Raw genomic sequence first — 72,089 nt, 5'->3', positions numbered from 1 at the left:
AAAATGCTATATTCATGAAGTTTTAAAAGAAATTTGAAAAAAGATAATAATTTTGAATCAATTAAAAAAATTTTGAAAATTTTTCAATATTATTCAAACATTGATTATGAATATTTTAATTTAAAACAAATTACTAACCAAAATAAACAATTATTGTATTAAGATTTGTAAAATTAAGTTAATAACAATTAAGATTAATTAATAATAAAAGTATACATTTTCCCGTAGGCGCTTGCTCATGGAAACCCAATGACAAGTTCATAGAAACAAAATGAGATAGAACCTCTAAAAAGTAAAGTTTTGTAATTAATAGCATAAGAAAACTTTTCTGTGTGTTCAACTGCATGATAACATTTGATAACTGAGTTTTTAGCTACTATAAAAAAATAATGCCTAATAAATTTTTTCAAAATTATAATTTACAATTAGAAGGAAAGAATTTCGTTCATTTATCACATTTATCCATTATTTTTAAAATAAAAGACTAACATCAATGGGTTCTATAAATTATCAGTTCCTTTCAATAATTCTACCTGTAATCAAACCCTATAATTTCAATCTTAATAAAACCAAATAAATTGGTATTTAAAAACTTTTATCAGCCTGGAACATATATTTTACGCTTTAATTTTCTAAGAGGCATTTTTGTACATTTAATCACATCCATCTATTCTTTTCAAAATAAAAGAGAGTATTGTTCGAAACACCAATGGGTTCTACATATTAGTTATTTTAAATCATTCTACCTGGAATTATACCCTATAATTTCAATCTAAATAAAACCAAACAAATTTGTGTTTAAAACCTTTTATAAGCCTGGAACATATAATTTATAACTTTTATTAACTAAGAGGAATTTTTGTACATTTTCTGAGTGATCCAAAAAAAAAAATTATTTCTTCACGTTTATATTTTGGTATTTTTCTTACTAAATATATACCCCAAAAAAAACCGCGCTACCTTATTTCCACCCAAGAATAAATAACACTGTGGCAGAAAATGATTTTTGAGAAAAGCTTACTAAAATATTCATGCACTTGAGAACTAATATAATTTTTTTTCTTTGTTTCCAAAACTATAGAAAATTTGTTTTCCAGAAAAATTTGCGTTTTTTGTTATTCAACTCATAAGGAAAAACTCACAAGCTAAAATCTTAGAATTTTACAGGTATTCTGATAGAAAGCCCATAGCCTGAAAATTCGCTGCTAAATTACAACAGTAAAGATATAAAAATTTGACATTTTTATCGCCAAATGTAACCTTGCGTGAAGAGAATCCAAAGAAAAACGACAATTTCCGAAATCTTGTAAATTCAAGTGTTCATATTGTGATTTTAAAATTGTATGAGAGTGATTTTGCAGTCGAAACTATTTGAATTATTACATTTTGCGTTTTATATTGTATTCTCTCTTATTCTTCACAAGAATTTAAATAAATTTGCTGGAAGCTGAATTTTTTGTTTTCTTTCATACTGAAAAGTAGTTTTCACATTTTCAAATTTAATTGTATATTATTTCCATTTGTTTTTCTTCATAAGTAATAGAAATTATCAAGGCAATTTCCTTTTCTATACGTATACATTACGTTGAAAAGTCCTGTTGATAGAATTTTTCACTTTTCAAAACTAGATTTTTTTTTCAAAATTAATTATTAGTGACTTAATCTTATTAATTATTATCTCATAACAAATAAATATTTTCAACATACTATGCATGTAGTACAGCGAGTTTTCTTACTGAGCCTTTTTGGTTTTTAAAATTAAAATATCACCAAATTTTGGTGATAAAAAAATATCACTAAACAAGAAATAATTACTAATATTAAAATTTATAATTCTTTATTAAAAATATTTCAGAAAATCAGTTGTTGTCGATAAGTTTCCAAAATAAATTGCTAGTTTCTTCCCATAATTTTTAATACAACTTTATTTAGAGCAGTTGAATTTTATGTACCCAAAAGTTTAAGAAAAAATCGTTGTGAGTAAATTGTTTTAAACAAATTGATAAGTTCCAAAGCTTTTTATAAATAAGTAATAATTTTATAATAGTGTATATAATTTTTAAATGGAGCAGACCGAACGTTTTACATGGCACAAGCAAATTAACTCTCGAACTTTTACTGCGCATTTATAAAGGAAAATTAGATATGCTTTTTTTTATTATTATTTTTTACAAATTTTAGTATTTATATTGTTTTACTCTGTTTAATAAGTTCCACGCAAACTAATGAGCATATTTATAACTCAATTCTAACTCTTAATATTTTTTTGTTATAACTTTGCTTTGAAATTAATAATTTTTAAATGCAGAATCTAAAAAAAAACTTCTTTTTCCTTTATTCTTTCACGACTTCTTGAAATTAATTTCAATTCAGAAATTTCATGCGATTTATTGTTTTTGAGCAAGTGAGAAGCAACGTTTTATTTGCAGCGTTTTATTAAATTATTCATTCATTTTATTAGTTTTAATCACGTATTCTTTAACAAGTTGAAAAATTTTTATGCTGCATTTTTATGCCTTTTTGACCAATATACCCTAAATCATCAACAATAAAAAAACTAAATGTAAAACTTGACGGCTCTTAAAAATGGAAAATATATAAAAATGAAATTAAATTTTAAATTTTAATCACATGCAATGATTTCCCTACAGTTCATTTTTACTTACGAATTTAGTGTATGGGCTGATTGATTGATTGAATGTAGAAGTTTTATGGCACAAGATCCAAAGGAGGATATGCTGAGCCAAACAATTAGAGTATGGGCTAGTAACACATCTTAGTAAAAACAAATAGGGAATAAAAGAGTTTTCCATATTTTAAGTAAATTGATTTCCCTTAAGGCTTATTCCTAGTAAACTTTGCATGATAGATTTGGTGACATTGGCGATGTTAAAGTTTGCAATTTAATTATATGGTGATTGGTCAGTTTTTATAGGTTACTGCCTTTTTTTCGTTGTAAGTTTATGTATTTTCCGTATTCAAGTAACAATTGTATATGCTTTTATCTACGCCAATATTATACTCCAATGTAAATAAGTCATTCCGTCGTTGGCAACAGTTTGGAGACAAGAATAAAGCACCATTTCGCACAATGGAGTTTACTAGGATTTTACAGCACTTCAAAATAGCAAAAAATCAAATCAAATAAAATTCCGAAATTTTACAACTCATATTAATTTTAATCATATACAAATATTTAAAAGCAGTTTTATGCAAAAATTGAAATTTTAATAGAGTAGGATGAACAGGAATAGCTTAAGAAAATTAATTCAAATACATTAATTTTTCCTTTAATAATTATTAAAACAATTTAAATTTATGCACAAGATAAGAAAACCTTTATTACTGGATTCTATTTTTAACTTAACTCAAAATAGCTTTTAAATTGTCGTGCAATTAACTAAAAAAAAGCGACAGTACGTTTTTATAATTGCATGGCAGAGCTATAGATTACTACTCCAAATAGAATCAAATAATGACCTTTTGTTATCGGCATAAACAAGATCTCATGAGAACATAAATGTGCATATTTATGTTCTGTGCTATAAAAACACTTCTGACTCTAAATTTTTTTCATTAATTCACGAAGTTTAATTTCATTAATTCCTGATTAGTAAGAAGTTCGTTTTATTAGATTTTATTTCATCTAAAGAAATTATTGTACACTAGACGGCCCTGATAACAAATGAGAGTTTCACTCAAAAATAGGGGAAATCCATCAACAAAAAAAAGAGGGGAAAATATTTCTAGATTACTTTGGTGTCGTAATGATACATAAACATAAAATAAAACAGAAAAGCAAATTTTAAAGGGGATTCATCAGGGATTTTTCAAACTTTTTGAAAGGTCCTGTTTTTGTGAGAAAAAATAAAAACCATGTCTTTTAAGATTTAGTTTTAAAATAAGTTAAAAACATTAATTCTGCTTTTTTAAAAAAAAAAAATTTTTTGCGAAGAGTCTATTTTCGAAAAATTAATTTGTGAACAATTTTTAAGAATTTTGTGACGTGTATGTTAACGAACCTAAACTGCTCCTAAAATAATCCCTGTTTCTATTCAGAATTTTCAAATATAAGCTAAAAGGCCATTGTTGTATTAATTTGAAAGAAAAAAAATCAGTGCTATGTGGGAAGGACGATTTTTTGTCTTTTGTAATGAATCATTAATGATTTCAAATAATAAATGGACTCATATTCCAATTTTCATCTCTCCCACATCTTTAAAATCATTCTTTTAAAAATACAAGTATTATAACTTCGATATCTTTTAGACATGTTAGCCATTTTATGAAACTGTGTATCTAAATTTTCTATCATTTGGTAATCTTGAAATTTGTTTGGTCGATTTTAACCGAAAATAACTATGTATTCGTTTTTTGGACTATAAAAAATTTTGCAAGTTTTGCAAACTTGTGATGTTCCTGTTAAAATTTTTTTTGTTTCAATCATATTTTAAGATTTACGAGCGTTAAAATAACAATTTTTATCTAAACACACAATTCAAACTAGGCAACATTACTTATTTCAAATTAATTTTAAACAATTGATCACTTTTAAAAAAATCATTCAATATTACACTATAAAAAATAAAATCGCTGCTAGAAAAATTTATTTAATACAAAAATTTTCCAAACTTAAACATGAATAAGGAAAATCCAAAAGGAGAACAATGATAGGATTTATTTAAATTCGTTAAACATTGAAAAACGACTACAAACTTGGGAAAATATTTTTTTTCAAAGAGCAAAAATATTAAATTTAGCACAAATCACAAAAAATATTTTTAAGTAATTAAAAAGTCTTGTTTATAAATTAATGATTTCTTCAATAGCCTTCATGAAAAAATTAAGTTAAACAAAACCATATTACTTTTTATGTTATTACAAAAGGAAACCAATAACAAGAGTTAATATTACTTTTAACAATTGAAAAACAAGAGAAAATTTTTTCTCTCTTTAATTTTTTAAGTTTTTTTAAAATTAATGTATCTTGAAAGTATGATTTTTGAAATCTAGGGTGCGTAACCAAGTTTTTCAACAGAAAATAAGAACTTTTTAAGCACTCTAAAATTTTTAACACTTCTTAAAAAAATTTAAAAAAAAACAGAATTAGGATAAGCATACTCGTAATAGGGATTTTTCTTTCTATTGCATAATCTTTGCGCATATTCTTTATGCATATTCTTTATTTATAAGCATAAAATAAACAAACTGCAAAAAGTATTTTCACTGACTATACATAAGAATAAAATAATTAGTTTCTGATAAATATAAAAGGAAAAATTGCGGAAATCATGTTTTTTTAACGACGACAATCGACAGGGTAAAGAAAAATATCAAGAAAATTAAGCATTTTTACAATTCCCCAATGAAAAAAAGCACCTTTAAATACTTTTCAAATATTTCAGGATTTGATTCACTAGAATAAAAGAACGATTAAGTTAATTACAATCTATACTCTTTCCTGCAAGAGTTGTCATAATACTGCATTTAGCAGACGGAAAAAAAATCAGATTTTAAAAGCGACGGATATTATGATGACATTAATTTACTACAATAATTATAATTAGCTTATTTATTACTATACAATTAACAAGCACTGAATAAAGTTAATACATTTTTTTAGGAAAACACTTAAGGTTATGCTAAGAACAAATGTAAACTGTCGTAAATAGCCAATGAGTCATAGAAATAAAAACTATGGTTAAAAACTTTATTAAACTAAATCACTAAAACAATATAATCTTCTGCAATAAAACAAATTTTCTATTGATTCTCTCAGGAGAAATGAACCTTTTAAATTTTTTGTTCTCATAAGTAAACTTATTACTGTAATTCAAGAAATATTAAATTATTTAAAAATACAATAAATGAAATAAATTTATCATTAGTACTAGAAACAAATGAAAACTTTATTCGGGGAAAAAGGGAGTTAGTTTCAAACAAGGGCAATCGTTTACCTAAAGTTTTGGATGCTACTGGCCTTTGCTAAGCCTAACATGTCGGTGAAAAACGACCCAGCAAAATGGTGGGAAACCCATTTAGCGGATGTTTCTGAGCTAGAATAACAAGTAAATCTCCCGCCTTAATCACCAAATAATTAAGTGATAGAAATAAGTTTAAATAATTTGAAAACTGGGACATTTAAAGAAGTTTAAACCAACAAAAGATTTTAAGTTAGAACATTCTGAATCAAACTCTCTAATACGCTTCTGAGTATTCACAGCCTAGTTAGGGACTCAAAATTTTACAAGTTCAAAATTTTACAACTTAGACAGATTTTAACTCAACCGGCCATTTTGTTTTCGGAAATTTTAATACCTTTGTATTTAAACGAAGACACATTTTTCTTTCGTTTTAAGATATGGCCGATATTTTCCTGTGGTAAATTTTGTATTATTCTACTTAGTTTAGTTCCCCAGATAAGAAAATAAATTTCGACTTAAACATGGGAAGTTGTGCAGAATATATATATATATATATATTATATGATTCCACTTTCAGCAGTTTCTGATTTTTGAGGTTGGCGGCGAAATTATCGTCGCGTCTGATGCTTGGAATTATCAAATGCGCTTGCCAGGACTTTTTAGAATGAGGTTTAGACTTTTAAGAATAAAATTTCACGACTCTGGCCAAAGCAATGAAGAAAAAAATATAGCCTGCATCACTCATATCAAAAAACACCCCGTGTGAATTTTATTTTTACATTATTTTAGAACAGAATGAGACTGGCTTTTAGTAGCTCTAAAAATACATCAAAAATCAGTCAAGTGGTGAAGGGCTTCATGTCATGCCCCTCACCAGTGAGCTAAGATAGATATTCTGATCCAATTTTAAGCCTATTTTTCTACTTTAAATAAAACCAAACCAAACAGATTCATAAATAGTTAATGTTTTCTTTCATGTTTTGAAAGAGCTTTACAAAATTGGCCAATTGAGATTACAAACCATAGTGTAAAATTAAAAATAATATGAATTTTATAAAAATGCGCAATAATTACCATTAAAGAATTGAACTAATTATTAGTTTAAGTTTTACAAAATTAGTTTACGAGTCGAAGAAAAATTAAACTTTTACTCAACAAAAAAAAAGTTGCGTTGAAAAATATGTTTCGAGGAAACGGCTTTTTTTTTAAATAAAAACTAAGGTTAGTAACGTTTAAGGTAATGTTAAAAGGGTTGCTTATCGTTTTATATCCAACATATCAACATCGTTCTATATCCAATCGTTTTATATTTATATTTAACATTTTCATAAAATGCATTTCAGATAGAAAAATATAGATATATAATTTTCCTGCATCAAAATAGTGTTTGCTACATAAAAATTATTTTCAATTAATAAAAACCTACAGTATTCTAACTATATCTTAAAAACTCAAGGAATACTTGAGTATTCCATAAACAAAATATTTTCGGCACTTCAAATTCATCCTTTATCCAGTAAACAGGATACAATCTATTCCTGTATATACAAATCACAATTGGGTGTTTAACTTCAAATGCTGGTTTTTGACAAGACACGTCAAAAACTAGTCGAAAAGTGTCAAAAACTGACGACGTCCGTCAAGAACCTGGGTCAAATTTCTTTTATGGCATTGGAGACAATTTATTAGATACTAAATCATGCACAATACTTGCATTATATACTACAATAATTATGATATAGTATATATCTCATACAAACATTTGGCCAAAATTAAAACTATTGCTGGTTTTTCTAATGGTACTCTTAATACTTTAAGACCCATATTATAACTATTCAGTTTATATTACTGCCAGAAACTATAAGTTGTTATTTATCATCAATCTTAATAGGTGATTTAAATTTTTTATGCTACAATTTAAGCATATTTTTTAGATTAAGCAAAATTAAAGTGTTCGCCATCAATCACCTTTCTCAACTTAAATTTTTTTTTATTGTTTCTCAATATTTATTATTAATTATATTCATGGTAACAGAATATGGCTGACCGCGTAAAAATGACGCTTTAGAGAAAAACCAGGCAGACAGGGAAAATCTTTTGATCTCAAAAATTCCTACAAAATGCGTTATAAATGCGTTGCTTTATAAAACTTTTTCTTGTTAAAAAAAAAATATGTTAATTTCTGTATTTATTAGCTTGAATTCCTTAAGTTAATAAAAATGGTACCTTTTTAATTTGATAAATTACTACTTTTTCAATATACTTTTATCTCTATTATTTTATAATACATATCCTAGTTTATTCAAGAATTGTGTAAAATATTTTTTTTTTCATATATAAACTATATTTTCTAAAACTATTTTGAGAAAGTTTTTTTTTTAAAAAAAGCTGAAATTTATTTGGGGGAAATTTTGATTCAAAGAGAAATTTAGCTCATATTAAGCTCTGAGAATTTTCTCTAAGAATTCTCAGAGAGGTTCATTGAATTTTCTCCGATTACTGAACTAATTATAATTAGCAAAAATATAAATGTTTAATTAAATGAGTTAATAATTTTTTCAATCGAACAATTCAAGGTTTCAATTAAATTACTACCAATATTTAATGCAGTTATTAGAATAAATTTCCCAGTTACATGTTATTTTATTATATTATAATAGTTCGACATTCCAGTCTAGGCAGCCAGCAATAAAGGAAAGAATAGTTTCGAATTTCGGTTTTATTCATACTAAAGTGAAAAATTAACTTAAAGTACAAAGATATTCAAAACTTTCTTTCTTTAGTAATCGTATGCTTTAGGAGAAGGAGTTAAAATGGTAGTAAATGAAAATTAATTGCAAACATAATAAATAAAATGATTGCTGAGTGTTGCTTTTATAAAACGATTGTTTTTCTATATATTTTCAATGATTCAACAAACAGATTGGATAAACTGAAATTTTAGACATTTTTATTAGTAATTTTATATTCTACACCAAAATTTAAGTAATTGTCAAAACAGAGTTTTATGTCAAAATAATTCAAGAACATAATTAAATGCTGATCACTTGTAATTTTATATGCATGTACATTTACAAATACTTCTTATTTATAACAACGAATAATTATCCTCACACCAAAATTCGGGGGTTTTGACACTAGTCAGAAAGTGTTTTGACATAACGGATAAAACCATGGTTAAAACTTGCCAACCCTGATATAAATATTTACTAAATTTCTTTTCAAAAATGAGAACGCTTGTCTCAAATAAATATAAAAATAAATCAATTCATTGGCACATTTGGAATATAAAATAAAATATTTAAAGTTTTGCTACTCTCAATGTATGTTGTCGCAAAGTATACTCACTTATCATAGCAAACTTTGTAGCTTTTATGCTTTTAATTACAAAAAATATAGCAAGTAGAAAACTAAGATATGACCTCTGATTTAAAAAAAAGAAAAATATTTGTTGATAAATAGCATTCAGAATTATTTCTTTAAAAACACTTGATCGTTGCAGCTTGCCGACGATGATTTTAGAATTTCACAAGGAAATAAATAGCTACATTTTATGTTGCATGTGGAGGAGAGAACTTCACTTGTTCTAATACCAAAATACAAAAGCACGGATGCCTGCGCCATTCCCCAGTCTCACAGTTTTAATATTTTGAGTAAATTGTAAAATTAAAGGAACTACAAAGCGAACATCTTTATATTAAATCTTTTTTTTTCTCTAGGAGCTTTTTACATCACTCATCTAGTTAAGTTTAATTTGATTACTATAGATAAGGCATGTCTAACACGCAGAACAAATTCAACTAATTTACTGGGATTCACGTGAATTCTGATAAAAATTTTATTTTTTTTGCTAATTATCCAACGAAAAACCTCAGTTAAAGAACATTATTTAGGATATTGCACTGTTTTTATAAATATTATTTAAAGAAAACTCGGTAACTACCACTTTCATTCCTACCTCAAAATTGCAATTGAAGGAAATATCAAGTTTTGAATTGAAGCTTACAGAATTATACATAAAAATGATGTCAAGAAACCTCCCATACAGAGAACGCGAATAGATGAAATGGGAAGTCGGCAATGATTTCAATTTCAAAATTGTAAGTATTATGATAGTTCTGCTCAATTTTGCCTAGAAAACAAAGAACCACAGTTTGTATGCTTTAAGTTTGACACAAAGCTATAATTTTACACTATTCATTACTAACTAACCGTAAAAAATTATGTGTACTTTAAAATAAACAAAAATTTTATAGTTAGAAAGTTATTTGTTTTTATTGTTTTTAATCGCCAATTCGGCTTTATTTTTCACTTACATGCAGAATAGTTGTCAATTTCAGCAGAGTTTTGCGAGTTTAAATAACACAGAATTCGTGTAACTTTTCAAGTATTGTAAAATTATGACCAGAAAAGTTTTTCATGTTTGAAAAATATGCTTTTAATACCGACATATCACGCCATTTTCATAATTAGCATAAAGGACACTGGCTGAAGCGAAAATCTTAACGTAACGGCCATGAATGACTGTTACAAACCACAACAGTCACAAAAATAGTATTTTATTTTCTAAACGGAGTAATTTCCTATGACAACAGGGCCATCAAAAAAACAACTTTGAATATCAGAATAGTTATAACAAACTGATCGCATTTGTTGGAATACATTTAAATTTAATTCCTAAGACTGTAAACTCCAAAGAATTACTGTAATTGTCTCAAATACAGATTCTCTGCAGTTTCACTTTAGTTACCCTATGCGCTCCCAACTAAAGCTCTAGAATTGCTGCGAACACAATTTGTTGATAATAAACTTGAGCAATCTACCGTTTTAGAACACATAATTAGTGGTAATACACTCAAAGACCTGGTAGCAGAAATTACGAAGCCAATCTGCAGCACTATCTTTATAAATTCAAATTTCTCTGTTATCCTACTAGAGTTAGACGGAGACTTTTATCGTAAAAACTATGCTTAGTCTGACAAGTGAACAGCAGCAAAATTTACATCTGTATATAAGTAATCTGACTAAGTGCATAGCAGCAAAATTTACATATTTACATCTGTGTATAAGTAATCTGACAAGTGCATAGCAGCACAATTTGCATCTGTGTATAACGAAGATAAAAAATTTATGTTAAAAATTAATCTTACATGCGGTCTGTAACCAAATAAGAATTTTGAAAAATATATATTTTTCAAAAAAAATTTATTTTTGCCATTTGTATAATTTTTTTTCAAAATTTTAGTTAAGGAAAATTTTTTTGGAATTTTAGAAAATCATTCAATTTCTTCAGTTTATATAAATCCAGATTAACAAAAAAATAAGTAATTGAATAAGTTTTGGAATAGAAGAAAAAATTCTCCATCTCCTCTCAACAATTTTTTAGCCTTTTAAAAAATCTGGAGGAAGAAAAAATGATCTGCAGTGATGCAGAGTTTCTGCTACCAGACTCAATGGATACAGAGGATAAGTTACTTTATTTAATTCGTATTATGTTAAACAGAAGTCAAAAGAAAACTTTAGCTTATTTCGGAAAAAAAAACGAAATAGGAAGTAGCACTCACAGAAAGCAAACTTCAAACAACGTTATCCACTACATGGTAAAATTATGACATGTTCTATATTTGCAACGAAACTTACAAGGTTAAGTCTTATAGAAAATTAACTTATGAGTTCCGTCAGCGTGATAGATAATATTTCTAGAGCTAATTTCGAAATTTCATTACAAGCCACAAATGTTTGCTCTTCAATTTTTAAACTTGCACAATCAATATAAAAAACATTTTTAAAAGGCAAAGAAATTTCATTGAATTTTTTTAAATTTATTTTTACAGAGTATAGTTATAAGCACGAAAATATTAATTTAAAAATCTCGATGTAGAGGGTCTTACGGATAACTTTTTTTTAATATTTTTCAAATTAATTTCTAATTTTGCAAGGCTTGCCATTGTTTCATAGTAGACCCTTCCATTTTACTCAAAACTTCGAACACTTCATTGATTCTTAACCCCTTTTTACTTTTTCAACTTTTTACTGACGCTGGGCAACAATGAAATTTCTAAATAGATTGACTGTAAAAAGTCAAAGATTAATAAATTAAAAATTTTTTATTAGTTAAGGCGAACTTACTTTTTTTAAAGCACACAGTAATGCCTCACAAATGAATTTTAAATGCTGAACAATAAAAAAAACTGATTACCTCTCGTTGCAGATCTATTAAGGGTTTTCGTGCTACATAGGTGCTCTAATTATACGCAATTAATTATACATTTAATTTTTATATTACTCTTTGGATCATTTAAATGTCTGATGTTTCCTTTTCTTTGATTTATCAGGTTGCTTTAATTAACCAGTTAACCTGCTACATAATCAGTATAACTATGAAAAGCATGTATCCATCGCTATGTAAAAATACATGTATAATATTATGTATTTTAAAGTGTACATAAATGCATTTATCTGATTCCAAATATGAAAGGGAGCTAATATGGCCCATTTAAATCATTAATAATTAAATCTATTTAACTCTATTCAACTTCGAAGCTAAAAATTTGTTAGTTGCAAACTGAATAAGAACAAATCTTTGCTTTTCTCTATTATTACCATTTTATTATCAGGAAGCAACTAAAATATTTAACGCTATCAAATGATGGAATAATTTGAAAAAATAGATAATGTTAATATTAATGCTTGTTTAAATATTAAAACACCTCCAATTACTGCTGATAATAATTTTCAATTTCTTTCTTTTATTTACGCAATATAATAAGTATATTAGAATCGGTGTGTATCAAACAGTGAAAAAATATCTTGAAATTTGTGGTAAATTAGTTTAGAGATTATTTTAAAAACGTTTCCTTATAAAAAAAATAATTGATTAAAATTTTTAAGAAGCTTTAAGAACACTAATAATTTAAACATTTTTAGCACGTTTTAAATGAAAACACCAATGAAGAGGCATACATTTTTTTTATACTCTATGTGCAAGTTTTTTTTTTTTTTTGAACTTAAGAGTTTAATACCCACCGCAAAAGGGATTAAGAACCTTAAAAAACCTTGTTACAACCTTAAAAAACTCTCTTCCCCTTACATGACGATGCATAGCTGCATGATAGGAACAATATTTCTAAGATAAAATATGCTTTGATTGACTACAAAGGTACACATGAACATTCGCGCGTACTTTGAAAAAGGCAATCTTTTTAAATTTCATGATTAATTAAAATCCAAACACTAAAAAACATAAGAAGAATGTGAAGGGAGGAAGATTAAAAAAACCACTTGAACTTGAAAATTCAATCATTCTCATCACTATTCATTTATACAATTTAAAAACAATTTTAATAAAATTTATATAAAATATATTAGTCTACTTAAACGCTTTAAAAGTTTTGCAATAAATATAAGAATTCAAAAATATTGGGTTGTCTTTAAAGTATTGAGCACTAGGAAATTATATGAGAAAACAGTCAAGGTTATGCGACTTTACCACCATCCGCACTTTCCGTTACCATGGTATCTGCAAATCTTCCTTTGTCCCACCTGTTACTGAAATGTACTACCATAGGGAAAATGCAGGATTTTTCGTAACCCTGGTTACAGAGGGTGGGAAAGTATGGAGAGTGGAAAATTCGTGTCACTTTAAGACGCTTATCATATTTTTATTTAAGTAGCGAGCTTATGAATTGAATTAAACACATTTTGAATAATAGCAATTTATTAGAAATATAAAAACATTTTGTTCTTTACATTTAACGTCTTCCCTTAGACTACAGAATCAAATTTTCTCGTTTTTTCCTAGATTCTAAGGTTTTACAGTTTTCGAAATTCAAATATCATATTTGAATCAAAGAATGTTATTTTTTGTTCTGCAATCCGTGATTTTGAGTGCTTCCTCGTGGGATAGCCCTAGATTTTCTATCTATCAAGATCCGAGGAGGTTTAAGGTCGTTCTTAGTCAACCACATTGTTTTCGACAAAGCAATTCTTCATTTTTTGAAATTATGGTGAGATTATTCTAGTTAAAAAATTACATCTTTGAATGGAAAACTTTTTAACTCTGCGTGAATACTTTTTGTCATTACTTCCTTGTAATGGTCGTTATTAATCATTCTTTGATGGCGGAATAGCCTGATTGGTAGGACGTCGGGCACGTGTTCACGACGTTCTTGGCCATAGATGGCGCCACTGAAAAGAACAAACACACTCTCTGTCTTAGAAAATCACTTGATTTCAAGCAGGCTCGCTAACTGGCAAGTGGCATAAGTAACAACATCATTTCTTCAACGGTAACGAGAGGTTCTGCATGAAAAAAACTCGTAAATCTTCGCTCCTTACGTTGGAAAATCCAGATTAACCCTTGATTTAATTAGTAGGCTCGCTAGTGTAAATACTTTGATGTGTCTGTCAGTTTATGTAAAAAAAATGGTCAAAATGTTAAATGGTAATTGATTTGACTGGCGATGAATCATTTTTGGTGCAATCAGAAAAACCATGGATACTTGTTATACTATACAGAGAGTTTCGGCTGAAAATTTCCGTCCTCTAGCTTGACGGAAAGTTGTTTAAATAGCGATTGAAGTTGAATTATCATTAGTAATTAGAGTTCTGCTATTTGTAACCAAGCAATCGAAACTTTTATTTTCGTTAGACACATAGCTCAAGCAGAATTTAAGCTCTTGAGATCGGAGAGCTGTCAAATTTCGAGTGACTCCTTTTGGCCATTTTGTGAAAATGAATTACACTTGCTACAAAATGAAACAATTGCATTTTTTTGTCCTTCAAAATCTCAAATCAAGATCTATCAAATTAACAATTGTCAAACTTCTCCAGATTCTGAGTCTGCGTTCGTGAAGTGAACTAGGATTCTACCCACTCTAACAACACAAATTTCACTTAATCATGAAATATATTTGGATTCAATTTCCACCTGTTTTCCATCCCAAATTCAAGAATTCTTTTTCTTTACGAGGAAAACCCAAGATGCTAAAAACATGTTCATCACATCTAATAACATAGATTTCAGTCTTTTTGAGATATACATCTTTGCGCATGTTTTAATAATCTTTTTTAAAACTCTTGCTCACCATATTTGTCAACAGCAAACTCAGGGAAAACCATGGCAGTTTGAAAGACAAAACTTACTCTCTTAAAATTATCATGAATGGCGAGCTGTAAAAGCTTCACCCCCTAGGCTAGATGATCAGTAAAAGTGAATAGTCAAATCATATGATTGAAGACGAAGCCTTAAGAAGCTCAAAGTGTACCAGTTCCATCTCGATACAGAAAATTATTAATTACAATCACTCTTTAACACAGTAACGTGTAACAACTTCAATGTTTCTACTAAATTCTAATGGATACACAACATAGCAAAAACAGTCAAAAAATATTCTTTCACGGGAAATGACTTCTTAACTCATTCTGAAAAATAGAAACCTTTTCTTGATCTAACAATACCGAATTTATAAGTTGACAGATGTTCGGACCACTTTGGCGTGGCTGAAGAATCTTCTTCGGTCCGAAGCTTTGATCTGCCAACGCTCCTTCAATTCCAGTTTTTACATAACATCGATTTTAAATATCACATCTTGCCTTCCAATGAGGTGACCCGGGTTCGAATCCCATTGATGGCTGGTCGATTCGAATTCTGCACCCAGCTCGTGCCAACCAGCGGGCTGATGTAAAATATTTTCAGTGGTAGATGGATCATGGTTTAGAGTTTCCTAGCCATCAGGCGAACCACGAGAAGTTTTCGTGGCTTTCCACTCCATGCAATGCTAATGAGGGTTAGTTTCATCAAAAATTCCTCCACAAAAGTAAACTTCTCCCAATACTTGATCCAGGACTTCTTTTGTGTTCTGGATTGGGTTCAAAATTAAAAGGCTACAGAATTGAACATTGGTAGTCTTACAACCCGCTTCCCGTGCCACAGGTCCTGGGTTCGATCCTCGGGCAGGGCAAGGTTGACTCAGCCTTTCATCCCTTCAGTGGGTCGATAAATGAGTACCAAGCATGCTTGGAAACTAAACACTGGGGGCTTCGCGTTCGGTTGACCACCTAAACAGAATATCTATGCTCCTGCACCCCAGATCCCAAGGTCAAGAAAACTGAGATGGGCACAGCAGGCCTTGGCCCTCTATGAGCTGTCACGCCACTGAGTTTTGAAAGAGAAAAAGACTGACAGTAACACACCACTCCAAATAGTGCCACAGCATTAGCAGCCATTTTAAGAATAAAATTGTAAAATTTGGCTCAATTATGAGTAAAATTTTCTTATCTTCCATGCTTACGTCTGGTGATAAAAATATGAATATTTCGGACACATTTATTAAACGCAACACTCAGTTATTAATTAGTATAAAAGATGCCGAGTCACAGATTTTCGAAATTAAAACTGTGTTCGCAAAAGGCTCAATACTTTAAAGACAACCTAATAATAACATGAACACCAGTGTGCAATGTTTACAAATAACCGACTTTACATATTTCCCTAGTATGCACCTGCAAAACCATTTTTTATTCTTTTTAAATATAAATTGATGCTCACGGGAGAAAGATACGGTAGTCTAGAGAGTAAACAACCTCGGTCAACCTTGTTTATGCATTTTTTTACGCTTGTCATGAAACGAATAACAGAAAACCTTTTATTAATAATACAAAAAGGTTATACCGCCATTTTGCTTTAAGAGGGAAAAAAATGTACAGGAAAAATATATAACAAATGACCCCGTTGTCCAAGTAAACAGTGAGCATGGTTTTTTTTAAGTCAATCGTGTCTACACAGTAGAGAGAATTTAATGAGCAAATTGGCATCAAAAAAATTTTCCAAATTGTTAAACAAATTGATTAAAAATTTCGCAACTAAATATCATTATACTGGCAACTAGGAATATTTCTGGTCGATACAATTAAGCGATCTAAGTAACTGGACGAAGTCTGTATCGGTTAAAATAAACATAAGTATTAAATTTAAGTTAGCAATTATTGAGGGCATTTGTGTTTCGGTAGCCATGATATTTCTCAAAATGGCAAAAGTCAATTCTGTAGGTCGAATTTTTTGGTGTATATAGTTTAAAAAAAATAAGGAAAATTTAAATGAGTAAAATAATAAGTGAAGATTATTTAGATTATTGGTAAAAGCACAAATGCTGACAAAAATTTCTCATTGGGAATCAGTTGAAGAATTAAATTACTTAGTCGTTTGGCACACTGGAGAAGTAATAAGCCCTACATTCCATTTAAGCAATGCAAATGCTCGTTAGTTTCACCAAATACTTCCTCAAAGAGAAGTTTGTCTCAGTACTTGGTCTTTTGAGTTGGACTACAGATACAACATAATAGAGATAAACGTCCTTATTTTCGAGAAATGTATAATTTAATACTTTGTTATTTGAAGGTAATTTGTTAGCAAGGTTAGTTTTTAGACATGATGTAATTTAATACTTTGTTATTTGAAGGTACAACATTTCTAAGCAAGGTGTTAGGTTTTTGACATGATATAAAAGGGTTCCCACTCTTTCAACAAATCAAAAATTAAGCACTTTTAAGGACTTTTTTCTGAAAAAATTAAGTACTTTTTAAAAATTAAGAACTTTTTAATGTCGATCAGATTGTTAAAATTAGCATATGAAACTAATCTGCATTCAGTTTTTAATGACTTCATTGAAATTTAGCTGTAAAATTAAGTGCAGAAATTAAGATTTCTAATTTTTTTCATGTATATTTTAAAAAAAGAGTAAATGAAGAAATTTGTCAAAAATATTGAAAAAATTGTTTCAACAAATTTTTATATTTCGCTACTAGACCAGCAAATGTGTTACATTTACTTTTATGATGAACTTAAACAAAATCATTTTTAGCCAAACCTATTATTAGGAAACTTTACATAATGTAAATAAACATTTTAACGAAAAACATGAATTTTAAAGCAACCAAAAATTTGAACAAAAATTAAAAACAGAGGATCTTTTAATTGAGTAGATTCAAATTTTTATGCAACAATCTGCTTATCCTTAAGAAATAAAAATAATAGCGTAACAATCTAAAACTATAAAAAAGAATTTTTGAAAAAAAACTTGGTTTTCATCGAAAACCCAATAAACCCCATGTTTCTGATGAAAAACCTAGGTGGGCTGGGATTTTTCAAACCCTGCTTCTTACAAATCTGTTTAATTTTTAGCACGAGTTCTTGACAGGAAGTCGTAAACCGATCGCTAACCGTGACCGTGTGCAATTTTATATGCACTTTTATAATCACTTCATATTTATTATAGCTAATAATTTTTTTCTATACCACAAGTTTGGTTTTTTGTCACAAACTGTATTTTTCATATTTCTGCTGTATCTTTCTTATTTGTGAGTGTGGTAAAATAAAATTCTTGCATCTTTCATTTCTATAAAACTAAGTTTATGCATTTGGGCCTTTTTTTTTCTTACTGCATACTATCTCAAAATTTATAAGATTGGTTAGATATTTAAAAAAAAATTGGGCGATACATATCAGGCAGAAGATTTATCATATTTTTCTTCTCCAACAGCGAGAAATGATACTTGATGCCAAGAATGATTCGATGAGTTTCATTCCTCAAAGCCTTACTTCATCAGCAATGAGTCCTGTTATGAGTTCAAAGTAACTTGTATTCGCTTCACATTCTCGTGTTTTTTTTTTTTTTTTTTGGTGTATACTGGAGTGTTTCTTATTTACCGTGTGATCCAGATCACATTTGGTCATAATATACCACTTAAAACGAAAGAACGAGACAGGATACCATCTCTGCAAACAATCTGAACGTGTCCAGACAGAAGTTGCTGAAACTTGGTGCAGAACTTGTTGGCGTAACGTTGATTTTTTTTTTCTCTTGAATCATGCTGAGACAAACAAAAAGACTTTTAAGCCCTCAGCAACTGCGAGATCCTGATCATTTCCAAGATCATGCCAAATCACATTTTATCCATAAGAGGGCGCACTACTGCTGGAGAAACGCTTTATGAAAAATTCTGTTTTATTTACGTAGGTAATATAAAATTTATAGTATAGAAAAAGAATTCAGAATAAACTATGAGTCAAACAAGTTATAAAACGCTGATTTTTTTTTTTTTAAATATCGAAATGCAAACAAATTCTGTAAGAATTAGGATTACGCAGTAAATTCTGCCATAATTCTTATTTTGATATTTCGAAAGAAAAAAAACATTTCCGCACTTGAAACTTCAAGTTATACTCTTAATTTATCTGAACGTTCTATGTTAAAAATTAATAATGTAAGTAAAACAGAATTTACCACAAAATGTTTCTCCAGCATTATAGCGACCTCTTATAAGACTGCCCAGCATCAAATCCACCCAGTTCGTCCATCAGTCCCAATCCAATGTTCCATCCATCAATCCCAACCTAACGTTTCATCCATCAATCCCACCCAACATGCGCTTCGTACTTAGAAACCATACAACTTATGTACGCTTTCCATGCGATGGGTGACCATAGAATATTATAGTCTCCTTACTTTTGGGGCAGAACACTATATGCATTAATAACTAAACCGGTTTGTGAACATTGCACAACGGTATGTATTGCATTAAAACAATTACAAGGAACAAAAGTTAACAGGGCTGCTAGTGAGGTACCATTAATTAAAATAATGTCATTTTACTTCTTATTAATATTTAAAATAGCATTTTCAAATCGACAACTACAATAAAACAAAAATAATAAAATTGAACCGTCTCAGTGCGAAATATGTGGATCGATTTTTGACACATGAATAAAAATAATAACGAGTTTATCTTGAAAAATATTTACCTTTTATTACAGTATTGCTAATAAAACAAATGTTAAGAATTTTTAAAAGAAAATATCTGAACGATTCCGTATGCATCTTGTAGAGGACCAATAGCAAACAATGTGATCGTTGTCTAAAATACTAATTGGAAAGAAAGGAAAAACTAAACAATCACTAGTGTTTTTTTTTCTCTTTTGGCTACGTCTGTTAATTAACCCAACTATATCTTTTTATAGTAAAACAGCAATAAATTAATTGCAAATATTCTTTTTTTTCGGAAGAAAAGAACAAGTTCAATAGTACAAACAAAATAACGAAGGGAGAACTTGAAAAAGGAATTTCAAAAATATTAGCAAAGAAAGAAGTATTTCTAGTATTCTATTTTAAATTATTACAAGTGAAACACTGAATTTGAATATATGTATATGTAAAGCCTTGCTCAGAGGTTACAAGTGAATTATTACAAGTGAAACACTGGATTTGAATAAATGTATTGAAATAAAGCCTTGTTCAGAGGCGTAAGTCCTGCTAGAAATTAAACTATTATTTTTATCTTTGAAAACTAAATTACTTCATTTTTATACTTTTGAAAGGGCAACGTCTACACCCTTGTAAACTACCTCAAAATTTATTTTTTGTGTTAAAACATTACTCCAGGTATTTTAAATAGTACATTGTGTGTAGTGTTATAAGTCGAAGTTCAAATATACTTGTTTTTTATATCGAGTACGGAAAAAACTTTTTATAACTATTAAAATTCAAATTTAAGATATTCGGCCGGTTTCGGCAAAATTTTTTTTTTAAAAAAGACTCGATTAAAATTTTGATTTTATGTTTGGTAAGCAAGCTAAAATTTGAAAGTTTAAAAATTCGTAAAATAATTTTTCAAAATAAGGGCAAGTTTGAGCTTAAAAACTACAAATTTTTCATATCACGCTAACTGCTCCACAACAAATTGTAAAGCATAAATTTAAAAATATTTTTTTTTACAGATCAATAATATGGTTACCTATGTTTTGAACTAAAATCCTAATATTAAAAAAAACAAACAATGAAATAGCTTTTACTTAAAAACAACGCTGAATTTATACAAAATCTACATTTAAAATTTGAAGAATTCTTTAATAAACTATTTTTTGTTAATGTGTGTTAGAGTAAGAAAATTTTCTCAAAACCAATGTTCTCCAGAAAATGCCTTTAAAATGCAAGAAAAATTTTAATTTAAAATTATTCTAACAACACAAAAATTAAAAATTTCATTCTGAAAATGAATTTTATTTATCATATATATATATATATATATATATATATATATATATATATATATATATATATATATATATATATATATATATATATATATAATTTATTGAAATAAATAAAGGTTCCAATACTCAAAGCAAAATATTTTAGTTTCGTTTTCGTGAGTTTAATTTTGGTTTGGTTTCACCTCACAACATACGAAAAAATAACTTCATTTCTAAAAATTGGAGATTAAACTTTTAAGGGTTTGGGAAAGCTAATGAACAAAAGTTTAAATATGAATAACAAAATAAAATCAAAATTTTTTTTATCGTAATTGCTGATTTTCACCCAGTCAGATACCTGAAAAGAAAAGTTGTTGATGTAATATTCTAAAATTACCAGATTATCTAAGCAATATCCAGCTATCAATTTTGCTATAAATCACTTTGTGCTTACAAGAAAGCAGATTAAATGTGAAGTTGCTTTAAAAAAAAATTATAATTAACGAAAAAGATGTTTAAATATTTTAATATCTATACTATTTTTTTTCTTTTATACACTCTTAAATGAAAAAAGCAAAGTGTATTTTTTTCTGTAACCAAATACAAATTTTAGTGAAATTTCTTATGTAAAAATTTGTTATAAAAATACAAAATTAATTTGCTATTGAAATTAATATGTTGCTTAAAAAACCTATTTGATGTTTTCAAAGTTTTTATTTATTTAATTCTAATATGGAACCAAGTTAAAAATTAATAGAAGTACAGATTTATCATTTTGTAATTATGCCTCATTTCAAATATTTTTCCCGCTAAGAATATTTTGTTTAAAAAATCAATCCGATATTATGCATCAAATAAAAGTTACATTAAATCTTAAGGTTCCTTAAAAAGATGAACAAAAAAGGAAAGCAAGAAAAACTTACATAATAAAATATTTACACAACAAAACATCAAATGTAAAGAAGTGAAAAAGTAAAATCTTATCTGCCATTATACTTGAGATTGCTTTATTTGAGAAAAAAATTTATATATATATATATCAGTCACAATCACTCATGTCTTAAAGAACTGTACACAAAAGAAAAATCAAAAACCAAAGGGCTATAGAATCCTTGTCTTCTGGGTTAGGTACAGAAGTGCAACACGACGGAGTTGAACTTAGATAGTCGTAATGTCAAAAATGGGTCGGCTTCTCAACGCCGGTTATAAAGTAAAATCTAAATAAGCATTGTTCACATAATTTAACTAGATTTTAGTGACCCCTAGCAGCCCTGTGACATTTAAATACAATTAATAAGAATTAATACAAAAGGTACTTATCCATAATATTCCGTTAACATCAGAGTATGGCATTAACTTGTAGGCCAGCTTTCAAAACAAGTTGAGACTAGACGAATCTAAAATATGCCAAGTAAGAGGAAAACATTAAATTTTTTACTTTGTTTGTAATTAAAACTTCATAAACAAAACTCATTAAGGACAAGGCTAAAACCTACAATTGAAATTTTAAAACAATTATCGCATTGTCCTAAAACCTAAATTTCCAAATAAAATTTCATTTCTTCAATATGAGTAGCTGCTGTATTAATTAATTACACGTGTAAACAACTGCATTTAAAAAATCTCAATGTTTAAATTTAAAGCAGAACACTAAAACAAAGGTGTAATATTTCAGTTGCATTTTAGATTTTGATAAAAACGAGTTTAGCATTTATTTAAAATTATATCAATGCATAGTTTTTATTGCGAAACAGTGCTAAAACTAATTAAATTGAATAAATACAAAATTTAACTTAATTGCCATAAATAAAAATACTATTTATTTTCTTGGAAATTAAAATGTTCAATTTTACAAAATTTCAATTTCATCTAAACACGCCTAAGATTTGTTACCAGATTTTTTTTATTTCAAATTTAACATTGTTAAATCTATCAAATAATTAAAGAAACATAGAACTCACCAAATTTCCTTATTAAAGAGCGTTAAACTGTAAAATCTTAAATTTCGAAGCTTCGATTTTCTAATATGAAAAAACAACGCGATGAGAGGGAAAATACGTCAGAAAATGTATGTGTATGTCAGTGTTTTCACTACAGCGCAAAGGATACTGTAATCACGGTCTATTATGTCACGCATATTTTTTTCTTTTCTCGCTATAAAAAATGATTAACGCGAGAAGTTCGCGCACTGTATTAATCAATTTCGAAATGCGCAAATTTTGGAAAAAAATTTCGTATTTTGCCATTTTGAATAAAATCCGTTTCACTTTTCTTCCTTGATCTTTCATTATTTTGAACATCGTTCCTTGTTATCTAGCTTCCCTATTTACCAGTATTGTTCAGAACTGGTGCAAACAGCAGAACAACACCCCCGAACCACGGAACCCCTTTCAGAACACATTTCTCTGCAACCACGTGTTCACCGTAGGTAAGGTTTCTTCATGTAAGACGTTTACATTTCTTGTGCATGAATGTAAGATGGACAAATACCTTGTTAAGGCGACATCTTCTACTCCGTAACGGACAAATAAAAATGAAGCAAATGTCGGTAGAAACGGTCAAAACGAAACAAATACGGAAATATAATAGCTGATGAAAAAGTAGATATAGAACATTTTACATATGATGATGCTGCAAAAATATTCAATTAGAAGATGTTAGAAATGTATTATAATTAAAGAAATAATTTTTTTCCAAGTCTATTCGTGTTTTTTTCAATTTTAAGAAATCTCACTTAACTTTTTGAAATCTCACCCTGTTTTTGAAGAAGGGTGAGAAATTCTCTCCCATTTTTTATCTGTAATGAAAACACTGTATGTATAAGATTTTTGCTGTCATTGGTTAAAATAGCATTGAATACGTCCTGAACATAAATAATTAAGGAAACCGTCTGGAAATCTACCCCCCCCCCCTCAAAATAGAGGGGTAGACAAAATTTTGAAAAAATTGGATCAAAATTTAGGGCTGTAATGAAATTTTATATATTTGGCGTCGTCCCAAAAAGATGGCAAGAATTATCACCATAGCAGAATTAGAAATATAATATAGAGAAATACTCCGTTTCTAAGCAACCAAGAGAATAAAAAATGAATGAAATAAAAACTGAAGCTATTCTTCGTTTTATGTTAGCTCGGGTCGGAAATGCTTTTTTTTTTCTTTTAAAAATAGTTCATAGAAAAATATCTTAAAGTTACTAGGCAACAGATTTGTTTTTAACTTATTACTGCCCAAAAAGTAAAGGTTGCTTTCGTTTTAATCTCCTTTAAAAATAAAATTTGAATTAATTTATAAATTATTTACAATTTTCCAAGATTTCAGTATTTGAACACCTGAAATTTTTATAAGGTACCATTTGTATTGAAATTGTTTTTAACTTCTTTAAATACGAAGATTTTATACTAAAACTGAATGTGCATTATTTTAATTATATGCAGTGATGTAGGGCAAATCTCGAAAAAGATCCCGTAAAACCTGTAAAATATCTAGAAAAAATTATAACGCATATTCTTAACTTTTAATGTATATTTCTTTTTTTTTTTTACATTTCTCTACGGCGATATTTCTTTTTTATTATGATTGAAGTAATTAGTGAATGTTATGTGACATTTTAAAAAGATTAAAAAATATATTTTTGAGAATATTGTATGATTCATTTTTTTAAAGAATCATTTTATTCTACCAACAAATATGTGAGTTACGTGGTTTTGTTTAGATAAAGATAATTTGAAAATAGCGTTCTTTTTTAAGTAGGTTTTCGTAAATTCATCCGAAAATGTCACTCAACATGTTCAACAGTTACGATCACCAAATATTGCTACTATAATTTCTTTGCTTTTTTCCTTTTATTACAAACTTATTTCACGCTTCTTACCATCATTGCTTACATATATTTCACACAATATAGTCTCCTTTTAAAACAGAATTCGTAAGGTACTTAAGAAAATGTAATGGTGGCAGCAAAACTAGATAATACTAAAACTAGATAATACTAAAGCTTACAAATATTAAAAAAATCAATTTCAATAAACGAATTCAAATATCTGTAAAAATCTTAAGTTTTGAAATTTTAATTTTAAAATTAAAAATAACTTTTATTTCAATATAGGTACCACAGTATTTTAAATTCTTCAAGGAAAGCATGAACCCTGTTGAAATAATAATTTACAAATGTTTGCTTCTTCCAGCATAACGATTTGATCAAAATAATGATCAAGAGAGATCCATTATGATTGGTATATATAAAGCAGAAATATGAAGTAGCAATGAGAAAACATATAAAAGTGGAAAATAAAACTGGAGAAACCGCAGTGCCCCAAAAGTGAAATAGAAAGTAAATAATTAAATAAAAGAAAAACTAGAAAAACCGCAAACGCAGACAAAGGCAAATCATAGCAAAATGCATTTCCACGCTCTACTCAGAGATTGTGTGAGAACTAATATCGGTTAACAAGATAATCGGCATTCATATGAACAAAACGAGATTCCCGGGTATCACGATGAGCTCATGTGGCAGGGGTGGTTAGAATTTTGGCATTATCGAGATTAAATTGATCCCCAAGATGTGTAGCAATAGATTTATCGTATTCTTGAAAAGGGATTTCTATATCGTGTTCCTTTAGTCTAAATGAGTCCTTCAGTCTCTTCAGCTAGCTAAACATTTAATTCAAATGTTGTAATGTCAACTAAACATTTGACTTTTATTTACATTTTCATATTTTTGGAAGATAATGAAATTTTTATGTTCCCAGTTTAGTTTCAGTGGAATATTCATTTAATGACAAACTGCATTAAATTATATTATTTAGTGTGATATTAAAATTAGTTTTAAGTAGGATAATGGTTATGAATCTTAGATTGAAAAAAAAAATAGTAATATATAATTTATCAAACTGCGTAAAAAATTCAAGCAATATTTTTTTATTAAATGATTTTATTTTATTTTATTTTTATTTATTTTACTTTAATTTTTTTTTTTTTTATAAATTTTTTGACTGCTGCTATGAAAAAAATTTTTTAGGTTGTTAAACAATTCCATCTATAAGTGAAATTTCAAAAGTCAAACTGCAACTAGATGACAAAGTTAAGAAATTAGAAGTGAATTATTTCAAAACAAGTTAACTTCTCCATCAAATTCAAAATTTTTGGGAAATATATTTTTTATCCAACGATCCGAAATCTATTCTAAATATGATTTAGTGTATACTTTTAAAGACATATTTCAATAGAATTTTTATTTTACCCTTCATTTTATTTATTTTTTATAAAATAACTCAAGTTATACGAGTAAATGTATGAATTATAAATATGATGGTAAACGGGACTTTTCACTACCTTTCCTCATTTTTCTGCAGCTTTTAACAAAATTAAAGAATATGTTTAATTTCTAACAATTTTAATAAGTTTAAATATTTCCAACTGTTCCAAGCAATTAAATGTTACGTCCAAACAGATTTCAATTCTGGGGTTAAAATAAATCATTGTCACGATTCAATTGAGCATAAAAGAAATATTAACATTTTTGCTTTTTTACGGCAAAATAAAAGAACAATTTATATTTATAACTTCTAAAAATTGCATAATAAAACTATTTGCTAAACATATTAGTTGTATCCATAAAATAATTTGTTATTCAGAAATCTCCTAATATATCTTATTTTAGCATTAAGGAAATTATAGTTAGAAAATAAAAAAAATTTTGAGACGATTCTAAAAATAGCACAGTTTTTGAATCTTTTTACAATTTTCAATTTTCGCTGTTTAACAAAACAAGGCATATCGAAGCAAGAAAATAGTATGCTTCGTAATTAGTCAGCTGTTCTGCTTCGTATAATTTTAATCAGCAGAATATTTTTAATTTCTTAACAAGATCTCAGCTAGCTGGCAATAATTTTAAGTTTTCTTTTAATTAAAACTTGACAATAATTTCAAAAGGAATTTTAATTTAAAGGAAAAACAAACTATATTCCCAAAACAATTTATTAGCATATAAATGAGAAAATAATATGCGTGGTAGCGTAAAAAATAAGATTTTGAGAAATGCTAAAATTTAATTAAATAGTTCGCAAAATAGTTCTGCGAAACACGTGCATACAGATAATTAACAAATTTGTTTTAAGATTAAGACGATATTAAAGATGCTGAGAGATGTTCAAAAATGTTGACTAAGTATTCGTATTTATAATTATTAAATATATATTGAAGAAATTGATAAACATATTATTCCAAATCAATCCATACGTTTATATATTATTGAAATTGTATCAATTATTGAAAGAACAAGCCTAACGGCAAAGGGACTCAAACCCATGATCCTTCTACCACTGAGGATATTACACGTCAGCAATGTGGTCGGTGCAAGTCAGATGCGGAATTCGTATCGACTGGGATTCGAACCCAGTTCGCCTCATGGGACGGCGAAAACGCTCTATCTCCTGAGCCAACGCGGCTCAAAAACCAAAGTAATAGAAATGATTGATCTCTATTTAACACACTAATAAAAGTTTAATTTCTAAATATTTCATGAATTTAAAAAAGAGTTTTATCCCCCTCGCCTCCTCTTCTGGTTCTACATTTAATAAATAAGTTCTACATTTTTTCACATTAATGTTAACATTGGGTATTAAACAATTGATAGCACTATAATTAATTTTTATTTAACGTAAAATGAATATAACAAGTAATAACAAAGAGTACTTACCCTGAGTGCTCAGTTAACTAATCCAATAGCTGTAGACGCGGAGCCCCTTTAACGCCATATACAGTTCCGTCAGGCCACACAACAATTTCCACCAAAGGAATTCCTAAAAAGAAACCAATACTTATTCACAAGTGAAACATAAATTATCAGTTCAGTGTTGATTATTCACTGTGTATTTAAGCCAAGCACAAAATATATGAGGGAAAATGTAACTTATTTAAAGGGAACAGCTTTTTCCTTAATCAAAATTATATACGCAAATACATAAAAAAAAAATGACCACAACGATGATGGCCCAAATATGTGGAATCAGATTTTAGAGGATTGGGGAAAAAATACTCTAGGTCAAAGAATAAATTGTCCAAAGGAATCTTCAACTGAAGGCTTTGGTCCACCTTTGGCTGTCACACCAAATAAGATGTGTAAAAACACATTTAGATATTTTCTGCTTTCCTGTCAACTAGAAGCAGATGAAGAAAACACAAAATATCTCGCAATAAAATAAATTAAAAAACGTTTAGAAAGACTAAGTTATATCGTAACATTAAAATAACATTAAATCAATTTACTAAAGTAAGAATTATAAATGAAAACAGTTTTACTACCCCAGAAACGTCAACTTATAAAACAATAAGTTAGCATCCCTAAAACATTAACACAAACGCCAAAATTTTCATGAATAATTACAATAATATATGGTTAAAAATGAAAAATGAAAAAAAAAAAGATTTTTAAAGGAAGTTTCTTTGATGAAAATTTTAGAAAATTTATTATTTTTTTACAGTAGATTAACATTATTTTTTACAGTTAAGTTCCATAATATGTTAAGCTCCTAATTGTAAAAAATACATAGTTTGGAACAAACAAATATTAAAATATTCGAGATACCTAATTGTCGTTATTGTGTAAGAAATGTGTTTTAAGATTTAAAAAAACAAAATTCAGAACAAGAGAAAGGAAGAAAATGAAAGAAATAAAACTTATAAATTGTAAAATATTTTTATCAGTTTTCTGAAATTTTGTTTCAGTTTTGTAAGCATTAGCAATGGATATAGTTGTAAAGTCGCTATTATTGAAATCCCATTGTGAAGCACTTACGTTGTTTTTTAATTGTATGACAGGATAGGCAGCGAACATTTTGGAAATTGCAGGCTTCGTTTTTGGAAATTTACCTGACTTTTATTAACTCTACTAAATGCAATAATAAGACACTTATTTCGAGACGGCTAATAAAATATATGTTAGTTTTTACCTTAAATCACTCTTAATGTCGAGTAAATTGGTTTAGAGAAAAAGCTTTCATATACAGGGTGTTTTGTAAGAACCACCCTTAATTTTTTTCTAGACTCTTCGTTAAAAGCGAATACAGAAAAGTATACACCATTCAGGGATGATACAGCAAATAAGAAAAGGTCTCAGCAGAAATGGCATTTTGTCTCAGTAAAACAGTTCTTTGTCTCACTTTGTCTCCGTAAAATTATAGCTTTATCTCAACGGTGATTTCCAGTTTCTGGAATAATTTACGCAGTTACACAGCGTTTTATATTTGGTAGATAAAATTAACCATTTATTATTAAATATATCAATTCAATAATTATCAATCTCAATCAATTCAATATTCAATGGAAGACTGTAGAAATAGAATTTTAAGGGATCAAAATAAATAAATTTCGAGTCAAAGATTGACATTAGCTAAATATAAAATAAAATTTTTCTAAAATAATGTTGGAAAAGAGTTAAAAATTAAATAAAAATATATTTTAATCTTTTAAATAAATTGATATTATCTCAACTGTTATTTATTGTTTTTATCACAAATTATTTTTAAAAATAGAAAAATTTGAATATAAAAATTCAGCATCAGTATATAAGAGAGGTGATACCCGAAATTTTAAAGGGAAAACAAGTTTACGCAGGAGACATATAGAATCATTGAGTATCTCCAAATTCTGCTAATGGAAAATTGTAAATTATAATTATAATTTTTATAAATGAGGAATTGATATATTTTAAATCTTATTTTGGGAAATTTTAAGAATAAAAGTATAAATGAATTAAATTCATGAAAATATTTTAAGCAATAAAAGTAATTGAGCCATTTTATTTTAAGTAATTAAAATAATAATAATAATATTGTAATTTTATTACAATATTATCAAATTCATAATATATGATATTCCAATTTTCGACAGATTCCGAGAATACTTGAATAGTAATAATAATAAATAATAATAGCTTCAGAAAAATGATCCAAAAATGTCTTGAAATCTTAATTTTTAATTATCTGAATCCATGAATAATGAACAAAAATGGTACAAATATATTTTGAATTATAAGTAGGCAAAATGCCAAAATTTAAGTTTTTTCAATCCATGAAAACTCAATTATTAAAGTAAAATTGCGTGAATATGAATCGTGATATGCGATTTTTAAATTGCGGGTATGAAAAACAAAATTTTCGATATTAAATTCGCGTAATTACAAATCGTTATGTTTGATTTTTAAAACAGCCCAAGTTCGAATCAAAGTTTTTCTTTAAAATCAGATTAATATAAATTGTGATGCGTTATTTTGAAACAATTCGTGGTGTGCAATTTCTGAATATTTGACGAAAATTACAATGTGTTACTTTTAAATCTGGTAAATAGAAATCACCATAAGTGGATTCTAAGTCTCGTAAAAGCGAATCGCGACATTTGATTTGATTGACTATCTTTCTTAAAATAGTATTATAAAAATTTTACTTAATAAACTTCAATACTTGATAACCATTCAACAAACAGTCCTTTATAAAGTATAAGGTCTTTCTCTTAACTTCGAACAATTTAATATAAATAAAAAAACTATCGAAATCCTTAAAAATAAAACGATTGATAAAAACAATCGAAATGAAGTAAAAGAATAGAAATACAGTAAAACCTTTTTTTGTGCGGTGGATAGGGACCGCATAAAAGAAATCGCATAAAAAAAATCGAAAATTTTATAAATTCTGACATGTAATAAACAAGTTTGTACCATATACCACCAAAAACTTTTTTTATGCGGTTGATTAAATTAGACCTTACACGTGTAAACAAGATAATTAAATTAGACCTAGATAATTAAATTAGACCTAAAGAAATTTTAAAAATATTTAATTCTTCATTTTACATATACATGTAGAAGTTTTCAAATTATACATTAAATAGTTTGCTGCTACTCGTCGTAATCCAAAACGCGCAACTTCTTGGAATGAATTGGTTGAAAATCGCTTGAAGATAGGATTTAAATTTATTTGTTTTTTGGTACCATAAAGTCAATGATCAGATAAAATAAAATAAAAATCATAAAAACTACATATAAATAGAAACAAAAGTAATAAATTTTTTTACCTTTAATCTCACTATAAAATGAATCCTTAATCTACTGAATCGTGTATAAAACTCTGAATACGAAGCGTATAGTATTTGAGATACACGCAGACGAGAATTTAAACGGTTTAATTTTAAAATACTAAGTATTTTAACACAGCAAGCGATTTTTTACTGATTTACTTCAACTTGTTTAGCGCAGAATAAATTTTAAACAGAAAAGAAAATGGAGTTGACGATAATAAATGAACTAATGAAAGTAAATAAACAGAGCATCGCGAAGTTCAGATACATCGTTGTCAAGGAGACCACGTAATCAGAGTTCGTCCACAACATGCATATGCACATTGATAGGAAACATTAAACTGGTGCTAACGCCGTTAAGATTCATATAATAAATAATAAAAATAAATCGCACAAAAATAAAATCGCATAAAACCAATCGCACAAAAACAGAATCGCATAAAAAAGGACCGCACAAAAACAGGTCTCACTGTACGTATTTTTAAAAATCTATAATAAATGTAGCAACAAAAAAGTAAACTTACTTAATAGATCGCAAGTCTTTATAAAAAATAAGACTTAAACCCTTGCCTTTCAACAACGAATTACACAATCAACTTAAAATTTACTCACCAGAGGAAAGAGAATACTGCTTTGATTTTCTAAGGTTGTTATATTGTTTCTCCTAATTGGTTTTCTGGAATTTGCCGAACTAAAGTCGCCAAATGAAAATTCGCCAATTTAAAAAGCTTGAAATAAGTCTCACATAGAATTTTTACATCTAGTATCCTGAAGTGTATTAAAATAAGTGGCGAAATACTTTACTATTTTAAGAAAATACTAACTTAAATCAGAACACAAGAGCGAAATATTTTACTACGCATTGAAATCGTAGAGTTAAAAACGTAATGCATACAATTAAAAGGTACGATTTTATACAGATCACTATTTTCGAAATAGTGTTATTTTCAATTTTTAAAATTATTGAATAAAATATAACACTTACAATTTATTTATTTTTTTAAATTTTTCTTTTAGTTATAGTTTTTTTTTTAATTTACTACCTGATTCATCAGTATTACAAAAAAAACTATTTCTCATTAATAAAGTTTTCTTCTTAATCATTTTGATATTTCAGTGTTACAAGACGTTATCTAAAGATCGGATAAACTTGAGTGTGAACAAAAGAAAAACCATTCAAATCAGATTTCTATATGAGTTGAACCGGGTTCGAATCCCAGCGATGACTGGTCGATACGAATTCCGCATCTGGCTTGCACCGTTCACAGTGCTGACCTAATATATCCTCAGTGGTAGACGGACTATGGGTTAGAGTCCCCTTACCATCAGACTGTCCAGGGTATATTTTCGTGATTTTTCTTCCCATGTAACGCAAATGCGGGTTAGTTCAAACAAAAAGTCCTCCACCAAGGCAAATTTCTCCCAATGCCAGGATCCAGGAGTTGACTTGTTTTCTGTTGGGTTCAAAATTACAAGGCTGCGGAGTTGGTAGCCGTAAACTCTAAAATGGGCCGGGTGTTAATTGATGGTTGTAAAATAAAATACGTCAATAAAGAGCCGTGGTGGCTGTAGAGCGCTTGTCACCCGAAGAGGATTTAAATCCTTGAGATGGCTGACCGATACGAATACCGCACCCGACTCGCCTCGACCGCAGTGCTGACTGAAAAAATTCTCAGTGTTAGACGGATCATGCGCTAGAATCCCCTGGCCGTCAAGCTAATCATGGGAGGCTTGCGGGATTTTTTTTTCACTCCATGTAACGCAAATGCGGGTTAGATCCATCAAAAAGTCTTTCATGAAATTAAATTTCTCCAGGAGTCATCTTGTCTTTTGGATTGGGTTGAAAATTACGAGGCTAAGGAGTTGAGCATTGGTAGTCATAGAGTCAAACTATTGTTCGGCTATTCAACAACGGTTATAAAATAAAAAATAAATTACATCAATAAAGTGTGGCGCTATTGAATGTTTGAAATGAAAAATGTTCTCTTATTATAAAATACATCAATAATTAGACGCAGTGGCTTAGTGCAGTGGTTCTTAACCTTTTTAAGCCGCGACCCAAATTTGAGAAATATGTTCATGTCGCGACCCAAAAAAAGTCAAAATTAGGCTGAGTAAGCCACAATGACTTCTTCTAGGAGGTGTTGGTATTACTTATTATTTGGTGTATTACTAACTTTTTTGGTTCGACTCAGCGCGACCCAAGAAATGTGCTTCGCGACCCAATTTTGGGTCGCGACCCATAGGTTAAGAACCGCTGGCTTAGGGTACCGAATTTAACACTTTTCGACTGGTTTTTGACGCATTATGTAAAACCAGTTTCTGACCGTCGAAAACCCAACCCTAGCTGTATCATATTATATTCTATCTGTAAAACCTTTCAGAGGATAAAAAAATTGGTGCAGGGCTGTAGTAAAAACATATAATCTTTCGTAATTCTTGTTTAAAGATATTTAAGATCAAAGGTCAAAAATATATGTTGACCTTCTGGGGAGTCAAAATCAATTTCGATATTATTTTCTCTTTCTCAATGAAAGAAAATAATTTTAATATATAGAACACTTTATTCAAGTTATAATATTCAAAAAGATGTAAAAAAAAATAATATAGAATAAAATAAATAAAAAAATTAAAAATTAAACCTTGACCGGTATCGAATCCCAGACCCCTACGTCTACAAATTTCTTTGCTTACTAGCCCGTTGCACTCAAAACCACGCCATGCCTCACACGATGCTGCTACTAACATTAAGCTTAAATAAATCACCTGCTGTGTTGAAACAAATATTTAGTTTAAGGTGAACTCTCCCGGTTAGTCAACTAATAAGGTTTTTGCCCCATTGTGGGCCCCTAATTGCTATATAAAAAATTTCCTTTGGTACGATTGTTCGGCCCATGGTACCAAACTTAAAAATTTTAGCTTAATATTAAAGGGAATTACGTGGTTTTGACGTGTGCATACCAATCCGGTACACTTCGGTCCCCTTTTCGGATTTTATATACAATACTTGCATCTTTGACAAAGAAAGATAACCGTTTTTATATGTAAAACGCATTTTATTCACGCTAAAATATAGAATATATTGAAAAAGAAGTTAAAATAAAATAAATAAATAAATTATCTAGATGCTGTCTCTTTGTTGAAGATACGAATAATGTATACAATGGCCGAAATAAAAAAAGGGACCCAAACGGACCGGGTCTGCTCGCAAACTTCAAAACCATGTAACTTCCTTTAATATTAAGCTATAATGTTCCATCTCGGACCGAAAATAGAGAACCATAGGCCGAATAATGGAAATTTTTATAGGGCAATTAGGGGATCCACAATGAACCCAAAACCTTTTTATGTAACTGGCCGGGAGAGGGTTCTTTAAGCTAATTATCCGTGGGAACACCGTGTATGGTGGGTCATGGTCAGTAGGGCTGTGAGGGAGTAAAATTCGTTGAGCGGAGTTTCACGGGTTCGAATTCGTGTAGCGCTGAATTTTTAATTTTTTTTTTAAAATTATGTTATTTTTTAATGTATTTTTCGATATTTTAAAGGGTTCTCTACATAAAAAATATTGTTTTTATTATTCGGGAAATAGCTAATGATGTGTAAAAGAAAGGAAAAACCGCGGATTATTTATTTATTTTATTTTATATTATTTTTTCAATATATTCGATATTTTAACTTGAATAAAATGCGTTCTACATATAAAACAAGTATCTTTCTTTGTTAAAGATGCGAATAATGCATATAATTGCCGAAAAAGGGACCCAAACGGACTCGCAAACTTCAAAACCATGTAATTCCCTTTAATATTAAGCTATAAAGTTCAATCTCGAACAGAAAATAAAGAACCATTGGCCAAATAATCGTACCAATGGAAATTTTTATAGAGCAATTAGGAGACCCACAATGGGCCCAAAACCTTTTATATCTGAACTGTAGATTGTTCTTTAACAAAGAAATACACTTGTTTTTATATAAGAAACACCTTTCGCATGCTAAACTATCGAATATATTGCAAAAATATAAAATAATAAAAATACATTAATTTTCCGGGATTTTTCCTTTTTTACGCACTATTCACCATTTTCCGAAAAGGAATTTATGTATTTAAAATATCGAAAAGCACATTTAAAAATGACAGCTGAAAAGAAAATGCCATTCAGAATGTCTTAGAGCAGTGGTTAACTACTGGCGGCCCGTGGGCTGCATCAGGCCCGTGAAGCCTTTTTTTTTTGTGACCCGTTAACGAAATATATAAAATATAAGAACGGCTTTAACTTCCGAAAAACTTCAAAAGTTTCCGGAAAACAAATTCTTTATAGTTTGTCTAAAGTAAGTAGGGGAGAGTGGGGTCAATTGTAACAGGGTACGATTGTAACAGAGTAAATATTTCGAGTGTCGGGTTCTAGATTTGGTTCCTAGGTGGCGCACAAGGTGTATTTAATAAATATACATGTGTATTTAATAAGGTGTATTTAATAAATCCCTTCCTGGCAACCATTTTTATGTACTTTTGAAAGAGTTGCATCAGAAAAGATATTTTCATGCTACGTAAGTACTTTTTTTGGTATTAGAATATTATATTGAAACAAAGTAATTTTGTTTAAACAAATAAAAATTATTAACCGAATATGTAAGTGGACACCTTAATTTACATTTCAAAAAAAATAAAATAAAAGATTAGTTTTGTTAATTAACTAGCATTGTTTATAACAAATGAAGCTGAAATGATGTCTTGAGGACGATTGTAACAATAAGTAAAGGGACAAGGGAGATTGTAACAATAAGTTATGTTTACAAACCATTACTTAACTCTTTAAGAACCACCAATAGTTTCCTATATCATTTATATTATGTTGCGTGTGCATTATTTTATTTGTCACTTTTCACAGCATAAATTAAAATTTTTAACCCTTTAAAGTTAAAAGTTTAACCCTTTAGGTCTCCGCTCATTATTATTTTTAGTCCTGAAATATCACTACTATTTTGATCAATAAAAAAGTATATTACAACTATGATAATACGTATAATTAACTATGCTTTAGTTGAATTTATGAACTGTTACAATTGACCCCGTAAGTGGGGACAATTGTAAAAAGTGCACGACTGTCAAAAATTGTTAATAACTAATGTAATAACATTTAAAATAAGGTTTTTTTTTCTAGTAGAGATAGACTACTTTACTCGTCTGTCAATTAATACTAATAATATATTGGGTTTTTGTTAGTTAAAAATAGTTAAGTAAAAAATGTTACAATTGACCCCACTCTCCCCTACTCCCCAAGCCATTTGTCTGGACCCGTGGCGGTGACTATGGTAACGAGGTATAATTATTTCAAGTAGGAATGTGGGGTCATTATATAAGACAGGTTTTAGCTCGGATTTGAGAAAGAAAAGAATCTTTTTCTTCGTTCTACAGTGTTAGAACTGTGTGCGTTCGTACTCTCCCTGAAATGCTCTATTCTTGTTTCCATAGCAGCAGACAGCCTCAGAATATGTGGTGGGGGAAGTTCTTACCACAGACAAACTATACATTTCAATGAGGCTGTCTCTATTAGTAGATGTAAGACTGTTTGCATCTTTGTAAGCAATAATCTACATCTATGATAGTCTATGGGAGAAGTCATTTTCACTTTTTCTCAAAAACTAACTCTCGGGAAACTTAATATTTTATATTAATAAATCTCATTAAAAATTAATTACCTAATGTTTCAAATTACTTTGAAATGCTATTAATAATTTTTTAAACAACGCTGAATGAATTTTTCGAGCAATATCCAGGACCAAAATTGTGATGGCATGTCTTCGGATCATCTTCAGGGATGTTTCCCAGACCGTCGCCAATAGCCCATTTCGCAGGCCGGGATAGCCTGTTTGGTAGGGCACTGGAGCGATGTCCAAGACGTCGTAGGTTCGATCCTCACCGGCCGAAGACTCCCGGTGTAGTAAATGGTGACTGCTGCACGTTAAATCTGTCGAGTCTCAAAGTCCTCCATGTTCCCACGACAAATCGTACCTCTGGGAGTACTAATCCAGGAGTTTCCTTGTCTTCTGGATTGGTTTAAAATTACAAGGTTACGGAGTTGAGCATTAGTAGTCGTAAACCCAAAAGAATTGGGTCGGCTTTTCAACGACTGTTATAAATATAAATAAATAAATAGCCCATTGTGCAGCTCTAGTGCGACGTAAATGAACTACAACAACAACAATAAAATTCTAATGCTGAGAAATCAGAGGAAGCGTTGAACCACGATGCAAAGCTGGTCACCGCAGATGACTTTAAAATTTGAGCCATTCACATTTTCGAATTTTTCGTATTCAGTGTGAATAATATTTTACAGCAATGCTGCCGAAAGCAACCCGAACCAACAAGGAGCCAAGAAGCAATAAGTTCGTGCAGATAAAGAGTGAAGAACAATGTGGAACCACGAAGCTCGGAATTCGTGTAGGTGATTCAGTTGTTCGCCGCCGCAACACTGTGTGCGAATCAGATTTTCTTTCGCATGATATTGGTGAAAATTATGTGATTCATTTTTGCATGTAGTGACAATGGCTTGTTACAAATTTATGTCCCGCAGTGGACTGATCGTTAAGACACGGTTCCCAGCAGATCACCGAAGTCAAGCATCACTGGCTACGGTCAGTGTGCACTTGGATCAGCCTGCGTAGGGACCGAGGGTGTGAGGATTTGGTCCTCGTTAAACTGTTCTACCGTAAAGTGCTCGACTTCGCGGCAGGTCGTCGGGCTACCGAAGTGGGGATCAAAATTGTGATGGCATGTCTTCGGATCATTCTCAGGGATGTTTCCCTGACCGTCGCCAATAGCCCATTGTGCAGCTCTAGTGCGACGTAAATGAGCAACAACAACAAATTTAGTATTTGCATTTGAACTGGTCAATAACATTTGCAGAAATGGGCAACCGGATCCTTTACATAATCATGAAATCTGTTCGTAAACAAACAACAGACTTTGTTGAACATTTCGCGTTAGCATACACTTAATTATTTAATGAAATAGTTTGAAATATTCCTGTATGTGCATCAGCATTAGTCAATGTTAATTAAAGAATGGTGTGAGTTCTTTTTTATTTTTATTTCTCATAATAATAAGCGCAATAACGTTTTTTTAATTTTTCAACATAATCATGTTTAGAATTATTTATTTAAAAGCTCAGCAATTTTGCATTTTACTTTTAAATGCTAATAATATTTTTCGAAGAAATTAATTTTGTGTAACATTTTTTTACATTTGGGCCGTGGAAGTTTATCAAACCCTGTGCTGGTATAAATGCAGTTGCTTTATCTTTATAATTATACAATTTCAATGAGTCTAAGTTGCTGCAATGACTGTTTTTCTATAATCTTTTTAATTCCTTTTTACCCCTTCCTTTTTAAAATTGGTTAACCGTAGTCAGGGGTCTGTCCAGGCCAAATTTACTAGGTACCGTTTAGAGGTACCTTCACAAATTCAACTTTAGGAAAAACGATAGTTTCACAAAATACTTTTTCTTAAAATTTTATTTTTGTATCCCGTAAGAAGCAATAAATCCATATTTTTGTGTTGATTTTTTAATATAATTTTTAATTTTCACAATTTATATCTAAATCTTCACAAAATAGGTACCTCTCAGAAAAACCTAGACAGACCCCTGCTATTTTTTTTCAACCCTATTAAACTTTTATTACCTTAATCACTTATTGCAGTAAGTTTATTATACCTTGCTGTATCAAGAAGCTCATTGTAGGAAGATTTCTGTATCGTGATCTATAGCCAAACAAATTCCAAGCTTTGGCAGCTTTCAGGCAATGGCCCTCACGAAACTAAAAAATTTTATAAAAGGGGGCCTACTAAAAGGATATTACTCATAGCCATCCTCAGACAAGCTTCTACTTGTTTATTTCTTTTAGTTTAAAATAAATTTGCTACCTTGGTGATTATAGCCGGCATGACAGATCACGACATGGAAATATTCCCTTCATTATTACTATATAGAAACTTAACTAATAATTATAAATAAAATTCTGTTTTCTTAGTTAATCTGTGTGAAAATATTACATAATTGATAAACCTTATATGAGGGTAAACAAATTAAGTTTAACCAAATTGATGGCTGTTTGAGTATAACTAACGGTACTTTTCGCTTTACTGGGTGCAAGTGAAAAGTCACTAATTTATACATGTGCTTTTCTAAGTTGTTGACTAAATCTAGACTTGTCACTAATGAGAAGCTACCCCCTAATTATGTTCTCAGCACCATGTGAGGTGGTCTTTTTTTGTGAATCACAGTCGAAGGAATGCACAATTCTCGAAACTCTTGAGTTCCCTACAACAAGTAGCCTATGATTGGCCTGCCTTGAGTCTTCCAACTGTGGAACATGTTGTGGCATCATCTAGACAATGACAACTGGCTATACTAATAATGAGTTGAAAAAAAACAAGGATTGAGCTAAGCTTTATGTTTTGAAACGTCTTTACGCTCCTTGCTTCAGGCAGCAAATGTGGTACCTCTGCACGAACTCGGTCACAGCTCCACTGAATTGCAATATCAGTGCATGGAAGAGGCGAACATCTTAACAATCTTCTGATATCTTATTTCCATATAGGTGTTGCTTATTTTCTTATTCTTTTTAAAAAAAATAACTGTTTCTTTCGTTATTCATTATTTTGTTATTTCGTTTCGTAATTATTTTCATTAGTGTCTTATGCTTTAAATAAAAATGTATATAAATAATCAAAAAATTTTAAGGGTAAAGGATTATGCACCTACAGTGGTTAGCTGCATACATAAATTATTTACACAATATATGTTTATACATAGATTATAAACATAATAACATAATAAAATTATATGTTTGTGTACTCACAATAAAGGCCTAAACAATAAATACTGTGTCTAAATATTATAAAATAAAAAATTTTAGCTTAAAAAAATATTTTGTCTATGCTTAAGAAAGTTTAATGAAATTGAATGAATCGAAAGTCTATTTTAATTTCCAAAACGAATTTGATGATTTGACCATGTGAATGTAAAGACTTATTTTAATTTTTTAATGTAGAAATTTATTTACTTGGTTATCTCTCCAACGGTGTCATTAAGCTAATTATTTTTTAAAGTCTTCTTTTTGCCTTCAAATTCATTATTTACTGTGAGATCTCTCCATTCTTCTAACTTAAAATAAATTTAAAACAATTAAAGTTCGTTTCGTTTTGGCGAATAACAAAACTTGCAAATTTAATTCACTGGCTTGCATCAGAATGTTTTAATTTGTAACACAATGATAATAAAGTTGCAAATTTTTTTTGTTATCCATAAAAGTGCCATTGAACTAATTAACATATTTGTTTTGTCTAAAGTTTCAGCATGTGTTGTACTAAACATTATAAAAACAAACTCACCACGATTACCTATTCTTATCAAATTATCTTAAAATGACCAGATCTGAAAGTGTAAGCATGTAAAAGGCAAAAATTAAATCTACAGTTCCTAAAGCAATATGAGTTTGTAGTCATATATTGTTTTGATTTTGGATTAGAAATCTCAAAATAACTGAAACTCTACTTTTTTAAAAAGGTATCTAGTGTAAAATATTAGTAAATATGTGCACTACATAGGTATAACCATGATATAGCAAACACATGTTATCTCTTTCGCTTTTGTTTGGACCAGCTGAGTCATTATATTGAGCTTCAACTGTATTTATATTATTTTATAGAATATAACTCAGCTAGAAACTGAAGCTTTAAGTGGCATTAAGTGAAAGCTAATATAACATTTCTTGTTCTTATAAAACAGAATAATCTCTGTTTTTTGTTAAAATTTCTAATGCATGTTTACTAATTTTGCCTGTGAATAATTACAGTCCTTACAATTTATGCAAATTCTTAAAATTATTTAAATTTTTTTTATAGAATTGTTAAAACTGGAGGTGAGTTTTATCATTGAATAGCTTTTTCTGGAGTCCTTAAACATGGCAAGGATACCAGTAATGAGTGTATCAGCATCCATTAATGATCCTGTTGCTGTTATGAATACTTACCGCTCTTATGTATCAATGCTCAAAGATCCTGTTGCAAGTAAGTTTAATAATTAGTCATTGCGAATTGAAAAATCAGAATTTATTTTCACTTAAAAATTTCTCATTGCAATTTAGTATTTGAGATTACATTTAACTAAAGATGTACTTAATGAATAATACTTGTGGCTGATGTTTTTTATTTTGGTAAAGTTTACAATCCTCATACATTGATATTCATGAAAAATAAAATAACCAAAGTAATATACTTATAAATAAATCTTACTTGTCTACATCAAATACAAAATCATTCTTCAACATTTTTGTCTCTTTTTTAAGATAACTATATACTTATAAACAAATCATTGTATTTATCTGAACCTGATAAAAAATCATACTTAATTATTCTTACTTCTCACTTTTAATTAAATCATATCCACATTTCTTTTTAGAGCTAAACTTTGATCAAATATATTTTATGCATTTATTGTAGTAACCTGTAATTATAGCGTATTTTATTTTTTATTTATTTATCTGTCATTAATTCACTTTTCTTACTGATTTTTATATTGCAAAACTTCAATTTTCTCTTTTTATTTTCTTTTATAGAGGATGAAAGTAAATTAAAAGCTTTACAAGAATTAAGTGGAGAGCTTGAAATAAGATTAATTTAATAGTAAATTCTGTAGTAAAATGCTGTATTCAGAATGTCATTTTATGGGGAATTCAAAATTTATTTTTTCAGTTTCAGGGATGACAGTTCATTTTTCATAATTTCGTAGATTATATATGCCACTATCTGGACTGATTGTGCTCCGGAAAAATTCCGGATTTTTCGCTAACAGTGATCCGGAAGTTTCTGGAGTTTGTAGGTCCAGATGTTTAAAAAAATCATTGATCACAGAAGTTTCCAGAAATTAAATTTTCAAAGGTGGAACTTAAAAACACAGTTTATTTTATTTGTTTGTAAGGGACCGCCAGATACTTTATAAGTTTATATTCATGATTAATATTCATTTTTATCAGTAGATAGTTATTATAATCATAAACTCAAGAAAGAAAGACATATTTATAAATTTAAATTACTTCTCCGGGTCATCATAGGTACGTGTAAATGGTATAGGTATATGTAAAATTTTTTAATATATTTTAAGTAATCTAAGAATTATTGAGAAAAAGGAAAAAAACCTTGTTTAAATGTTTTTTAACTCAAGAAATTTTCCGGAATTTTGACTTGGGCTCACAATTACCCCTGCACTATTAAAGTCATTGTACCGTTTAGACCAGCATTCAATTAGATTTTAACTTCTGAATAATGTATCTAGTATAAAACCTAAGTAAATATGTGCACTACTTATAAATTCGCTTTTGTTTGAACCAGAGGGGTCATTATATTGAGCGTCAACAGTATTTATATTATTTTATAGAATATAACTCAGCTAGAGACTGAAGCTTTAAGTGAAAACTCTAAAATAACATTTCTTGTTGTTATAAAACAGAATAATCTCTGTTTTTTTAAAATTTCTAATACATGTTTACTAATTTTGCCTATAAATAATTGCAGTCCTTACAATTTATGCAAATTCTTAAAAATATTAAATTTTTTTTTATAGAATTGTTAAAATTGGAGGTGAGTTTTATCATTAAATAGCTTTTTCTGGAGTCCTTGAGCATGGCAAGGATACCAGTAATGAGTGTATCAGCACCCATTAATGATCCTGTTGCTGTTATGAATACTTACCGCTCATATGTATATATGAATTTTCATATGAATTTTAATCCTTTGTTGGATGTCTTATCCCACAGTTTTGAATTTCCTCTACTTATTTAGCTTTTTTGTTGCATTTTTAATACAAAGTTTTTAAGAGTAAACTTTTTCTAAATTAAGCTGAAGATATTTTAATGATAACAATATGTTAATTTTCATGAAAATTAAAATATTGTTTAGAAGGTCAAGCATTGTTAATCTTTCACTGTATGAACATTAAATTAAAATAAATATGAAAGATTCACATACAATTTCTTTTGACTACAGATTGCATAAATTTTTTTTTTACATTTATATTTTATAATTTTTTTTAAAACATGCTGCTGACTTAACTGTCTTTAATTATATATTCAAGCTAAAAAAAAAGAATTTAAATTTAGAATTTGGAAATTTACTTTACAAGATATTTACTTTTTATTGTGTTTCAATTTGAATAACTTAAAAAATTGAAAAATAACCTTGTTAAGTCATTGACAAGACACTGTATTAATGTAATATTTCTTTACCTGTGTCCTTTTACATTGGGTTAGCTCTCTGCCTTGGAGATTTTGGAACTTGCTCTTAGATATTCCAGCTATATAATTCAAAAACTGATTTTTTTTCAATCTTGAGATAAAGATTAGAGTTGTTAAATTTTTTTTATTAACAAATAATTTTGTACTGAATTAAAATATTTTGAAAATATACTTTAATTTTTTATACAAGTATTTTCTATGATACACAGACAGTTTTTTATTTTATCCTTTTCAAAAAAATAAAAATTCATATGAAACTTAGAAATTGAAAATTTGATTGATGCATTTTAAACAGAAGGATCAAGCCAGAATCAGTAAGAATATACCTTAGGTTTCCAAAACTCGGGAATTGTATTTTATTATTTTTGAATTTTTTTCTTGTTGTTTGTTTTTCTTGATAGAATTATTTGAAATATTGTTAAAAGAATTATTAAATTAATAAAAATGTCACGTGAAAAATATGAGCTGGATTATTCAAAAAGTCAACTTTCAAATGATTGTTTGCTTTTCAGAAACCGAAGGGACTTTGAGCAAGTTCCCTGTCCCTGAACTCACCCATTCTTTTATAAATGTCATACTTTGTTGCTTTGAATACATAATGAAGGCATAACAATCTATTGTATTAATAAAGTTTAACTGGTAGTTCTCTTAGTCAAATTAAATAACATGGCTCTCCAGTTTTATGTGTATTTAAAAAAAATTTAAACTAAAAATTTAAAAATTGCTTTCTTCTATACTTTTTTACACTAAGAATTGTTACTTTGTGATTTTTCTTTTTTTATATTGTTTATATGTTTGATTTAATTTACAGGTAATTTTAATCCCAAAAGCTATGTCCTTAAAGGCACTGGCAGAGCTACCTATAATTTTTGTCTTGATGTACCAGCTATATATAATTAGTGTTCATAAAGATGTCTAAGAATTTATACCATTAATTATGACAACTATTACTTTACAATCCACAACTCAACAGAGGTAACTTAATTTTAATATTACTTACATTTTTTTTGATAATAGAAAGTTTAATATTAGTGACTATGCTTCAATGTTGAAATAGTCTATGAAGTGATATATAATTTAATAATTGTCTCTTTGTTTGCCAAATTACTCTTAGATGATAATTTATCTATATAAGATAACTAAGAAATCTCTGGAAGCATTAAAAATGTTGCACTTGCTTTAAATTCCAGAAATTGGAAGCAGTTTTCAGTTGATAATGATCATTGTCAATATTTACATAGCTTTTGATTAATCTGGCATTGATTCTCATATTTGCTATAAAGTATTTGTTTTATTAAAATGTTCCTGTTTCTAAATAAAAACTAATTTAAGTTTTGATGTGTGAAATATCATTAAAATATATAATTTTGATTAATTTCAGAACAGTCATTAAAAAATAATTTTCTAATTTTATAGAAAAACTCATACCTCCAATAAAGTTTCAATTAATTCACAGCATGTCCTATATAAGATAACGATAATGTATTCTCTTTGATAAAATACATCTGAATGTGGATATATAATTTCTAATTCTTATTCTGTTTGGATCAAATCATCTAAACTTAGAATATTATTTTTTTTTTTAAATATCTTACAACCAGCTCATAATTTAATTAAGAAATAGTTAATTTGAGAAATATTTGTCAATATTACAAAAAATTTTACATTTTTTAATCTTTTTAAAAAATAAAAGCTTGTTAATCTTTTTTAATTAAAACAAATCTTGTATCCAAATGAAATCAGATATATTTTATTGGTCTCATTATTCTTATACTTGATTAAAGCTGGAATGTCTTCTTTTTTTTTCCTTTGAAAAAGCTTGCAGCAAAAATATTGCAAAATGTGAGTAAGTTTTTTTCCAAATATTGCAAAACAATGTCATATATTTAACTCAAAAAATAGTCTAAAGAATATTGACGATATCGTGTATAATGTATTTTATTACATTGTTACACTTATTAAAAATAAAACTTTCTTAATTGAAACAAACATTTTACTATGGAGTTTAATGTAACCTATTAAGTGATCGGCCCACTAGGTATACCAAGACTATAATTAACACCACTCTTGCATCACCTCTTAATATACTGACCACTTCTCAAACTAGGCCATCAAATTGGTACATTACAAATGGTCAACTTGCGTGATTTTCGCTGTAAAATCTATTTTATTGATTTTTATCTTGATTGTTGTTTTTATCCTTGACTCGCTTGTCATTTTAATTTCATTTTTATAATGTTTACAGCCAAGATATTGTAGAAAATATAGAGAAAAACTTTTTAAATTAACTATTTGCATGCGGAATATACCTTAATGTCTTTCTTTTTTACTTATTTTATATTTTATACCAAATGATCAAGTCAGAGTGGTTTTATACAGTAAAACTCTACATTATTGTTTTTTACTCATTCAATTGTATTCTGTGAAAGAATTTTATGTTTAATGACTAGGTGGGACAAAGTTAAACATTAAATTTTGTGCATTTAATTTGTTCTTGGGGAGAAAAAAGCAGACAAAATGCAGAATGTTTGCAGAAATTTTATTTTTTGTTTTGTTTTATTTTAGGAGCAATCCATCTTTCAACAAAGAAGTTTATGTTAACTTTATGGCTGCATAGATAAAAACATTATCCTTTCTAGCTTACCTAGTTAGAATATATCAAGTGAGTAAGTTAATGACTAATAAATCAAGAATTATTCATTATTTTTTGAATAAATATTTTTTATCCCGTATTTTTAAGGAAATCCCTTTGCTGCTTAGAAATACTCTAATGTGGTATAACAATGTTGAGCACATTACTAAGAAGTTTTAAATAAATAATAATGTGATCTGTAATAAATAAAAGTTAAGCAAATTTTGAATAAGTTTTCTGTAATTACTGAAAACAATGTTAATTTTTTTGGTTTTATATCAAACATTGTCATTCACTGGTGACTGACACGGCCAAAACAAAAGGTTCAGTGTCTGTCACTGATGGCTGATGTGGACCTCAACATGTTAAAAGACACTTTAATACTCACAGATATGATTTCAAAATGGACTCAGAGGTCAAAGACACCAAGCTATCCATGTGCTGAAGTGGGGATAGATACTCAATCGTGGCATGAAGCTTTAGATCCATAAGTGTGAGTTAGGAAGTAAAAGCAACTTCTGCTTAACAAAATCATGCCATTGGTTAGGAATTGTAGAATTTTAGCTTTTATGACCCTCCTGACCTACAACAGGCTGTTGTGAGAATGATTTACTACACTTTAATGATTTCAGAATGAATGATTTGTTGTCAACAGGGGGATTACTGTTAAGCAAATTAATGAGCTATCTTTACATTGAGTACTTAATAATGTTAGTTGAAAAATTAATTTTCCAGGCTCATTTTTTCAATACATTTTGCATTTAGCATATTAATCGCTAGTTAATTTTTTTAGTAATTGTATAATGAAACATAGAATATGATAAAAAAAAATTCTGCACAATGCATTAGGAATCAAATTTTTGACTTTATAAATTAAATAGCCCTGATGCTGAACTATTTGCTCTTTAAACATTAAATAGAGGTAATGTGCAAAGTATATTACAAAATATATTATCTAGAACTCATTAAAAGGGAAAATAAATTGAAAAGTCATGTTAATAAAAATAAAGTGAACTTGATATGATATATTTTATTAATTCCCCCCCCCCCGTATTTCCTTGCTTACTTGTTTATTGGTTCAAAATGAAGGAGGAAATTTATTTTTTTAGAACTATTCTGACTACTGAAATATTTTCTGATTATTAAATTCATTTTATTATGTTGTGAACATAAAAAAAATTTCTGCCCATTTTATTTTATTTTTTACTACTGTAATTTAACTGTATCATTAATACTGAAACCTCCAATTATAAAATCACTGAATTGTAAAATTAGCTGCTTTTTACTATTAAATCTGCAGGAACGGAGTCATTTTAATATCAAACTATGTGAAAACCATCTTCTAATAAAATTATTATTACCATTATGTAAAGACAACATTTTGTAAGGCTTTTGTTTAAAACAATGAAAAACTTTGCTGTTTTTTGTTTGAATGATTAGAATTTTCTATATTCTCAAGTTTTGAATACATATAAATAATAATTTTTTGTCTGTTCTCTATGAACAAAGTTTCTGGTGTTGATTGCATTTTGTGTTGAAATTGAAGGGCAAAAGTTAAAAAAATTAGAAAAAAGAGAGTCTAAAGGAATCCAAAAGAAAACTATTTATGTACTAAGAAAAATTGTAAAATGCCTATCATTCAATGTCAAGGATCCTCAATCATTCAATGAGGTAAATCTAACTTCAATGGATTTCAAAAGAGCTCTTGATTTCTTAAAATGAACTTTACAGAAAATAAAAGGATATTTAATGTTTTAGAAACTCTTATATGCTTTCAAACTATGGTGAATTTTTAATTTGAAATTTTGCTTATCAAATATAATATTTTATAACCCTCCTGTAAGTTAAAAAATGCAGCTAATGTTAATGTCAAATGTAAGTTTTGTAAAAATAAAACATAAATGTAGTAATTAATTTAGTTTTTAATCAATTTAATTTAGTTTAAAATTCAACTTTGAAATTACTTTTTCCTGCCTTTTGGTTTTTAAAATTTGCTGCTTTTTACTATCAAGTGTTCTCAAAACGGATGTGATTTTAATAGGCAGCATGCACTGTATTTATGTTTATCTGAGTAATATTAACCTAAATTAGTTGCAAATTTAATTTTAACTCAAATTATAATAATAATTTAACCCAGCTCTGATTTTAATTTGATTATTTTTTTCGTAGTATGTTGTGAATGAACATTCCTCACAGTTTGCTAAAGGAAGGATAAGATTGTTGTATCTATGTCCTCAAGAAGTTGCCCACTTGTGCAAAGAATTGCTCGTAGCAGCCCGTCATATTTTAGCCACAGAGCTGAGGTAGTAAATGCTTTTTTTTATTACTTAAATATGTCTTGTTTTTTCCTTTATTCTAAAACATGTTTTTTTTTATAAATGACTCATTTTTTTAAAAAAAATTTTTACTTTAGATACCATTTTTGAAAAATATTTCTGCTTAAAATGTTCTCTGTGTGTACGAGTTTTCCTTATTTTTGAGAAATTCTTTAATTTTTGCGTCATTTTCAGAATTGTGCATATCTTACTAATTATATCTAAAAATTAATTAGCGGCATTTTTTGAAACAAGAATAGCAAAATTATATTTTAAAAGTCTTTCTCAGTCTAAAATAATCTATAATTTAAATACTATTATTTTAAAAATAAACTATGTTGTTATATATCTATTATTTGTTAAGATGAACTAAAAAAAGTTTTATTGAATAGCATAATTGCTATCAATGTTTAAATTAAAAAATATAATGTTTCATTTGAAAAAATATCCTTGTATAGTTCTTACGATATTACATAAATTCAATAATGTAAAAATCTTAAAAAATTTTCTACAGTAATAACTATTTCTTTATATATTTATTCAATGTGAATTTTGTTTTCCTCCAAAAAAGTCTTACATGTCTAATTAGAACAGTAAATAAAAATTCCTTTTCTAAGTGAGTCAAGTTAATAAGCCTTAAATATCCTATGAAGAATACTCGATTAAATATTTATTACTAAAAAAATATATCGAATAATTAATAAAAAATTTAAAACTCTTTGTTTTTAGTTTATTTTGGTTTGTGAAAGTTGGAATTCAAATATTTAATTATTAGTAGTTATAGATCAACTATGTTTACCTCAAAAAGAGGGGCTGTATGTATTATTAGCATTAATTTATAATAGTTTTAATATTTAATTGGTTTTTAAACGTTTTTAGTTTCAAGAATGTTATTAGCCCTCCAAGGGTTGAGCCTCTGGGATAAATATTCCAAAATTTCCTTGCTACCCACTTTTCTATTAAATAACAAGGGGGAAAATGATTTTATGATGATTTTATTATTTTCAGCTTACAATTCAAAAACAAACTAATGCTCAAAGGTGCTTTGAAGATCACTAGTGTTTAAAAACAAACAATTCCAGAAGAGCTGTTCAAAAAAAATTTTTTTTTAAATGTATATATTTTACTTGAAAATTAGCAGTCTTCGTGAACTGCTAGTTGCTATTTAGAGCATCTCATTTCCTTGAAGCTGAGCTTACCAAACTCACAGATTTCTCCAATTCTTAAGTTTCACTTTAAACATAATTTCAACCCAAATTACTATTGTTTTAAAGAAAATCATTCTCTAAAAGAGTTTACGATGACAAATGATATTTATTTTAGATTATTGAGTCTTGTTTATCATCCTGTTTTACTGTTGAAAATATACAGTTGTTGCAGTTATAGAGTTTTTGAAAAAGATTGCTAACCTTAATTTAACGAATTCCCATATGTTATCTGGAATTTTTTTTTAATGTTTGGTTTATTGTTATAAAAATCTATATAAAACTTCTGTTTATTTTGAGAAAAACTTGAATTCAAACTAGAAATGTTCATAAGTTTTTTGAAAGGGAAAAAAAGGGTTGAATGCTCTTTCCAAAAACTCTTAACTCATTTCCTCTAGTTATTTTATCAAGCACTTTTTAAATCATACATCAATTAACAGGTTTGTTTCTGTCATGTCCAGTACAGTATCTATATTTTAATAGAGGGGGGGGGATTACAAATAAAATTTATTTTTTATTTATTTTAACCCTTCTTTCAAGAGAAGTTACAGTTTTCTATATAGTTAGAAATTCAATTGCAAGAGGGAGATAATTAATTTTAATATAGGTTCTTAAGTTTCTAATTCTAACATATTTGTGTTTTGTTAAAAAATTTAGATTAAATTGAGATATAATTAGTTTATTTTATCTATGAACTGCTGTTTGAAATGGATAAATCATAATATGCAGAGATGCTAAAAATATCTACAATATAACAGCATGAAAAAATTACAAAAAAGTTTAATTAAAGAGATTATGTGACTTTTTAAACTCTGTTTTTGCTTTACTTAACATGCCAATATTTAATGAATTGTGTTTTATTGCAATTCTCAAAGTATCCTCTAAATGCTAATTTGTCAAATATATTATTCTTAATTAAGTGTTCTGTTATGCTTACTTGGCATCTAGTTTTATAATCTTCTAAGCCTCTGCTTTAAATTTTGTATTTCAAGTTATCTGCAATAAATTTATTTGTACAAATATTTTTTATTTTCCTATCAAATTGTTTTAAACTGAATGAGATGATTCAGTGAGACACAAAAGCATCATCAATGTTTCTTGTCCTGAAAAACCTTAGAGTTCACAGTTGTCCTGATATTCCAGATTGACGTGATAAAAAAAAGGGATCTTGTTTTTAACTTTTTGATCTAATATTCCTGATTTCCGTGTATTTGCTGATCATCCCATTTTCTACAAGCATGAACTTTAAAAGATTTGATTTGTAGAATAAAGATATTTTGGTTTTCAAACATTTTTTGTTATTTATTATTTTAATATAGATTGATAATGCTAGTTAAAATTTCAAAATTTAATAGTTCCAACTCAGGGACCGTCTATCAACTACATATATTAGAGAACTTTTATTGTGTGGTCTGTGGGCTATTAGAAGCACTTAGATTTTAGTTGCTCTTTGAATTATCTCATTTTGTTTAAAATAATAATAAACTACTTGGAAAAAGAAAAGGTTTATAGAATGACATTTTTTGTATTGTAATATAAGTTTTTTTTCTCTCCTTTCTTTTTGCAAAATAGTGTATTTCGTATCTCAGTATCATAATAATTTTTCCGATGCATTAATTGATTCTACTCTAACTTTATTTAAATTTTTAACAACCAACATTTTGTAACATTTAATGAACTTTGTTTTAGTAGAACAAAATATACCTTTTTACTTTGTCATTTGCTTTTTTTTAAAAATTAGTTTAACAATGTGTACTGTTCCGAAGTATATCTTGTTTTTTTTTTTTTTTTGAAAATTGCTCTGATTTTTTCTTTGATTTATTATGAGGCTTGGAAAATATATTCTAAATTATAATTTTTGTTAAATGTATTATGTTTCACAGCTCTTTAATTGCCTTTTCTGACTGTAGTATTACTTATTTTAATGTAAGAATCTTGTATATTTTTAGGCCTCTTGCTTATAGTACTTTAGCTGATCTTGTTCATCATATGAGACAATATTTATAGTTGATGGATCTGACTAAGGCTGTAAACGTGCTCTCAAAAAATGTTCATGATGAATCTTTAGTAACTGCAATTCAAACAATGTCTTGTAAGCTTATTCTAAATTTAGTTGAATGCATTAGAATCAGATCTGATCGAGAAAATGGCATTGTAAGTTCTTTTTTTCTTATTAATTAAAATATACATTTTATGCCAATAATTAAATTTATTGTAATTCAAGGCAATAATGCTTTTATATTGTGAAGAATTTTTATTGTATGAATAAAAGTTGCATTTTACTAAAATCATGAGAGTTTGCTTGTGCAGTTAAATTTATTTTCTTACACTTCTTATGTCTATAAAAATATGATGTCAATAACCATGAGAATCTGGCAGGATATCAAAGCCTTATACTTTCAGCCATTTATTTTCACATTAGCTTTTAGCTATGAATTTCAACTATTTTTAAACCTTAAATATTCTTAAAGTGTATTTCAGTTCAGATTATTTCATGGTATTATTACTAGTTTATAATTCCTGATCTTATACTAGTTTTGTTGTTCTGGTAATGAAAATTGCGCTTTGCTAACTATTAAGTCTATTGTAGAAATTTTCAAGAATTTTTTTTTTGAAAATTAGTAATTTCTATGATAATAATATTATTAGCAACATTAGCTCTGGTATAATATGTATGAAGCAGTAAAAAGTCATCTATGATGTTTATTATATTTTGAAAAAAAATTATGCTTTATTTAGGGCGGTGAGTTGTTAATGAGGAGGCTTGAAGTTTTTGGTTTTAAAATTATTGCAAAGCTGCAACTATCTGTCCTGCAGAAAAAAGCATAAGCATACATTTACTTTCTGTTAAATTTATATAGTTGCTTATAGTGCTTGCATTTAAAACAAAACTTGAAAATATGGAATCTCCTTGAAAAAAAGAAGGAAAAAAAAATTGTATCCACTGTTTTTTACATCTATTGATTAGTATTAGTCATTTAGAGTAGGAAAAAAACTTGAAAGATATTTAAAAACTAAATATTGTCTTAAAGAATTTGTATCTGTTCAGTGCTGATAACTGCAAATGCATTTTAGAAATCATTCTTGTCACACACATATTTATAATTGTCATATGCTAAAAAATAATTTTTCAATCTTTATCTTTTTATAATTGTTATCTTTTTATAATTGTTTCTGTAGCAAAAAAATAAATGAGGCAAAATCTGATCTGCATTTTCTAATAGTCCCACAGTGGACTGTAAGACTCGGTTTCCAGTAGATCACCAAAATCAAGCATCACTGGCTGCGGTGCAGGTGGGTGACCATTTGGATCACGATCATGTTTCCCAGACCGTCGCCAGTAGCTCATTGTGCAGCTTTAGTGCAACGTGAATTAACTACAACTGCAACAGCATTTTCTAATAATTAAATAATTAGAAATGCTTGCATGTGCTTTTGTTCTTTAAAATATCAGGGTTTTCACTGGATAAGGAAGATCTGGAAATGTCTGGGAATTTATTTAGGGAGAAAAGAGTTGGGGGGAATGATGCTAAATTTTGAATGTTTCAAAATTTTGTAAACATTTTGCAGGACCTTGAGTGTAAATAACCAATTTCAAAATTTGCAGTAACAATATGTTGCCAATGAATTTCAAAATAAATAAGTCCAATATCTATTACTTTTATTTGTTAAATTCTTTTTGTTAATATTTTACTGTAACATAGTTAAATCTTTTTAGAACATTGAAATTAGAATGTTAATTTATAAAAAATACTTGGTTTAACAATTTATGGTTTCAAATTTTTTCTTAAATATAACTATAAATCCAGATCAATAAATAAAAAAGTTCTTGAAAATTAAGTTTTCTGTATAAATAAATGTTGATTTTTGATCATTAGTAAGAAGTTAGATAGCAGACTGTATCATTGATATGACTCTATTAATAAATTATGTTTCATTGAGTTTTTCAGTTTCTAGTTTTTATGCAAAATATTGCATTTGTCTGTAATTTATATTTGTGTAAAACCCTTCTAGGGAAATAAAATGCATTTTACAAAATTTAATATTAGGCATATTTCCTATTAAAAAATTAGTTTGAATAAAAAATATATATATTATTTCCAAAGAAATATAATCTTGAAATCTCATGATTTCTAATCTTGAAATTTTCTTGAAAATATGTGAAAACCTGTGTTTTAATCCTATAAATGACTTGGAACCTTGAATATAATTAATGTTTAAAATCCCCATTTCTGTGTATTTGTAATATTTTTTTCATTAATATCAGAATCAATAATTTTTCACTCTGCATTCAAACAAAAGTTTCTATGCTAGAATTTTAAAACAACAGTATTTAAAAAAGCAGGCTCAAATATTTTTAGTTTCTTTTTCTTCCTAATTTTTAACATATAATATTTTATACATTGTGTGTAAAAAATTTTATACCATCAATAATAATTTTACAATCAACTTTAAGAATATTTTATTAATTTTTGTTCCTTGACATTATTTGTAGGTGTACCCATCCATATATGTCTTGACAGGGCTCATAAGTTTCAGGTTAATAAGTATATGTTTAAATAAAATGGAAGTCAAAGTATATCTTCTATAAGACTAATTTCTTAATAGTTTTTTGAAAAATGTTGCAATAGATTTAAAGAATGCGTTTAGAAACTTATATTTTTATTCATTCTAAATAAGGAAACAGGAATGCAAAAAAAGTCTATCATTAAGGTGTTGAAAGTGCTGTAGTCACACAAAGACATGAATGCTTCTGTATATTTCATTAAATCATTATTTATTAACTATTAAGAAAATTGTTATTTTGTTAGTAATTTTTTTTAATATTAGTGAAATGTTTCATTGCTTTAAATGAATATATATTCTAATAGTTTTTTTTTTAGTTTCAGGCAAAATTTGGTTTTCCTGCTTCTCAGGCATCTAATTATAACACAGCAGAATGTAGAAGCTTAGTCAAAACTTTAGTATGTTGATCGAAAACAGTTACTTGGTGAATTGCGACTTGCAAGTTTTCTGGCGGTAAACTTTATTTACCCCTTCTTAGAAAATTTTATTTTAATATGACTATAGACATATCCATAACCTATATGACTATCCATAACGTATATACATACCCATAACCCATTTGACTATAGACATATCCTTTTATTACAAGTTTTATTATCTGGTGTAGTTTAGCTAGAATTATTCAATTCCAATTTACTTGTATATAAGACATGTTAACTCGATTCTATCTGGAGGTACCTTTGAATAGATAACAGTTGACACTGTCCGTAGCCTAGCTTTACATTGGTGACTTTTCAACTTGATCTGAACACACATACCTCAACAGAAATGCCCACTTTGATATGAACACTCCTTCTTTGACAGATGGAACACTGTGAACAGGTTGACTTGCTATTTGTGACTGTGACGTTGCTTTCCTTCTGCTGTTGCTACACAGCCTTGATCAAACATACAGCAGCCCATACGCATTCGACTGCTAATTGCAAGACAAGAGCGACCGCTCTAACAACCGTGATTTTAATACAACTCTCCTGGCCTCTGGCAAAACAGCAATGAATCAACTAGTGGCATTCGTTCATTGAATTCTATCACACATAATATTCTGAAGAGGAGTATTGTAGCTTTTTACCACTACAATCATTCAATTCCAATTCACTATTATATACGACATGCTAACTCAATTCTATCTAGAGGTACCTTTAGATAGATGACAGTTGACATTGTCGGTAGCTTATCCCTGCACTGTATTGAATTTTAAATTAATTCTAATGCAAAAATAATAATAGCACTCAATGAACAGACAGAAACAAAATGTACAGACAGAAAAAGGATTTCATATTAACCGTCAGAAAAATATATAAATTTTTGAATTTATGTTGAATATCAATATCTTTTCTTTCTTATTATTCATTGAAAAAATAATTATGGTCGAATGAGCTAAGCTGAAGGTAATTAAGGTTCTGTTGAATATAATTACCTTCAGTAGAAAGTCAGTTCTTGCTACATTTAATTAAATAAAATTGAACAAAAAATATATCAAAATATTTTTAGTCATTTAAAAATTGTGTTGAAAATAATTATCCCTTATTTAACAATAAAGGAAGTATTCTTTCCCTATGTGAAAATGACCCTAATAAGGTACTGGATGGAATGTGATTTTTTTCTACTTACATATCTCTTAGATAGTAAAAATAAGCAGAATTTGAAAAGAGGTGATATTAATAACTATAAATTTTTCTGAACTTAGTCCATGTATTTTCCTTTCTATTTTTTGGTACCGTTCTTAAAGTGTATCAGAAACTCAGAGATAGTTTTTTTTTTTTTTTCAAAAATTAAATAGATATAAACTATTTTTAGGTATCATACTTAAAGGTATATAGGCATATATACTTTTAAAGGTATAAGGCATGTAGCCTTTTTATGTTTTTTAGTTTGACTTAAATTTTTTTCTTGTGCCCAGAAGTAATTAAGCTGTTAAATTTATTTATTAATTAGTATTCTGAGAATATTTTTATAAAGTAAATACAATTGTAACTTTTCTTGTTTAAGCATTATTTTAAGCTTTTTTAAAGTTAAGCATAATTTTAGATTTAGATACTTAACATTTTGCATTACATCACAAATTTTTATGAATTATTTGACTTTTTGAAACAACAAATAAGTGTTTATGATTTTTTTTGTCTTCATTTTCCTATTAATGTTATTATTAATAGTACATAAAATGTGTATTAAACCTTCAAATTGCATGACAGTTTTGAAAGCAGTAATTTATTTATATCTTAATTTATGGGCATATTTAAACTTTCTATTATAGATACATTTTCAAAGAAATATTTTTGGTGAAATTTTAAGTTAGCTGTGTGATGAGACTTTAATATCAGAAAATGTGCTTAAATTTTTTTTTTAAGTTAAATATTTTTTCCAAGTGATTTTTATGGCTTTTTTTTTAATGGTATGGTTCTGTTTATCATGAAATGCATGTTATGTTTAACAGAGTTTCTTAATTTCTTATAATTTTTTTTTTAAAATTTAAAATTGATTTTTAATATTTAGGAAGCAAAATTATTCTCATTGATGAATATAAACCTTTATATGTAAATTTTTTTATATTTTAGGCTATATTTAGCTTATTTTAATGCTTTAGAAGTCTAATATTAATCCTAATGGGATATTTCAAACTGTTTTACATATTCCTCAATGTACATGTTTTATTGGAATTGCATTAAAGCATAGTTTATCGAAACTATTTAAACAAATTACTTTAAAAAAGTAGTTTTTTAATTTTTGTTATTTACACTGAAAAACATATGGCCAGAATCATCCTTATTTCTATATTAATACACCATTAAAATTGCATGTCTCTATGATTTTATAAAAATCTCACTTTGAATAGAGTTTTTTTGTTGTAACTCATGAAAAATATAGCAAATACCTAGTGGCATACTTTCTTAATCTTTTTGCTGCATTTTTTTGTGCTATTTTGCAATGCTTCTGTTGTCACCATAGGGTGCAAGTATAAAATTTGATAGTGTTATATTCCTCTGGTAAAAATTATATAGTTTTCAGAATTATAAAAAAATTTCTAAGATTACATACTTTTTAAAAAAAAGGTAAAAGTTGTTTGTGTTTTTTCTATCATGCTATCTTCATAAAATTTGAGTTATTTTTTCCTTTATCATTATAAAAATTTTAAAAAAATGTGTTTTATGCTATTTCTTTACTATTTAAATACTGTTTTTGTATGAATATTTAACTTGCCATCACTATTATTTTAATAGGTATTCCCTATCAAATTATACATTTAATTTTGTTCCTTTATTTAAATTGTTTCAGATTCAAACACTAATCCAAGTAAGCAGTACCAATCTAATGAAACTTATTAGATTGATCAAGTATGCTCAACCAACTTTGGATATTTATAAGTTAACAGTTCCTACTCCTGGACAAACACTAATCCAAGTAAGCAGTACCAACCTAATGAAACTTATTAGATTGATCAAGTATGCTCAACCAACTTTGGATATTTATAAGTTAACAGTCCCTACTCCTGGACAAGTTGTTCAGCAGCGACCAATGAAGTAAGTATTGTGTCAATAAGAATACTGCTCTTATTTTAAATTAATTTTTCTCCCATATAATTTAGCCCATCAATAGATCTGCTCATAGAATAACCTCATTCTTACTTATGTACTTTTCTTCAGAGCATCCCACTTTTGCTCATTGTAATGCCCTGTATTTCACTTTAGAATTCAGGGCACTCATTTTTTTGTAATCATCGTTGAACAGCTGATCTAATTTTTAGTTAACGACTACTAATGTTAAACTCTGTTACTTTGTAATTTTGAACCCAATCCAGAAGACAAGAGAACTCCAGAATAAAATATTGTAATCAGTATCAAGTAGTTTATGCCTTCTTGGTGAACTTTTTCATAGAACTAACCAGCATTTGTGTTGCATGGAGAGGAAAACCTACCAAGGTTAGTCTGACGGCAAGGGGACTCTAACCCATAATCTGTCTACCTCAGAGGATATTTTGTGCAGCAACACTGTGGTCGATGCAGAATTCATATAGTGATGCCGGTTGCAAAATTCATATTGACCAGCCATCTCTGGGATTTGAACCCGGTTCACCTCATTGGGAGACAAACCCTCTATCCACTGAATCTTCAATGTCTCTAATATTGTCCAGTGTTTCCCTGTCAAATTTTATTTTAAGACCACTCAAAGTGTTGTTCTTGCCCTGCGTGTGTGATTTTAATATAAATGTGGCATTGCGCTCATGATAATCAAATGTGGAAATGAAATCACTAGTTTTTCTCTAACTCTTGTTTCTTTGAACTGATTTTCTTTTCTTTTTTCACTGCCATGTTTAAATGTGTGATTTCTATGGTAGTCATTAGTATCATTGTTAAATTAGGAGCCTAACTTTGTTAAGTGCAAAAAAAAATTTCGGAAAGTAGTACAAGAATTGAATTTAATGTCATTTTTAATTATTTATCTTTTTTAACAGAAAATTTTCATTTAGCTACTTTTGCCAACAGATTTAATTTTTTTATTTTGCTAATTTCTATTCTATTAACTCATGGTTAACCTGCCTTTTAAGCACCAAAAAAAGTTTTGTTTAGTATTGCAATTGTTTTATTAGTATGTAATTATTGTGTTACATATGTTGTTGTTTTTAAATATTTTGAGTCTGTCTTTCCACTTTAATTATGACACTATGAATTACTGCTGTTATTCAATTCACCCGTACATGAGTATTTTTTTCAGCATACAAACTGTTCGCTCCAAGGAAGAAAAGGAAATTTTAGAACATCTTGTTTGATAGGTAGGACAGTTTTATTTCTTTTCTTAGCACTATTTCAACTTCAGTTAAGATAATGTGGAGAAAGTTTAAAATATAACTGATATAGAAAGTGATTTTTTATTTTGTAATTGTGCCAATATTTAGTGTCGAGCTGAAGAAGACTCGTATTTGTTTTTAATTCAATTCACATTTGATGGAGGTTTTTGTACTGCACTGATTGGTGTAGGGAAATTAAAAAAATCTTCCTCATGCTCAACCATATTGTATGTAATTTATGTTATTTTTTTCCCAATTTCTGAATCAGTTTCTTTTCAAATTATATTTAATCTTGCAAAATTGAAAGGTAAATCTTAAACATGTTTGATTAAAAGAAATATTAAAACAAAGTTTTGTAAGATTTTCAGATATATTTCCTAACATTTGCTTACCAAAATTACTTTACAAACTAAAATATAGGCCTAGTGTAGTCAGTAATAAAATTTTCTGCTTCATATAACAACAGGATTAAAGTCATTGTTAAATAATTTTATAGATTTTTTCTTTAAATATTAGTAATAATAACTGAAGAAAAAAATATTTTTAGAATCTAGATGTACAATAAAAGATCTTTATAAAGTAAGCATTGAATGCTGAGACTTTTGCGTTATATAGAAGTTTGTGTTATATGGATTTATTCACACATCATTAAATTTAAATTCTAAGCATATTAAAGGATAAATCAATATTAATATCTTACAATAGTTTTTAAATAAAAATACTTTATAACACAAAAATATCCACTTTTATATTTAAACTTTTATATCCACTTTTATATTAAAGTTATCAAGAGAATTAGAAATAATGTAAAGTTAATGTAGGTGATGGAGATTTGTGGGGCTTTTAGAATTGAATTTATTGATCTTCTACTGTATATTACTTATTAAAAAAAATTATTTTAGATTGTCTAAAATAAAATTTCATTTCAGTATACCATGATACATCCATTAACATTGTAACATGCATCCATTAACATAGAGAAGTATTTTCAACATCTATACATGTAAGCTCTAAATGCCTTATAATATTTCAATGCTATTTATTACAATTTAAATACTATTCATTATAATTCTAAACTTTATATTGTTTCAATACATGGTTGAACAAATTTTCAAGAATCCTGCATTGCAAGTATGTTTATTGCCTTCATAATAATTATTATAGTATAGATTATTAAACTATATGGAAAAAGAGTAACAGTGAATATTTCAAGTAACTAAAAATGTTCTTTCAGCTATTGTTTCATTCTGTAATTAAATGAAAAAGTTATTTGTTTGCGATATATTTCTATGCAGACTTGTTCTAATGTGAAACAGTCAATCAGTTAAAAGTGTTTAACTATAGTCATAATATTTTTGTAAATACAAAACCTCTTTTGGTTTGATAAGATAGAGTGTGTCTATATTTCAGATTCTAGCACATTCTTTTCTTGCTAATACTGCCACCTCCCCCATATTTGCAACAATGCTAGTAGAATATCTTCTAAAAAGGATGGAAGAAAGGGATGTTAGTAATATTTACTGTGATAACTTTTTCAAATAATTTTGTTTATTCTTTTTTTTTTTTTTTTTTTTTTTTTTGCAAAAAATTATTTTAACATATGTCTCAAAATTAAATGTGTACTGGTGAACTTTCAATGTACAAAATAATAATTACATTAAAAGTGATAAATGCTTATATACTTACTTATTATGAAGCATAACTATTAATACTTATCGATTTAGCATTATCTGCATTGTCATTGAACAAATGTTACAATTTTTTTATATATTCAATTCCTTTATTATCAGTTATTTTCTATGATGTTTAAGCAAATAATTGTCATTTGGGTACTGATGATAGACAACAAAATGATACATTTTTATCATGTGAACGTATATTTGTTAAGTAGGAATTTCGTTTAAAATATTTTTTGTAAAATGAATTTCTTAAGGTTTTGTAATTAACAAATATATTTTTTACATGTGTAAAAAAAAACTTATTCTGCACATTTTATTTTTAAACAAGTGAACTTATTTCATAACATTACATATTCTTCAGAGCAAATATGGACAGATCTAACTTGTACTTGAAGCTTTTTGAACTGGTTTTTGGATCAGTGTCTTTGTTTCCTGCTTAAAATGAGGAAATGCTAAAAGTAATTTTTAGATTCTTTAATAATTACTGGTATTTAAAAAAATATTTTAAATATACTTTTTTGTTGTTGCTCTTAATTGTTAAAGTAACCTTTTTTCCCCCTTTCTAGCTCTATTTACATTAAATTGTAAATAGATCCATGGAGCTAGCTTTAAGTGCTAAAGAACCATATAATTATTTCCTTCTTTGTAGAGCCTTGTTTCGGTCTATAGGAGGTGGTAGTCATGATTTGTTGTATCAATAATTCTTACCTTTATTACCAAATTTATTGCAAGATAAGTAAAATAAGTTTTTTTTATTTATTTATTCGTCACAATTTTTTTCTCTCTATTATTTAGAAAATTTGTTTTTATTCTATCAGTTCATAACTTTAAAAAAATTCTAATTACATCTTTTGCTTACGCTTTTCTGGGAATAGATGATCTTAAAAATTTAAAAATATATTTGTGGAATCGCTAAAATGAAATTAAAGTTAGTTATATTTCTCATGAATTAAAGGTATTATTAAATTTGCTATGATAATTTTGGCAATGGTGTTTTAAACAATTAACAGACCACACCTATTACAATCTCACCTGCCACTCTTTTGTCTTAAGGACTGAAATCAGTCTTGAGAAAAGATCAATGGGCTGAATTCTCTCCTGGAATTAATATTTATTTGTAATTTTTTTATATCAAGTTTTCAAAACAAACTTAAAAAAACATTTTTTTCTTTAAAAAATACAATAATGCATGTGAGAATAAATAAATAAAAATAATCTTTTTATGAAAATTTTGTTATTTTTCATAATAATTGCAAATGATATCACACCACAACAAAAGAATGTAATGGGGTTCAGCATCTGCTTGTATGAACAAAATTTGTATTGTTGAATCTGCTTCAGTTAGTGACTTTTCCAAAATTTTGAGGTGCTGGGTAACTCTCCTTTCCTTTTAAGTTTAAAAAATTGCCTGTATTCTGTAGCAATGCTTAAAAAAACTTTCATTTCACCTTAATAGAGTTAAAATATTCCTTTATTTCTGTGTAATCGATTTCTTGTACTGTTTTTTTTTTTTAAATTGAAAATTATTAACTTTAGTATTGTAAATATTTAAGAAATTTTTCTTAAGCTGTTGTAACCATTTTGGTATGTTATATTTAAATGCTCTTGCCCTTTTATGGTATAACGTTATTTATATTTACATGAAATATCTGCAGCATTTTTTGATTTCAAAATTTTTACTTTGTCTTTAACCAACTTAAAAATGAGCTAAAACCTACCTTCAATTTAAGTTTAAAAAAATAAGAAATCTATTAGAACCACTCCTTGACTATAATTTGTTTTAACCTCCCCAACATACTGAACATAAATTTAAACAATTTCTTGTTACAACTTTTTCAATCCTTCTTGTATGTTTACTTAATCTTTATAATTTTTTCATTCTTTCATTTATATTTGTTAAACATTTAATGATTTACTGTGTTCTATATTTTTCCTATTCTTGTTGCTAATAAATTATAATTTTTAATAAATTTTTTTATTTTATTATGCATGGTTTTTTGTCATTTTTTTCATTTATTTTATTTATATTTTTCATGATCAATTGTGTTTGGAGGTTTTCTAAATACAAAATCTCTGAAACAGTTTCTTCAAATAACCTTCAATTTTCTTTATTAAAAGTAAATCACATTTAAGTCCAATAAAACAATGTTCAAGTTACAACTAAGTGAAAAAAAAAGTTATTTAGGGATATTTTCAGAACTAAAAATATATTTTAAAAATATCCTATACATTTGCTTAATTTAAAACAGTTATAAAAAATTTTTCAAAAATAATAATTTTTTTAAGGTATTAAGAAATGATGCCCTAATAGTATTTTTTTATTTGCCTATTTTTTCAAAAATTTTTGTTTAGAGTGAAGTTTTTAGTATAGTTTTTTGTTTGATTATAAAAATTAAATGGCATTTTTTTTTTTAAAGAAATACATTACTTTAAAGTATTAATTTATCATATGCAATATTTCTAAAAAATGTAGGTCTGATATTTGAAACAGAAATTACAAAATGTTATACTTGGAAATGTTAATTTTATATTTAATCATTTGATATGAATATTAAACAATATAAAGCAAAGAATTTAATAAATAAAGGGAATAATTAGCTTAAATGAATAAAATAGTACCTTTTTTAAAAATGCAACCAGGTTTATATGTTTCAAATACACCGTTAAGTGTTTGTTAATTTATCCTCTTGGTGTTTTTAATAATAATCAATGAAGCTTATAATAATATGTTTTAACTACATAATTTATTAACAAATAAGTATTTATTCTGTGAAAATTATTTTTCTTCTTGAATTTTACAGATTTTTAATTAAGAAATATTAGTCTTTTTTAATAAAGGTTTGTTATTATATTAATAGTGTATTGTTGTGGAGTTACATGAAAAAGGTCATCAAACATTTAATTAATAATTCTATAATTAGTTTAATGTAACAAATCAAACCAAAAATTACATATCCTAAAATAAAATTTAATTTAGCAATTAACATAAAATCTCCATATTTATATTATATACAAAGTAAATATGTACGTAACATTATAAAAAGTTATATACATAATAAAAAACTGACTTGATGTAGCTAATAGGGCTGTCTGTGGGCTGAGAAGATTTATTAAATCAAATTTTCTTTCTAGAAAAACAAAGTTCTTAATTTACAAAACTCTTGTCAGGTTGATTTGGACCATATGCGACAAAACTGGAAGAAAATTATAATCACTAATATTTGAGAAATATGAAAACAATAACTGGAGATTTAACTTTAAACTGAACACGATTTATAAACAACCTGATATTATTAAATACATAAAAATAAATAGAATGAATTGGATGGCCCACGTGATTCGAATGAGTGATGTCAATACAATAAATAAGATATCGCTCTTTAGACTCTATGGGACAAAAAAGTGGGGAAGTCGCAGAGTCTGATTTTATTGCAATTAATGAAAAGAATTGGAGATCAAAGATAAATCAGAAGTCGTGAAGGAGAAATCTGCAGATGAAGGCATTGGGCTGTCTCGCCAACTATGATGATGATAACTGATATTTATGTGCAAGTCATATAGTTCGCGCTCAACCGAAGCTAAATTTTTACGGTTTTCTCTAAAGTAAAAATTTAAAATTAAAAAGAATTTTATCAAATTTGTAGTTGGAGAAAAAAAATATGTTTTTAAGAATATGAATTAAGGATAAGATTTCCTGCGCCTACAATGATTTAAGAAATTAAAGTGATTTTGATTTAAGAGAGTTTGATAATATTAAGTTCATACTAAATGCTGTCAAACTAATTTTTCTTTTTGGATGATACAATATGCAGGATATGTTTAAAAGAATTTTTCCTAAATTAAAAAAAAGAGAGAGAGAGAGCGCTGTTACACCTAAACGCGATTAGATGTGCATTATTTTATTACCATCAGGGAAGGGAACACCATCAAGAAGAGCTCAGTATTTTAATTATACATTTACACATACATTTTTACAATAATGAGTAACAACATAACATTGACTAAAATAGAAAGTAACTTAAAGTTTTACCCATTAAACTGATTGGGGTAAAACGGGAACCAGGGAAGGCTTGGGTTTCTCTATCTTGCGTCATCTCACTAGGTAAGAGTCAGAACAAAGACTATTGTTTTTGCGGATAGAGAGGTAGCGCCATCTGTTGCTACGAATTAACTATCCGTTGCACAATTGTAATTATTCATGATATGACTAGGTAGCTATCACACCCTGCTATCTATCGCTCTACAACCCCCAAATTGCTTTCGTAGATCTTTTCAAAATTCTTCAAACCTTTCGTCAGCACTCTTAAAACTAACTTTTATCTACTTAATTATTGAAAAAAATACAGACACAATAGCGAATAGATAAATAACTATTTTTCAAACAGCAATATATGTAGCAAAATTATCCTTCTCTAAGAGCAAAGAATAAGTTTATATATCTGGAAAAAAAATAAGTATTTATTTACACCTAAAATAAGATAGTTTAAAACTGAAATATATTCACATTTCAAATACTTATTAAATTTCTAGTTTTGTAGATGCACAAATTGAAGGGGAAAAAAAGGCTATAAAATGAGATAGCCTTTAAAATTTATTTACATGTTGTGTGTGTTAAATGTACACAAAAAGTATGCTTTTGTTTATAACACGCAACGATGTATTCATAGAATAAATTTCCCTCTTGAAGAGATACATAGATGTAAAAGTCAATGAAGGATGATCCCATATTAATAGCCATCTGAAGCAAACTTGTCACATCTCAAGCACAACTGTTGCATTTAACGAAATAATATTATCTCTGAAGAAGTGACTCAAAACAAACTGTCATCCCCTAAGTCATGAAGGAAGGCTGCCATGCAGAAGAGTGGCTGGAGAGAGTTGCGTTGCCAACCAACACTTGAAAATTTAATTACTTTTAAAAAGGCACCAGCAAGAAACATTTGCAGCTAAACCTAAAAGGCCTAAATATAATGTGTCAAGAAAATGACGTCAAATTATAAATTCAGATTCTACAATTGGAAGGAAAAAAATTTCTTAAATAGCCCATTACAATCTTTGGATGAATGCAATGCACCACTGAATTAATACCAGCCTTAGAGTGAGGCAAAAACATTTCTCTTGGACATGACGATATTCACTTTATTATGTTCAAACACCAATCTGAACCAGACCGCTGAAATAGTCCTCTGGCTTTTGCTTCAAACTCGTAACATTATAATCGGCAAATAGAGTGGTTTTCGTAAATTATTAAGGCCTGTGTAAATTATTAGAAAAATAATAAATGCCTGACTAAATTATTTCATTGAGAGTAGCAACATTTTATCTGATAAACAGTGAAAATGTCGTAAGCCACTAGATGATATTTTACTACTAGAAACAGAAATAAAAGTGAGGAGAGAATTAAAATTAGCTAGATTTTTATCAGTTTTACCAAACACATCAATTATTCGTTGATAATTTTCGATTATAACTCTAGGGCCACACATATCAGAACTATGGAAGGACGACTGTAATCAATGAAGTGCTAAAATGCGCAACTATAAACGGTTTTCTGTACATTTTTGCAGGAAACGAAATCTTTATTCTGAGATTTTCAGGGTCCTGCAAGGGCCAACACGATATACAATAATGTTAAAAAGTGGCTGAATTAAAATAAATTTGATAAAAACCCTTTACAGCAGGGGTGTCAAACTCGCGGGCCGCATGCAGCCCGAGATGAACATTTTTGCGGCCCAGTCAATATATCCGACGCAAAGTAAAAATAAAATAGAAATGTGAATTAGAAAGAAAACTAGCATATAAAATTAGAATATACTTTATTTATAAACAATACGGATCATTTTAAATTGTACGCGCGAAAATGTAAAGTTCTAATTGGCTTGCGGCACCTGCCATTCCAGGGATACTGCATCGTATCAAAAATTAGCAGAAAAAATTTCAAATCTTAGAACAGAATTTAAAACAAGATTTAAAGATTTTAATTCTTTGGAAGACAAATTTTGTTTGTTTTCTTCAATTTTCTCAATAAATATAGACTCAGTACCCAGTAATATGCAAATAGATGTGATTGAGATTCAGTACGACTCAAATTTGAAGGCAAAATTCATTGAAGTTAGTGTGACTGAATTTTACAAATATTTACCGGCAAGGTTTGAAAATACTCGAAAATTCGCACATGAAATTATTTCCATGTTTGGAAGTACTTATCAGTGCGAGCAATTATTTTCTGTTATGAATGAACACTCTGTTATGAACACTCACGTTGGGTCAATTTTGAAAGTAGTCTCGGCCAATAAAATTTCTCCCGAAATAGGAAAGATAGTAGCAGAGAAGAGATGTCAAGTATCAAACAATAATTTAACTTTATATATGTTTATTACAATATACTATTCAAAATAAAAATATTTGTTTCTATGAACATAAATTTTTTTTTTCTTGCGGCCCCCTAAAGTAAAGCATTGTTTATTTGGCCCGAGTTAGCTTTTGAGTTTGACACCCCTGCTTTACAGCAATCCCTTTTGTGGCTTTTTATGATAAAAATGTCTTAGTTTAACATTTGTTTTCTTAGAACATTTTGTTAGTGTTTACTAAGGAGTGAGAGAGATCGAAAAAAAAAAGCAATTTTAATTTCAATGTCGAATCAATTCTTGCCTGAACGAGAAAAAAACCCTCTGGTACCTACCCTCCATGTTAAGTAATATGCATTTCAATGAAGTTATTAGTTTTTGGATGGATGCGTCTTTAATATCACCAATATGATAAAGTTAATTTACTAGAGAAATCCTAATTTCGATTTAAAAACTACTGATACATGGTGCGTAGCGTTTTTAAAAAGTGCTTATTTTCGTTATTTAAAAGCCCTTAAAGGTGCCTTTTTCATTGAGTGTTTTTAAAAAGTACTTAATTTTCTCTTTTCAAAAATGAGATTTTTTTTTTCGTTCGCTTTTCACCCCATATTATGCAAAAGCGTGCTTTTCACATTGTTCCATTCAACGTTTTCACAATCCATTTCAGCGTACAGTCGGTCAGCTTGGGGGAGCCTCCTTGTTGAACAAGGCATCCCCGGCGCCAGGTAAGTACTATTGTTTAAAATTCATAAAAAAAACTAAATAACAATGAACTTAATATAAGACTGGTAGCTAAACAAATTTATATATTTAATTATAAATTTTGGGCACTATAACGTTTATTGCTTGGCAAACTACTTTAAATTCATTAAAAGTGTTGTAATATTTTAAATTTATTCCACTTGAAGTTGCTGTATCATTGAAGTTGAGACAGTGGAGGGAAAAATGCACTGAGAGGAAAAAGGAAGCCCTGCAAACATCGGCAATGGAATAATAAGATACATTTGTGCATACAGAATATTAACATGACGTGTCTAGTAAAATTAAAGACATTTGATAATGCACGTGCAGGAGCTGTGATGGCTCAGGGAATCAGTAGCGTATCTACGGGTACGGCAAGCATGGCGAATGCCATATGTGCACTATTTCAAAAAGGCGGAAAATCGATCAGAATCAACCTTTTTTTTTTTTTTTATTCCAAGAATTTTATAATTTTTTTTTTAAATCCGTCGTTGAACAGCCGACCCAATTATTGGGTTTACAACTACTAATGTTCAGCTATGTAACCTTGTCATTTTGAACCAATCCAGAAGACAAGGAACTCCTGGATCAATACTACCAGAGGTATTGATTTGTTATGGGAGCATAGAGGACTTTGCGAGTCGACTGATTTCACGTGCATCAGTCACCATTTACTACACGGGGAGTCTTCGGCCGGCGGGGATCGAACGCACGAACTCTTGGACATGAGCCCAGTGCCCTACCAACCAGGCTGTCCCGGCCTACTAAAACATAGCATGTAGGGCTTGGACGGCATTTGAACCCGGAACCTCACGCACCCTACTCGAGAATATTACCCCTAGAACAGTGTTTCCCAAACTTATGACTTTTGTGCACCCTTTCTAAATTTTTCGTAACGCTGTGTACCATTAATACAAAATTAATATATTTTTTACTGCAAAAAGATTGCCCAAAAGTTAAAAATCACAACTGGCTGTTGATACCCCTAATTATTAAATGTTAACTCTGCAAAAAATAGCCAACAAAAAAATACGTAAGCTTAAATTTTCATGGCTAGCTTTGTTCTTAAATAAAATTTTCTTTTGTTGCAAGATATTTCGCATAAGAACGCGTCTTGGGGAAACACTGCCCTAGACCAACGAGCCACTTTTTGATGAAACCAACCCGAATTTGCGTTACGTGGAGAGGAAGACCACGAGAACTACCCACGATTTGCCAGACGGAAAGGGCATTTTTTTTAACAAAATAATGCAGAATGTAAAAAAAAGAGACCAGAATGCAGAGAATCCATAAATCTCGAATAAATCCTTAATTTATTTATTTTTCCACAAGCAAAGAGACAAGATAAACAATTTGTTCCTCTTCATATCAAAGTGCAATTTTCCGGGGAGGAAATGGATGGAACCCCTTCAAGCACAGATATATCTTTGGTGATGACTAGAGAACAAAGAAAACCATGGGGTGTTCCACTCTAATACTAGACTAATTATTATGTGATAGTAAAATGTATGTCAGTAGTAAAAGGCTTGTAAATCTCCATCAAATTTTTATCAGGGGTTAAAATCTCTTTGAAAAAACGTTTTCGGAATCTGTTGAATTGATTTCAAATCCTTCCATAACAGGATATATTCGCCTCCACAAAAGCCACAGAAATATGATATTTTAATGCTTTAAGTATAAGTTCCAATAATCCTTCTACTTACAATTTAGAAGGGAAAAAAAATTTTTTTTTAATTTATAAAAAAAATTTTGCTTAGTATTTTTAAATTACATTTATTTAATCAGGGGTAATTTTGAGCCCAACTCGAAAATCCTGAAAATTTCTCGAATAAAATCATTAATGACGCATTTCAAAAAATTAAGGTCTTTATAAATTTAAATCATTGATATTTTCACAACATGAAATTCTAAATAAATTATATGCAGCATCATTTAAATTAATACTTATGCAGAAATTTACTTATATCTCTGATCACATTTATTATTCTACCAGAAAAAATATTTACAAATGAAAGAGATGCCAAGTATAAATTCTAGTTCTAATATTTGCAAATAAAATAAACAAGAATTTTTATACATAAATTTGTTCGATGATTTTTTGAAACTTCTGGACCTTGGATTTCAGGATCGCGGTCAGCGAATAATCCGGATTTTTTCCTTAGCACAATCATCTCTGTTTAATATTTCTCAAACTTTTTTTTTGAGTTATGGAACACGCTTCCATAGCATCTCGAGCACAAAATTTTGTAATCTTTCCTTTTATTTCTGATTGCATTTTCTTTTTTTCGAAAAAAAAATTCGATCAAATGATTACTATTTTTTAAATTTTATAAGTCTTTTACTATCTGTATCACTTACATTTATATCATTAAATATTACATCACTTGAAAAAAATTGTTTTACTGTTTTTAAAAGGGTTCATAACGTGTCATTTACTGATATATTATATTTGTTTCTTATACTCAAAGTAAAATGAAAATAAAATAATATTAAGGCTATAATATGTATTTTATAACCAACCATTATAACAGTTTAGTGTCTGAAAAAAAAAAGTAGCATCATTGAAGGAACAATAACAGTAATTTTTTACATTAAATCCTTAACTTTATTTTAAAAAATATAAAGAAAAAACAATAAGTATCTTATGCATAGAAAAAATAGAGCTTGTTTAAATAAGAAGCATATATATTCTTATAATGTAATTTGCTAAAAAAAAAAAAGAAAAAAAACTTGTTATGCATCTAAATTTATTAAATCAGGTTGGTCTAAATTCATAGTTCGAATTCCTGCAAAATCGAATTTTAAAAAGTCATATATTTTAAAATTTGATATCTCAGGATATTTGATTCGATCAATTTCGTTCAAATTTTGTACTTTTTACCTTGTTAAATTACCTTCTTTTATAACGATGTAAAAAATGGTATACCTTACAATTCAATTTTTTTCCCCATTATTATATATAATAATGAATATTTACTAAAAGTTATTTTTAGACAATTTGCACAATTATAAACGATCTTCATAATTGTGACCAAAATTTTTTTCAATTCGCTTGAAAAGCTCTCGAATTATTTCTCAGATTACGACTAACCCCTATATTTTGGGGTTCAGAAATCCGTTTTAGTGTCTGATTTCGTAAACAAAATATAACCCCTGCACTTACTAATTAGCACATTTGAAGTCACCCCCACCCCTTAAGAATGAATCCTAGAACGTGGAGATCTCTTCATTTAATCAAAAGTTATCAGTTATCAGGGTTGTCCGTTTTATTCTATTTAATATTTTTTCGCTCTCTGAACGTCTAAAAATTTATAATTCGCATCTCTTTAATATTTTTGCTTTATCTGTAATTTGTTCCATTGTGATGCGACGAGGATCATTCATAATTTCTCTCTTTGTATGCCTGTTAAGGCTGAGTGGCGCCATCTATGGCCAAGAATTCGACTTCTGCCACACCAATAAGTCATACCCGTTTATAGGGAGGACTCATTCATTCATCCACAGATCGTAATCTAGACATGAATCAGAGAACGATTCATCTCCGATCCAGTACCCCCAGAGATTTTGATTTGTTATGGGAACATGGAAGACTTTGCGACTCGGCAGATTTAAAGTGCATCAGTCACCAGTTTACTACACTGGAAGTTTTCGGTCGGTGGGGTTCGAACCCACGAACATGAACCCGGCGTACATTCATAATTTGATTTTATTAAATAGATCTGAATGTATTCTGATTTATTTCTTTATTTTTCTCTGGATACTCTTAAAATAAAACGTCAACTTCATCTAATTTATTTCTCATAAAAGTTTATTATCATCACTATTTAGTCCACCGTTTTGTATGTAATTATGTGTATATTTTTTCTTATTATCTGTTTATAAAACTTAATTATACTTTTTTTTTATTGAACAGTAAATAAACTAACCAAAATATATCATTTAACTGTAACTATTTTTCTTGTGATTGTCATAACTAGTCGTAATTATTTACAATGTGATCTTTAAAAATTTTTATTACATCGCGATGATTTTATTGTTTTGATGTTAGCAAAGCATGATTATTTTTAAAAAAAAAATCAATTTCCTTCAATTTGAATTTTAAAAATATTGGGTAATCATCAGTTTATGTTATAGTTCTTTTTTAACCCAGAGCTATATTTATCGTGTGTGCGTACTTTTGTTACCAAATTATATTTGTAAAACTTTAAAATATTTCGATTGGCAAGTTTTTGAAATGTTATTAAAATAGGCTTACCTGCGATTTCTTGCTGCCAAAAAAAATAAATAAATAAATAAAAAGATTTATCTGAAAGTATAAATTATAAATACCAAGAAATGAGACTATGAATTTTACTATTTTAATTCGATTCACATCTTGATTTAGACATTTAATAACAATATCGATTTGCTTTTGATTCTAATGGCAATCAATATATAACTGAATCTTTTTTTTTTTTTTTTAAATAACATTAAAGTAAAAATAAAAGTTTTTCATTGATATTAA

General features: G+C 28.2%; 1 protein-coding gene across 12 annotated transcripts; it reads left to right on the top strand.

Moving 5' to 3' along the window:
- Window positions 1-37,928: 37,928 nt before the first annotated feature.
- Window positions 37,929-62,485, top strand: LOC147810096 (transformation/transcription domain-associated protein-like). 12 transcript variants are annotated; one of them, XM_087164967.1, is made up of 12 exons: window positions 37,939-38,093; window positions 40,931-41,095; window positions 44,129-44,292; window positions 45,883-45,979; window positions 48,119-48,252; window positions 51,419-51,623; window positions 54,353-54,488; window positions 57,309-57,553; window positions 58,746-58,803; window positions 59,748-59,821; window positions 59,911-59,949; window positions 60,859-62,485. In XM_087164967.1, the coding sequence occupies exons 8-9, from the start codon at window positions 57,345-57,347 to the stop codon at window positions 58,798-58,800; spliced, it is 264 nt and encodes an 87-aa protein (XP_087021093.1). In that variant the 5' UTR covers window positions 37,939-38,093; window positions 40,931-41,095; window positions 44,129-44,292; window positions 45,883-45,979; window positions 48,119-48,252; window positions 51,419-51,623; window positions 54,353-54,488; window positions 57,309-57,344; the 3' UTR covers window positions 58,801-58,803; window positions 59,748-59,821; window positions 59,911-59,949; window positions 60,859-62,485. The 12 variants fall into 12 exon arrangements, 11 of the variants coding, with proteins under 11 accessions (XP_087021097.1, XP_087021099.1, XP_087021095.1 ...); XM_087164964.1 differs by having other exon boundaries at window positions 60,229-62,485; XR_015434198.1 differs by lacking the exon at window positions 59,911-59,949 and adding an exon at window positions 60,229-60,324 and having other exon boundaries at window positions 37,935-38,093; window positions 58,746-59,821.
- The last annotated feature ends 9,604 nt before the right edge of the window (window positions 62,486-72,089 follow it).

This window comes from Parasteatoda tepidariorum, chromosome 5 (genome assembly GCF_982258835.1).
Source record: "Parasteatoda tepidariorum strain Cologne lab strain chromosome 5, Ptep-v5.0, whole genome shotgun sequence".
Taxonomy (NCBI): Eukaryota; Metazoa; Arthropoda; class Arachnida; order Araneae; family Theridiidae; genus Parasteatoda; species Parasteatoda tepidariorum.
Note: the sequence above shows the minus strand (reverse complement) of the source record. Positions and strands in the feature narration are given on the sequence as shown.

What these genes read in the sequence shown, in the direction of transcription:
- LOC147810096 (XM_087164966.1), top strand. Translation starts at nt 57,345, where the DNA reads ATGAAACTTATTAGATTGATCAAGTATGCTCAACCAACTTTGGATATT. An exon ending in GTTCAGCAGCGACCAATGAA is followed by an intron (nt 57,554 to 58,745) that starts GTAAGTATTGTG and finishes TATTTTTTTCAG; the next exon opens with CATACAAACTGTTCGCTCCA.